The sequence below is a fragment of the Myxocyprinus asiaticus genome, chromosome 29 (genome assembly GCF_019703515.2).
Source record: "Myxocyprinus asiaticus isolate MX2 ecotype Aquarium Trade chromosome 29, UBuf_Myxa_2, whole genome shotgun sequence".
Classification (NCBI taxonomy): Eukaryota; Metazoa; Chordata; class Actinopteri; order Cypriniformes; family Catostomidae; genus Myxocyprinus; species Myxocyprinus asiaticus.
This window is the reverse complement of record NC_059372.1, coordinates 35,996,562-36,065,007: the sequence shown is the minus strand read 5'-3', so window position 1 is coordinate 36,065,007 and position 68,446 is coordinate 35,996,562. Positions and strand designations below refer to the sequence as shown.

At 39.3% G+C, this 68,446-nt stretch overlaps 2 pseudogenes; both read left to right on the top strand.

Annotated features, from left to right (window-relative positions):
• Window positions 1–3,658: 3,658 nt before the first annotated feature.
• Window positions 3,659–16,579, top strand: LOC127419649 (meiotic recombination protein SPO11-like; annotated as a pseudogene).
• Window positions 16,580–28,720: 12,141 nt separating this feature from the next.
• On the top strand, window positions 28,721–65,376 carry LOC127419967 (RNA-binding protein 38-like; annotated as a pseudogene).
• Window positions 65,377–68,446: the final 3,070 nt, after the last annotated feature.

Sequence of the window (68,446 nt, the reverse complement as noted above, 5' to 3'; positions counted from 1 at the left end):
GCAATAGCTCAGTGTGAGGAACAGACAAGTTATTATGCATTTCAGAGCTTTGGTGGAAGGGGTTATTATCAGTAATCAGTGTAATAGTGCACAAGTCGTATGTACTGCTTTTATGATATTTATATGATGCCTTTTTTTATATTTTGAAGCTTGACTGACCCAGTCCAAATTCACTTTCAGGCCACATCCACACTAATACATTTTTGTTTTTACAAAGGCATTCATTTTGCTACACTTACAGCTCTCATCTTCACTAGAACAGTGTTTCCCTCCACCGAAAAGCACTGAGCATTTTGAAAATGCTCTCCATAGAGCTCTTCAGCTGTGACATCAATTTGTAGGCGAACCTGGAAGGTTAATTTGGCATGGGTTTCCTTGGGAAATTCCTATGTGTTTTATTATGTTTTTTTATTTTTTTTATCTATGAGTAAAATAAAGTAAGGCACATATGCTCACATGCTTCTGGTAGATGTAGTTCTTATTTAGCAACATGTTAGCAACATAACATTTTTTTTTTAAAAATCACAGCAGCTTCAAAATTCTCATTTGTGGTATTACCATGTGTAATTTATGTTGTAGAACAAAATGTCCAAGTATCTTTAAGTAAAGTTTACCAAAGTCTCAGACCTAATTTTACCAATAAATCCAAAACTGCTATTATTTAAACCCAGAAAGAAAATCCAGAGGGTACCCGTGGCTCAAAAATGCTAACTCTCTTCCAGGTTTTTGGAGTAAACAACCCCACATACCGCATAATATGGAAAACAATGATGTTACGAAACTGATAACTGAGTTTCCAAATGAAAACAGATTAGTGTGGATGTGGCTTTAAAATATGGAAAAGAGTGCAAGATGTTTTTTAAAGAAATATATTTTGTATTCCACAGTAAAGAGAAAGTTGTAAGGATTTGGAACAAAATGAGGGTGAGTAAATGAGCCTCAAGGTCTAGCTGCCTTTATCTGGAGATAGTTTTGTAAAAGTGTGAGGTTTACTGGTGGGCAGATGTTTGAGGCCTTTGCCTGCTGCTGCCCCGTGGTGTTGTCAGGCATCCTGGAATTTTGGGGGCTATGGTGAGCTGTAGGGTTATCCGGGAACTGGAAAAATGTCTGAGGGGTCTTCAAGAGGAATGCAGCTGGAGGAGTAAGTTAAACTAGAGATTACATTTAATTTCTGTTCATTTGTTTCTGTCTTTGCGAATTACAGTTATAAGCAGGGCCGGAGTGGCAATCGGGAAGATCGGGAGAATTCCCGCTGGGCCGGTTAGGTCCGCATGTTGATTGACAAACTTTCATCATATGTCGCATAGCAATTGCCAACAGTCCGTAACATCCGGTATTTAAAGGATCATAATTGCGTTCCGTATATAGCAGACGCAGTCTGTATTTTATTATCTCACGTACACCCAATCAAATGAGAGAGTAGCCTGTGAGAGACGAAACTGATGTGGCCCTGCTTCACTTGACAGCGCGGGAAGGATCACGGACGATCCATCGAGAACAGATAGGCTACTAATAGCTGAATGGATGAACGTGCTTCATGTAGCCTACAAGATCATCACAAAGTTTAATACTGACTGCAGTCTCACAATCTCAATCAATTAATCTCTGAAATCCTCTTCCCTAGCAGTGCAGAATGATAATAGCAAAATTATTTTTTGGTCACAAAATAACAGAATACTTAAAGTAAATGAATACAGATGCAACAGCACGACACGGTATGAAAATAATGGGACTTTACAGCTCTCAAAAGATTAAACTCAACGAAACAAACTGCACAGAGTGCCTTCAATGTTGTATAATGCGATAAAACCCTCTTAAAGAGACAGTAACCATTTTGCCTTTGTCCTGAACATTTACATTCCAAGTAAAAGAAAAGTACAAATGTGTTATTTTTAGTCTTTTATTTCACTCTTATCATTGTAAAATGGCACGTTTTTGAATGGCATGTAAAAATTTAAAAACAATCACTCAACCTTAATTGTTTCACTGGATCTGTTGCTATTTTAATGATCTAAAATTCAAAGCACTGACCATTTAAAGTGTGAGCCTGTACATCTTGAAAGAGTTACAAACATTTACAGTTCTATAGTGTTATTATGTGCCTTGATAGTCTTTAAAATAAACTTAGTTTACCCAAAAATGAAATTTCTCTCATCATTCACTCACCCTCATACCATCCCAGATGTGTATGACTTTCTGTCTTCTGCTGAACACAAATTAAGCTTTTTAGAAGAATGTTTCAGTTCTGTTGGTCCTTTCAATGCAAGTGAATGGTGATCAGAATTCAGAAGGTACAAAAATCACATAAATGCAGCATAAAAGTAACCCATACAACTCCAGTGGTTTAATCTATGTCATCAGAAGTGATATGATAGGTGTGGGTGAGAAACAGATCAATATTTAAGCTTTTTTTTTTTTTACTATAAATTCTCCTCCCTGCCCAGTAGGGGGCGATATTCTTATGTAAATCACCAAAAACAGAAGAAGAACTCTAAAGAGAGAAGAGTGCTTATAAAAGTGGAGTTTTATAGTAAAAAATGACTTAATTATTGATCTGTTTCTCACCGCTTCTCATTTACTTGCATTGAATGGACCAACAGTTCTTCTAAACATCTTCATTCATGTTCTGCAAAATAAAGTCATACACATCTGGGATGGCATGAGGGTGAGGAAATGATCAAATATCCCTTTAACCTTCACTTATTTTTACAACACATACAATGATGTCTTATGACAAAGTGAAAATCTTAGTGAATTCCGTATGTGGTATAATGACATGGAGACCTTAAATAATTTTCAAGTAATTACGTATATTGCATATTTTTGCTGTGATCTTGTTTTATTGTTATCATCTTCACCTCCAACCCTCCTTTTGGGTGTGGGCTGACTTGGACATGACATCCCGGGCTGAATATGAATCCCAATCCGGCCCTGGTTATAAGAATATTATTTTCAATTATGTTTGTTTTTAAAATGTTTTAAATCTAATGCAATACCTTACAGTAGGCTTAGCCTACATTATTTAAACCCTGAATTTTTATATATTGCCATTCATGAAAATAGAATTAATATTAGCCTATTTAGTAATAATCAGCCTATTACAAATGTATTGACTAGCAAAGTTTATTTCTTCCAATTATGCTATAACATTCCTTTTTTATTTTAATTATTATACTTATTTAATTTTAGGCTATAATTTGTATATAATTATTTAAAAAAAATATTTCAAATTGATTGATTGATTGATTGATTGAAGCAAGTCAGAAGCGATCATAAGCTGGATGAATGAGAATGTTCACGCGCGTCAGATAAAAGCACGCACACAGCCGTTATTTTTCGTGTTCTCCTTGCAACAGCGGTGTGTTTACTTGTTATTTCAACAAACTAAATTTAAGAACCTCATTTACAAGCATATTAAATATTTTACATTCGATTACTGTGTCATTTAGCCTTTCATTTCCATAAAAAGGTGATTTCCTATCGATGACTGGACAGAATTAATCAATTCTGAGGCGAATCCGTTAATGCGCTGAACTGTTTTCCACTCTTAGCGACGATGACTAACAATGAATAAACAAAACAAACAAACAACTACAGCGAGCTCAGAAACATTTGTACAATTTTGACTAAGACTGACATAAGTTGGACATTTATTTAAATGGCTGAACAGTTCGCTGAGGTAGATAAGTTAAGAGAGATGCTGTGCACGAGTCTGGAAACTGCTGTCAAAACATCAGGAGCATGTCAGCAGGTGTCAACAGGAACAGAAATATCAAGTTTTGTGACTATTTTACATCTTTGTTCATCTGTTTAGAAGTTCTAATTGAATATCACTTCTCCCCCATGTACAGACAGGGTGTTTTGCGCATTGAGAGAATCATTCAGACTTTATTCAGTTGTGTGTCTAAAGATGAGGCACCTGTGCTGCATGTGATAAATAGATCCAGCTGGGCCAATGTCAGGTGGGTGTCTCATGTTTATTAATATAGTTCTATCTATCTATCTATCTATCTATCTATCTATCTATCTATCTATCTATCAATCTCTCTCTCTCTCTCTCTCTCTCTCTCTCTTATACACATAGACACACTTCAAATCCTGTTCTCTGAAAAGGTTTTTTATTTGCACACTGTGTAATGGCTCATGTGTAGAACAAAGAAAATTGTCTGCTTAGATCTACATCAAAACTCCCTTAGGCTTCAAGCACGTTTCAACGGGGCCCCTCTGTGAATTAACTCCAAGATGGCTTTCGGCTTATTGCTCTAATAAATATTTCCCTAGTGCAAGCAATATGACTGATATTGCCAATAGCAGATTTAATCATGAAAACCTAATTTAAAAGAATAATTTATTCCTGCACATAGAAATTGAAATAAACCCTCACTGTGGTTGCTTAGATTTCCCAGTGCAACATTTGGTTATAATCACCTTAAGATCAAAATGTTTTCCACAAAATATTTCAGCCCTACACCCAGACATAAAGTTACTCCTGAAGTCATCTTTATTATTGTACATATATTTCAGGGCATGTTGTGACTTAACACATATGAGCCCACACATTAAACATTGAGAGTCGAGGGAAAATAAGGAAATAATAGCAAAAACTGCTGATATTATTCTCAGATTTCACAAGCCTGTTGGTGTGGTACTGAAGCCAGATGCGTCTGTAATGGCTATCCAGTGTGACTGCCCTTCATCAGCCAGCAAGTTTGGTAAAAATCACACTGGATTACATGCTTATAGTACATCTGAACATTTTTACAGATCATACATTAGTAATTAAGTACATTCAGATATCACATCGACATCCGGATTTACAAATTATTTTATATATATGTTTACACAGTTCAGGTTATATTTAGTGGAGCTTGCTAAAGCAAGTAACACTATATCTATTGCTCATACTTAGGATTAAGGATTTTTGGAAAACATTTAACTGCAGTTTTTAAAGGTGCACTCAATAATTTTTGTCTTTGTGTCATCTTGGAGTTACACTGACACCTAGTGGCTTGGATGTAGCATCATTTAAAATCAATACTTTTTAGTTTCAGATATCATTGTAGAAATGTAGTATTCACAGTCAGCCATGATTACTTTAATCAATGAGTGAAAGTGTCCAGTAACAGGATGGTTACTGAGATTATGCAAGTAGTATTCGGCTGGTCATGTGATTCTAACATGGCAGCCCCTCCATGTAGAATAAAACAGCATTTATAAGGTTACTGATATGACTGGAGTGCTCATGATTCCCTGCATATATTGCAAAATTACAGTTCATGTCTTTAGGAGTTAAACTGTTTTAATTAGGAATAAATTACTGAGTGCACCTTTAAACTTTAAGTAATTCAGTTTACAATATTTGCCCTGAGGACAATAAAATGGGCAAAGAAATCCAACAGACTGGGCCAGTAAGCAACCACTTAAAACAACCTAGCAACCACATAGCAACGCCCTGGAAACCACCCACATCACCCTAGCATCGTGGCATGAATTTTGCACTGTTGGGGGGGATATAACCCAGATTAACTGAGGTAAAAATAAATTCATATTCATTAATGTAAATTAATGAGATTTGGGGAATGAAATTTGAAATGTAATAGTTGATGACACTATTGAACAACATTATAGAATATATATATGTATATGTAACAGAAATATTTCTCAATTTTATCTCTGTCTCGATTCTTGAGTGAGCTAATGTCCTGACTAATCAGAATGTGTGTTGGTTAGTCCCACCCACTCGTTGAGCTAACAGTGCAGACTGCAGAGGTCAGAGGAGAGAGTGAACAAGAGAAATGATAGCTGAATGCCAAACGTGCAGATGGAAAATAGTGAATATAACTTCGAGAATAGTCCTTAAAACTCTTCAAAACAGTTGAGAGAGAAGATCGTTCGGTAGGATAAACTATAACATTGTACTTATGACAGTCGATGGGTTTATCACATCTTTGTGTAACCGAATGGTGGATATTTGACCGTGGTTATTTCAGTTCATGTTACATGTTACATTCATTCATTTCATTACTGAGTTACACTGAAATAAGAGCATATAACATTTTTCTTTGTAAAAACAGAAGTTTATTTTGTTTTATTATATTTATATGTATATATGTACATTGTATTTTGAAGTTGATGCTATAAAAAAATCATTATTGTGAGCACAGTTGTTCACATGCAGCATGATTGAGTCACATGGATATCACTATGAGTTACACGTGCCTGAGAAGATTACATGTGCCTGAAAAGGAAAGATATAGTTAATAATAGAGTATTATTTGACATTGTAAAAAAATAAATAATTACTTTGTATGTGTTTTACTTACCGGAATGTGTTTTACTTTCCGGAAAGAAGAGGCTTCAACCACACAGTAAAGGGCAGCTTTTTATTTTTTTGTTTCTTTGCAAAAGTCAAAGGAATTCCATCACAAAGACTATGTTCCTCTCATATGGGACTAAATCTTGAATACAGAAATTGAACAGAGTGGGAAAGATCTGACATCAGTATTTGAACCCTTATGAAACTTAAAGTCTGCGTGTAATCAAAATTGACCCTATTTACTTTGTTAGCGCACATTACTAGTCATGTGGTGAACAGTTCATCTGTGCAAGTTAATCCACAGAAAAAAATAGTTCGTCTTTGTAATCGTCAATCAGAATCTGAAAATTAGCTTCGCCTCTGGAATGACATTTCTTCTCTGATTACGTAAGTTTGATGGCTTGGGCAGAACATCCTTTAACCACTCCCCTCCAACCACCAGTCTGCTTTGAGATTTGACAGCGAGTAAAAAAGACGCATAACAAACAGAGATGGCAAGGAGGTGCATTTTAGGTTGTGGCTCTCCCAAAACACTTTTCCCTATCCCCCAAATACCCTGGTTGCGGGCCGATGGCTTGATTTTTTGCATTTCGAAGAAGGAGGGATATCAGAGGGGTCGCAGTTGTGTTTGAAGCATTTCACCCACGAATGCTTCAAAAATTGGTCAGAACACGAAATGGGGTTTGTGAAAACCAGGTGACCGTTAGAACACTCAGCAGGTAATGGCTCAAACATATAATATGATCCTCTGTGTGCTCCTGCTCCTCGTTCTCCTCTGCCTGCTGCAAACAAACTTCTTCCCCATCAAAATGATTGCTGGTGGTGTGTCATGCGGCAAGTAGTCCTCCACAACTGATTGTAAACTTGCGTTCAGTAGTGATGGGTCGTTCATGAATGATTCGTTCATTTTGAAAGAATCTTTTATGTGACTCAGAAGAACGAGTAGTCTCAGAGAGTGATTCTTTCATTTTATGTTCGCTGCGCATTTGCATAGCGCCACCTCCATTTGTTTGTTACGTGAAAACCGCATAGGCGCTGTACAGGAAACGTCCTGGTTACTTTCGTATTTTGATTGGAAATACGTCACATGGTCTTGCCGAGCCATGTCGGAAGTATGTCATGTGGAGAAGTCCCATGGTAGGTCCTACCCAATGGGGGAGGAGTTTCTACAAACATGGTGACTGGGGCAGAGGAGCCTCTGCCCAAAGAAAATGCAGTTTACCAACAGGGAAATGATTTAGTGGAAGATATACATTGCATGGGGTCAGGGCTTAGTTAGCACATGTACTGAGCCGGCAGCAAGTTTCTCCACAAACTTGTCTGCCACAGGGCTCGGAGGAAGTCATCCAGGGAACACACTTTGTGAACACTACTGGGAGTCAACAGCGCACGTCTTCAGCTCAGGGGAGGTGAAAGGCTCTATGTGCAAGCGATACACCCGGCCAGCTGTCCTGGACTTACCTGTTCATACCTAGCAAGACATGGGACGAAACCGGCTCAACCCGGAGATTATAGAACCTCGCAAAGGTGTTGGGTGTTGCCCAGCCTGCTGCTCTGCAAATGTCTGTTAGAGAGGCACCACTGATCAAGGCCCAGGAGGCCGCCACACTCCTGGAAGAATGAGCTCGTAGCCCTGTAGGGGGTGGCATGTCCTGAGCGTGATATGCCATTGCTATGGCGTCAATGACCCAGTGGGCGATCCTCTGCTTGGAGACAGCGCTTCCTTTCCACTGTCCACCAAAGCAGAAAAAGAGCTGCTCAGAGACTCTAAAGCTCTGCGTGCGATCCAAATTGATGCGTAAAGGGCACATCGGACACAGCAATGTCAGGGCTGGGTCTGCCTCCTCCTGGGGCAGTGCATGGGAACCTTGGGCACTACCTTGGTCGGGGTCTCAGGATCACGTGAGAGTAGTCTGGACCGAACTCCAGGCATGTTTCGCTGACAGAGAATGCTTGCAGTCTCCTACCCTCTTGATGGAAGTGAGCGCAGTCAGGAGGGCAGTCTTCACAGAGAGTGCCTTAAGCTCAGCTGACTCCAGGGGCTCAAAGGGGGCTCCCCGTAGACCCTGAAGAACTACAGAGAGGTCCCATGAGGGAATGAGGCATGGTCTGGAGGGATTCAACCTCCTGGTGCCTCTCAGGAACCTGATGATCAGGTCATGCTTCCCTAAGGACTTACTGTCCACTGTGCCGTGGTGTGCCACAATAGCAGCTACATACACCTTCAAGGTGGAGGTGGACAGCTGCCCCTCCAACCTCTCCTGCAGGAAGGAAAGCACCGATCCGACTGTGCATCTCTGGGGGTCTTCGCATCGGGAAGAACCCCACTTAGCAAACAGACACCACTTCAAGGCATACAGGCGCCTCATAAAGGGAGCCCTAGCCTGAGTGATCATGTCTACCACTGCGGGTGGTAGGCCACATAAGTCTTCTGTGTCCCGTCCAGGGGCCAGACATGGAGAATCCAGAGGTCTGGTCGCAGGTGCCAGATGGTGCCCCATCCCTGAGAAAGAAGGTCCTTCCTCGGGAATTCTCCAGGGCGGCTCACTGGGGGAAACGCATTTTTGCGTAGTCCAGGGGGCCAGCTGTGTCTATACCAAGAGGTGCCTCAGTCAGGGCGTACCAGAGCGGGCAGTGGGAGGATTCTCGGTAAGAGAACAGGTATACCTGTGCCTGCCCAAATCAACTCCAAATCACTCTCCCCTGAGGGTAACCTGTCCTGACAGCGCATCTGCTGCAGTGTTGAGGTCGCCCGGGATGTGAGTGGCTCGCAGTGACTTGAGGTGCTGCTGACTCCAGAGGAGGAGACGGCGGGCGAGTTGTGATTTACAACAGGAGTGTAAACTGCCTTGATGGTTGATGTATGCCACCGTTGCCGTGTTGTCTGTCCGAACTAACACATGCTTGCCCTGGATCAATGGCCGAAACCTCCGCAGGGCGAGCAGAATTGCCAACAACTCGAGGCAGTTGATGTGCCAACATAGCCGTGGGCCCATCCAGGAGCCGGTGGCTGCGTACCTGTTGCATACAGCGCCCCAGCCCATTTTGGAGGTGTCTGTCATAACCACGACGCACCAGGAGACCTGCTCTAGGGGAACGCCTGCCCGTAGAAATGTGAGGTCGGTCCAAGGGCTGAAGAGGTGGCGACAGACCAGCGTGATGGCCATGCAATATGTCCCGCGGCGCCATGCCAATCTCGGGACTCGAGTCTGGAGCCAGTGCTGAAGCGGTCTCATATGCATCAACCCAAGCGGTGTGGCCACCGCTGAGGATGCCATATGTCCCAGGAGCCTCTGAAACAGTTTCAGTTGAACCGCTGTCTTCTGTCTGAACGCCTTCAAACAGGTCAGCACCGACTGTGCGCGCTCGTTCATGAGGCGCGCCGTCATCGAGACTGAGTCTAACTCCAAGCCGAGAAAAGAGATGCTCTGAACTGGGAGGAGCTTGTTCTTTTCCCAGTTGCCTTAGTCGGCTGAGGTGCAAAAGCACCAGGTCCCTGTGCACACACAACACATCCTGAGAGTGAGCTAGGATTAGCCAGTCGTCGAGATAGTTGAGGATGCGAATGCCCACTTCCCTTAATGGGGCAAGGGCTGCCTGTGCGACCTTCGTGAAGACTTGAGGGGACAAGGACAGGCCGAAAGGGAGGACCTTGTACTGATACGCCCGACCTTCGAATGCAAACCGCAGGAAGGGTCTACCACCATGAACCAATCTTGATGCCGGACGCTTGCTAGAATGCGTTTTTGCGTCAGCATCTTGAAAGGCAGTCTGTGTAAAGCCCGGTTCAGTACTCGCAGGTCCAAAATTGGCTGCAATCCACCACCTTTCTTTGGTACAATGAAGTAGGAGCTGTAAAACCCCTTCTTCACCTCGGCCGGAGGGACAGGCTCTATCGCACCCTTCCGTAGGAGGGTAGCGATTTCCGCGCGCAAGGTAGCGACGTTCTCACCCTTCACCGAGGTGAAGTGGACGGCGCTGAACCTGGGCGGACGCCTGGCGAACTGAATCGCGTAGCCAAGTCGGACGGTCCGGATCGGCCATCGCGACGGGTTGGAAAGCGCAAGCCACGCGTCCAAGCTCCGGGCGAGGGGGACAATCTCGTCGGACATACCGGCGGGTGGGGCCTCGTGGCGGGGTGGAGCCTGAAGTGCCACGTCATGCCGTGCTGAGTTCAGGGACATCGAAGCACTTACCTGGCTCCTTGTGACCACCCCCGGAACAGCCTGGGACGGGGGAGGAAGAGGTTTGTCCTCGTGACCCATGGAGACCGTCACATTGGGGGCGGATTTGTGCCACAGCTGGGCGCGCAGGGGCGGGGAGGCCACCGCAAAAGCGCCAAACCTTCCGAAATGGAATGGTGGACAGTAGTCCTGATGATGTGTGCGGCCGTGTGCGCCGGATATGTGACCCAGGGAACAAGGAAACCACTCTTTTGTTGAACTTTTGGATACCGCAGCCACTTGGGCATGCGGCGAAATTAAATGAAAAGGTAACAAAAGATTCTCCTCCCGGCCCTCCACCAGGGGATGAGTGGTCTGCTTACCAGCTCCAGAGCAGTGGGTTTCCTCGCCCCTGGGTCGCCCGTCTCAGGGGCGCTTCGAAGCCTTTCTCGGTTTCTTGGCAGCCGGCCGTGAGATGGGTGGCGTCTGCTTCCTGCGGTGGACTCCACGCCGGGGCCGGGCCATGGGGGCAGGCTGTGGCAGAGCCGGTGCAGTCACTGCAGGAGGACACCCTTGGTGACGAGCAGACGGTGTGCGGGATCTTGAGCCACGCCGAGGCAGGATGTGTTGGATAGCTTCCCTCTGCTGCTTCACCGCCGAGAACTGCTGGACAAAGTCCTTGTTGGTGTCGCCAAACAGGCCAACTTGGAAAAGCATGCCTTGTCGGCCTCTCTCATCTTGACCAGGTTGAGCCAAAGGTGGATTTCCTGGACCACCAAGGAGGACATCGCCCAACCGAGAGACCGCACCATGACCTTCGTCACCCGGAGGGTGAGGTCGGTCACCGAGCGCAGTTCCCGCATCAATCCCTGGAAGGAACTACCCTCGTGCAGTTCCTTTAGCACCCTGGCTTGGTGGACTTGCAGGAGAACCATGGCGTGCAGGGCGGAGGCGGCTTGTCCAGCGGAACAGTAGACCTTGGCCGTCAGGGACGACGTAAACCTACAGGCCCTGGACGGGAGTTTCGGGTGCCCACGCCTGGTGGCGGCGCTCTGCGGGCATAGGTGCCTTATCCACCAGGGGGATCACCGAATACCCCTTGGCCACCCCACCATTGAGGGTAGTGAGGGCGGGGGAGCTGAAAGATCGGGACCGGGCTGTAAAAGGTGCCTCCCACGACCTTGTCAGCTCTTCATGCACTTCCGGGAAGAAAGGAACTGGGGCGGGGCGTGGCTGTGAGCGGCACCGTGGGCCCAGGACCAATCATCGAGCCGCGAGGGTTCAGGGGAGAGTGGAGGGTTCCACTCTAGCCCGACGCTCGCGGCTGCCCGGGAAAGCATGTCCGTCTTCTCCATGTCAGCCTGTGACTGGGCGACCGTTCCCGAGGGGGAAAGCCCAGCTGAGGCTTCCGCGTCCGACTGGACGAGCCCGCTCTACGATGCTGCGCTCGAGAGCTCATCACCTTCGAGGGCTCCGAACAAGAGGTCGAACTCGCCCCGAGACGAGCCGGCGGACTCATTCGGAAGCCTGATCTGGGCAGACGAGCGTGCTGGGGAATGGGAGGTCCATGGGGGGTTACCCGGCGGAGGCGGTCCCATTGAGGTCCCAAATCGCCCCCAGTGCTAGCCGCGCTGGCCTCATTTTACTGATACTTCCCATCAGATCTGCCTCCATTTCTTTATGGAATGCCTACTTTTCTAGATCCAATCAATTCCCAGTGGATATTTTTTCTCATTCAATATTCCGTTTCACTCGGAAATACGTCACAATACTGAAGTCAGTCGCAACTTCCGTTACATGCAGACTTTAACTTCAATCCTTTTGATATTTGAATCTGATCCATTTTGAACTCATATTGAACCATTTGATACTGAACTCAAATCTTTTGATATTTATCTTGGAATTGATTCTGATTACCTATGTTATCTGAAACAGATTGATATTTTTGAATACTAAATTTGGTTTGGCTTAAGCTAAACAAAATATTATTGTGCATTGTTCTTATACTTTGAGGGTATATTTACAATAATATACATTGTCTGTCAATGTTGTTTGAGCTGTTGTTTTATTTTATTTTATTTCTGAGATACTATCTAAAAGAACAAGGCCTAAAAACAAAAAAGGAAAAGTTCAGTAATAGTTCTTTATACTTACCCTAATATCGTCTCCTGCCGTCTCTCAGTAATTGCCACCACTTCTCTTCCTGAATCTGGATTTCTTCTGATCTGATTTGTTTTCCGATCCAAAATTGAGAGTAACACAACCCGTTACATAAGTCAATACTGTTTAGCATAACCATTAGTATGACCACCGAGGCCTCTGTTCTTTCTTAGCTGTCCCATAGGATAACTGCAAGGGTATGGTGGTGGTGATTGCAGAATCAGTCTCTCTCTCTCTCTCTCTCTCTCTCTCTCTCTCTCTCTTTTCCCCCCAGGCATCAAAATTATGTGCATCTGCAAGTATGGCTCAGTGGTAAGTCTTGTTTCCTGCTATTTCTGTGCAATTTCCAGGGAGGCCTGTGCAAAGTCTTGCATTGTGGCGACATGTAATTATTTTTCTCTCTTTGTGGCAAGAAAAAAAGAGAGGAAGCATTCATTCATGAACTTAAAATTTACCCTGTGGAAAAAGTAAAGCGTTTCTACATGTGTGAGTGTCACATCTGCAGAGTATGTGGCTAAATTTTAACTCGCATAAATATACAGAATCCTGCAGGATCTTGATCAGTGTTTTTGTCTTAGTATCTTACTGCATTAGATATTAAGACTTGAATATATCTTAAATTATGTTTATTTTTCTAATGATTTATTCTTCTTTTAAGCAGAAATCTAACAAAATTCAATGAGGTTTATAATTAGGTTTTAAAAAAAATAAAGTGCCAATAATGTCAAAAAATAAATGTAAAAAAAATATTTATTATTTTACATAATTTTCCTTACTATTGATCTCTTTTTTAAGGATGTTGAGATATTTTTCCTCAAAAACAAGACAAATATATATATATATATATATATATATATATATATATATATATATATATATATATATATATATTTTTTTTTTTTTTTGGCAGTGTGACAGGTGTTTCTTTGCATCATAATAAGAACCATGCCTGATTTTTTTTCCCCAAAGCATTCAGCACATTAAAACATATATGTATATACAGTGGTAACTAGAGCTTTAAATATATATATATATATATATATATATATATATATTTATATATATACTTAAACCAGTCACACTTATTCGCTTAACCTTATTTGAAATTATCTAATACTAAATTGCTTTATTAAATCATGGAGGACTCATTTAATTTTATGTCATAAAAGTCATGTGTTTGACTGTAAAGCTTTATGAACTCTAACTGTCATTTGTCCTCAGTCAGTGGCCTTCGAGGCGCACAGTCTGACTGTCCCAGTGTGCTGTGGTTGGGCCTCCTGCCTTCAGACATCCAGAGGTTTGGGAAAGTCAACTCATTACTCTGCTCTGTGGTTTGTGATTGAGACTGGGCTTGCTTTGATTTCCGTTTTCTGTTTTTTTTTGTTTTGGTTTTTGTTGCTGTTTTTTATTTCCTTCCTCTTGAAAGCTATTTTAAAGTGGATTTGTTAACTGTCTTTGCTCTTTTTGGGAATATAGAGTAAACTACAGTAGAAAATAACATTTAATTGGAATTGTTTGCACCGTCTGTCACAGTCCTGTCACTCTGTCAGTCTGGGTTTTTGCCTGACAGGACCGTGGCATCATCGTCCCATGTCTGTCTAGTGTTTCATTGACTGTCTTTGTGTGAGCACGCAGTTTCGGTTGTATTCCCTGTGTGCGGTCTTTGGTCTGTCTTGTTTCATGTCAGGAGCATGGTGTCTGGATCCTGACTTCCTGTCTGGTTTGGTTTCGTCTGTGTCGGGAACCGGACACTCATTCTCAATATCTATCTGCTATTGATGTGGGTGCATCACGCTTATGTCATCTTGTCAGCGTTCACTCACATCAATAGTTTGTCTGTCTCTCGCGAACACGGGTGCGCCTCGTGTCACACTCACATTGCAGCCCGGGTCGCGAGCTGTCTTCATGTTGTGAGGTCTGAGGTTCGGTCACTTCGGTCTAAGATGTCAGGGGTGTGTGTGACCAAACTCTCGCACAGGTGTCCTGTCTTGTTTTTGTGGCCTGTTGCCTGTGTCGCGTGGCGTTTGCCTTGCGATGTACTGTATGCTCAGGTTTCGTTTAGTGTGAGAATGCGTGGCATCGCTTAGGTGTTGCTACACATTTTTTCTCGTCTTGTTTGTCGGTTGGCATGGGCGTATATTGCCTTATTGTCTTGCCGATGTACGCTCATGGCTTTCGGGTGTTTTGTTGTCTTGTGAGATGTGGCTTTGTTTTGTTTCTGTATCGCAGCATGTCTCTCTGTCTTACATCATACCCTGCCTCCTTGTTTGCCCATTATTAGTTTATTAGTCACACCTGCCTTGTCTTGTTAACCTGTTGATTTCTCTCCATAATTTAGTCTCCTTGCATCCTCCACACCATGGAGGCCATTCCCCTGCCACTGCCAGCATCCACAGAGTCCGTTTCTCTGCCACTGCCTGCGTTCATGGCCACGGATGCCGTTTCCCTGCCACTGCCAGCTTCCAAGGCCATGGAGGCTGATTCTCCGCCCACGCTGGCCACAGCAGCACTCCCAGCCACCCAGAAGAGGAGGAGAAGGGCTCCTGTTCCCCAGTCACTGCCAGTGCCCATGCCTACCACGGTCATCGAGCCAGCACCCATGCCTGTAACGGTCAAAGAGCCAGTTCATGAAGCCTCGTCTGTCTCAGAGCCAGCGCCTGAAGCCTCGTCCATCCCAGAGCCAGCGCCTGAAGCCTCGTCCATCCCAGAGCCAGCACCTGAAGCCTCGTCCATCCCAGAGCCAGAGCCAGCGCCTGAAGCCTCGTCCATCCCAGAGCCAGTGCCTGAAGCCTCGGCCGTCCCAGTGCCAGCATCCTCGGTCACGAAGGCTATTCCCACAGCAGTACTCCCAGCCACCCAGAAGAGGAGGAGGAGGAGGATAAGGGCTCCTGCTCCCCAGTTGCTGCCAGCGCTCCCGGACACGGAGGCCGTTCCCCAGTCGCTGCCAGCACTCCCAGCCACGGAAGATGCTCCCCAGTCGCTGCCAGTGCTCCCGGCCATGGAGGACGTTCCCCAGTCGCTGCCAGTGCTCCCGACCATGGAGGCTGTTCTCCCATCACTGCCAGTGCCCATGACCATGGAGGCTGTTTCCCCATCACTGCCTGTGCCCACGATCACGGAGGTCGTTCCCCTGTCACTGCCTGTGCTCACAGCCACTGAGACTGTTCCCCTGTCCCTGCCAGTGTTCAAGAACCAAGGAGGTAATTCGCCTGTCACTGCCAGTGCTCACAACCACGGAGGCCATTACCCAGTCTCTGCCAGTCCTCATGGCCACAGAGGTCGTTCCCCTGCTGCGGCCAGTGTCCACGGCCATGGAGGCTGTTCCCCTGCCGCTGCCAGCTTCCACAGCCACAGAGGCCATTTCCCTGCCGCTGCCACAGTGTTTATATATAGTTTGTGTTTGTGTCTGTCACAGGTACAGGGTGCCAGAGGAAACTCTTATTCCATTTTCTCAGACAGATGAGAGGAAGATCAACAACTTTAGGAACAGAACCTATATCACCTGCCAACCTGCTTGGGAGAGAGAGGTGTTTTTATTCAGATATTCTCAATTGGTGATTGGTGTGGTTCTTAGAACAAACACATGCTTGATGTTTTACAATATAACAAAGGCAATATGAAAAGAACAGAAGAGGTTCCCATATTCTCCGTGTGTACATCTTCCTGACACATACAGAATAAATGTGACAAGAAGTTTTCTGAAAGCGTAATAGATAGGTACATTGAAAGCGAAAGACAAATACAGTCAGAAAGTTGTTTAGTGTGCAGGTCCCAAAAATGTGGTCGATGTTGTCTATGAGCCTTTGTGCATGTTTGTGTACTATTTTAGATTGAAGCAATGCAGAGACTGAAGCGGAAAGCAGAGATACAGTCCTTGGCATCTTATTTCCTCACTAGAGTGTACTTGCCAAATAAACTGCATTATGGAGTCTGGAAATGACCATATGCTTCCATCTACTGGAATATAATCTGCACTGCATCTTAAGTGCAATAACTATTATTCATCAGTTTTGTTTTATTTTAATTTATTGAAAACCATGTGGATGTATCTAATGTTACAGTGTGTTCTTACTAAATATTGGCTCGGCTGTTATGTTTGAATATTGTCACTGTAGATAGTAAGTTATTATGAGTTTGAATCTCCTTTAAAGAATTTGATAGACTTTAAAAGAGTTTTCAAACTTTTTAATGCCAAGGACCTCCAAATATGATGATCCCCTTGAGAGGTGACCCCCTTCCTAAGATATAAAGGGTTAGCTATACACTCACTGAGCATCTTATTAGATACACCTGTACACCTACTTATTCATGCGATTATCTAATCAGACAATTGTGTGGCAGCAGTGCAATGCATAAAATCATGCTGATACGGGTCAGGCGCTTCAGTTAAAGGGATAGTTCACCCAAAAAATGAAAATTCTGTCATCATTTACTCATCCTCATGCCATCCCAGATGGGTATTTCTTTCTTCTGCTGAACATTGGCGTCGCCAGGTTGAATGTTTTGACTGTAGCCCCGAATGTAATTTTAAATGTAGGCTACGCAATAATATTGCTACATTTTGTTTGAAGTTCATGTGATGTGATTTTTGGAGCTACAAAGGTCTGGTCACCATTCACTTGCACTGAATGGACCTACAGAGCTGAAATATTCTTCTTAAAATCTTTGTTTGTGTTCTGCTAAAGAAATCAATTAAGCATCACATCCAAGATGTAAGTTAACTGATAAAATGTTTGAGTGGCACCTACAGTATGTCCATCTCTATGGTTTGTGGTGGGTAAATTAAACACCACAATTCCTATTCTGGTCCTTTGTTGTATGACATGTGACCCCCTCTGATAAGGCATTGTGGAGTGGTAGGTCTCTCTGCAATAAACATATATTTAGGCATAATTATTTATTCAATAATTATTTTCTGCAATCTTGATATCTGTAGTTATGTACCAGGTGTAGATGCTCTCAGTAGAGCTGTAGTACACGGTCCCTCATCACCTTCTTCTGACTCCAGGAAAGCACTCGCAGATGATGAATCATCTAGCACAAACACAAACCAAATATGAATGTTATTTTTCTTTCTAGAATATCAAGTTTATATTGTATGTAAACATTAACTAGCTAGCAAGGTAAGTTAACATTGACAACTCACCGACTGTAACTGCAACGGTGTCCTGAGTGGTCTCTCTACCAACAGCAGGACGATGTCCCAGCACACCATCCATGATCTCGAATCATGGAAAGTTCTTCCTTTGGGCACCGCTTTGTCCATTGTGCGTCTTGACGGATTTGTACTGTGTCCACAATTCTTTTAATTTTTCCCGAACCTGTACCATTGTGCGCTGGATACACAACTTGGCAAGTTCGGCAACAATATACTTAATCACATCTTCGTTTCTGCAGAAGCTGTCGATATGAATTTGCACATTTTCATAAGCCCAAATATTCAGAAGAGACCTGGTTTCGTCTACTGATCAGTACTGACAATTCTCCATTCTTCGTTGATCTGTTGAGGGAAGCTGGTTGCTACAAATGAAAAATTGGGAAATTAATAAGTATCTTGTTACTGACCCTCTGACCTGACTCAGCGAAACTCGGACTTTGAAATTGACCCTGCCTCAATCCCCACTTAGGATTTGCCATATTGCAAGTAGGTATAGCTGCAGGCCGGAGACCTCCAAATTGGGGCAGAATATCCAAAGAGCGCGGGGTAACTCCAAAAGGGGTTTGAGCCAACTCCAAAAGGGGCTGTCACTTCCACTCATTAAGGTTAGGGAAAGGGTTAATCTTTCACCCAAAATACTTCAAATGTTTCATTAACATGATTACCATTTTGCATTGTTTTGTGATGCTTTCACAAAAACAATCCACTAGCTCAACACTCCAAACTATAGTTGTTTCTTGACAGGAGACTGGGACAAACAGCAGAAGGTGAGATGTGAGAGGAGGAAAGCAAGATAAAAACCTGAATTGAATCTGCAGTGATGTGGAATCTATTGCGTCTGGTTTGTAGTTGTGAGACATCTTGCTGTGCAGATGTGGTGAGAACACACAAATGTTTGTTTTTCTATGGTGAAGAGTCTCCATAGACTTCTATTGCTTTTATATTGAGCTAATGGTATTTTCTATCCTCTACCTTTTTTTTTTTTTTTTTCTCATGTAGCCATTTTTCTCATGAGGACTGATGGTTGGTCTCTACAATAAAGGTGATTTCACGTTTTACTACAGTTGTTGTGACATTTAGTACCCACAATGTAGGCACACAAAAGTAATAATCATTTAGCAGTTCTCTTGAGTTGCATATAGTAATGTAGTATATTATATTACAATAGAATATAATAATATTTGCAGATTGCCTTAGTTATAATAATAATATTGTAATATTAACATAATACATTCTTGAAATATTTTGTTATGGGCAGATGTGGTATGATAGTGGTATGTACAGCTGACAAAAAGATATTTATGTACCAACTGGAAAACAAGCTGTCAGAGGTATCTTCTCTATACCAGGTACTGTATATGCTTCATTCACTGATGCCGTAGTACATGCCAGAAATATTGGCTTTAAAAATATCTTTATTTAATGGAAATAAACATATGGTATTGCATGTGCACATACATAATACATGTACTTGAGGTGTTTATACAATGACCAAATTGTTTGGCGCTTGCTTTAGCACCGCTGTGTGGCGATCTTTCAAGACAAGCAGGACAATCACACTGTATTTGGAAGCATTGAGGAACATGTTTCCATTCAACAAGTCAGTCATTTCATAGTCAGCTTGCTTGTTTTAAAGGAATAGTTCACCCAAAAATGTAAATTGTCATTATTTCCTCATCCTAATGTTGTTCCAAAAAAAAGTTTCATTGGAACACAAAACATCTTTAAGAAGTTATTTCCCATTCATAGTGCCCATTTCTTTCAAGCTCTAAAAAGGTCAAAAAATCACACCATAAAAGTATCATAAAACTAGTCTATAAAACGTGTGGCTATATTAAATCTTCCAAAGCCATATAATAGCTTTGTGTAAGGAACAGACCAAAATTTCAGTTCCCTTCCACTGAACCTCACATCTCTCCCACATTTGCATCCAGATTCATTGAAACTGGCTAAATTAAATTGTTTCTAAAGTTTGTTGTAAATGAACTTAATGCAGCATTTACTTCGGTAGAGAAGAAGATTATCAAGTTAAAATGTACTGTTTAATGACTTCAGAAGGCTTGGAATATACCATAGTGATATGGATTACTTTTATGGTGTATGGAAAAGCTGTATAAAGATTCTTTAAAAAATGTGACTTTTGTTTTCACAAATATATATATATATATATAATTAAATAAATACATTAAGAAATGACTCTAGCTGTAACATTTCTATCATAAAACAGTGGCAAAATATCAAAGCTGGAGTATTACTCTTTTCTAATAATGTGTAGTTTATTATGATTAAATAAGATATTTATAGTGACTTATTTATTTGGAATGCTCTACATAGACATTGAATCAAAATTGGACTAAAAAAATAATAATAATTAAAGGTGCTGTAAGCGATTTTGTAAATTTTTTTATGGAATGTTATGCTAACAATGTTCCTTCTCCCTGAAAGTTATCACTGAAATAAGTCTCCTGAGATATCTCACAATCAGAAACAGAATGAGCTTTATTGCCAAATATGCTTACACGTACAAGGAATTTGTCTTGGTGACAGGAGCTTCCAGTACACAACAATACAAAAACAGCAACAACACTTTTAAAAAATATTAAAATTGAATAAAAAATAGATAAATATTGAAAAGAAAAAAGTATATATAGAATACACAATAGACTATATATATATATATATATATATATATATATATATATATATATATATATATATATATATATATGTGTGTGTGTGTGTGTGTGTGTGTGTGTGTGTGTGTGTGTGTGTGTGTGTGTGTGTGTGTACACACACATACATACACATAAATATATACATATATATGCATATGCATACACAAATACACACACACACTATATATATATATATATATATATATATATATATATATATATATATATATATATATATATATATATACATACATATATATACATACATACATACATATACACATATATATACATATACATATATATGAATAAATATACATACATATACATACATACATACACACACACATACACATACGTAGTCTATCTCACCGGTCTCTGTGACAGCACTAGACTGTGTAAATAGCAAACTAAAATTCTTTCTTAAGCCAATGAAAAGACTTTGATGTGCTTTGGTTTCTGCCAGTCAATTATTTTGCACGTTCTCAGTGTGTAGTTGTTGAAGCGGTTCATTCAGGTTTAATGCCATATTCTGATTAATAACAGTCGTCAGTTGAGGGCGCTATTTTGCTACTTTTGTGTTTGACAACCCTGAGAAGACGAACCGCTGTTTGGATCTCAGCTGTATCTGTGGAGGGCGGGGTTTATGATAGGAGGGCGTCTAATTCAACAGCTCAGTCTCGTGAAAGTCTAATAAAAATGATGCTGCCTTCCTTTTGGAACAGCCTTCATGTCGGAAGCACACTTAAAATGCTGCATCTGTAGGTAGATCACTAGGTTTTGGAACAGAGCATATGTTTCAGAATCTTGTCTACTGTTTGGCGAATCTTATCTACTTAGTTTTACCATCTGATTTTATTGAACTTATACATTTGAATTAACTTGTACTCCTTGCAGTGTAACTTATACAAGTGTTCAAGAGTTCTGTAAAAAAAAAAAAAAAAACTGCTATTGTTTAATCCTGTAAATTACAGTCTTTTAATTAAGCCTTGACCTTGTATTTATTTTGATCAGGGCCAAATGTTTTTTGTTAATCCAAAACTGTGTTTTTATAACTTATATATAACTTTATAACTGTGCATTAATTTTAAATGTTTAATGTGTTCATTTTTCTTAAACGCGATAAACACATTTACCTAAATGTATTTTCAATTAAAGGAGTTACAACCCTATAACAAGGTATCAGGGGTACTTTAGAGTACAGACGTATAGTCATTAGATAAAGACATTTGTCTGCGGATCATAAATAAAGCTTGGAAGAAAAGGGTCTTCCCATCCCTTTCAGGCTTTCAGAGGTGTGAACAACTGCATCTTACAGTCTTTTGACTAGAGTATAGTATGGGTGGAGGTCACAATCACTGTTCTAACACAAAAGGCTCTATACTTATTAAAGTTGCGCCAATAATACTCAAAGTCATTCCTGAGTCTTGATAGTCTGACCTGAAAAGCCTTTCTTATCCTCATCAAACGGTATTTTGTTAGCAATCTTTGCCTAACTGTACTGTACTGAAATGTAACCTGCCAAAATATTTTACTTATCATCCTGTCTGTCTTCAAGAGATCTGAGGTCAAACAAATTAGATTGTAAGAGACAATTGCCAAGGCAAGAGAGAGGAGCTGAATGCAACACAATACTACGGAGCCTGTCTGTGCCTCTCTGTGACTTGCACCATTGTTGGCTTGGCATGTTGTACTGATAGATGTGTTGGATATTCTGGTTCTTGTTCACTGTGCATTAAGTTTCCCCTGATGTACAGAGAGCAAATTATGATAACATACTGAAAAAAATACGCAGTATTTGAAGATATAATTTAAGGCCTATTTTTAAAAACAAATATGTTTGTGAAGTGGTTTTCAAATGGTTTTGCAGATCTGACATTCGCCATCAAGTGGCAACCCAATCAACATATAGTGCCAAAATTGTTTATGGTACAAAAGTTAACAAAATGTCTTTAAAATCAAACATTGAAATGTATTCATATATCAATGAACTGCAACAATACACAAAATTGTTGAGGGTTTGGCTTCTAAATGTCTCTTTAATTTAAATGGTTTGCATGATCTCAGCAGACAATATGTAGACACAAAACCATGTTTATCCTCCTTGCAAGTGAACATGTATGTAATGTAGATATTTTCTTTTGCCTTGCATAGTTTTTATGGTTTTTGAATATGAGGGGATGTCACACAACCTTTCCATGTTGGCATTTGCCTCATAAGGATAACTTCTATCAAACATGACAAATGCATTTGAGGCAAAATACTGTGGTTTGATTTGAAGTACAACAACAACTATAGATATGGGAAGCATTTTATCCTCCCCTTTAAAAGTTAATAAGCCTATATATATTTTGCTATCCTAACTAGTTACAGTTTATTATTTGCATTTAGCATTGTTTATCCCTGCTTTTCACAATCCTATCAGTACGTAGTGATGGGAAGTCTGATTCTTTTCCACGAACTGGTTCTTTCGGACGGTTCATTTTAATGAACTGGTTAAAAAAAAACGATTCACCAGTTCATTTACGTCATCACGTTATAACATCACTATATATAATGCTAATACGCTGGCGTCGTAGAATACACGCACAAACACATTCAATAAAGCCATATGTAAGGGCATATTGCTGATTATACATTTTATTCAATTAAGTTTTAATAATAAGGGTGTTTATTGTCATCAGTGTTTCATTCAGTGATCTTACAATACATCCTACATTAAAGTTTTGCACCTATAGCACCCAATACTGACACTGATACACAAACGTGGATGTTCTACACGTTTAAAGCATAAAAAGTGATTAAACCAGTCTCAATCAACTCACCCTTTTTACAGAAACAATGATCCAGCTCATCACAACTTCAGATATAATCTGCATGCACAATACTCTATAGTAAAATTTGTTTACATCTCTCGACTGAAACGTTTCGCCCCCTCATTCAAGTCCTCACTGATCAGCAGTTCTCAGTATTATGTCCGAAAGAGGCGATTCTCATTTCAGTGTACTTGTGACTCGCAAACTGCTGTGATCAACTCAATGTACTGCTGATGCGAGAGCTGCTGTCCTCGGATCAGTGTACTATTGACTCGAGAACTGCTGTCCTCGGATCAGTGTACTATTGACTCGAGAACTGCTGTCCTCGGATCAGTGTACTGTTGACTCGAGAACTGCTGTCCTCAGATCAGTGTACTGTTGACTCGAGAACTGCTGTCCTCAGATCAGTGTACTGTTGACTCGAGAACTGCTGTCCTCTGATCAGTGTACTGTTGACTCGAGAACTGCTGTCCTCTGATCAGTGTACTGTTGACTCGAGAACTGCTGTCCTCAGATCAGTGTACTGTTGACTCGAGAACTGCTGTCCTCTGATCAGTGTACTGTTGACTCGAGAACTGCTGTCCTCGGATCAGTGTACTTTTGACTCGAGAACTGCTGTCCTCGGATCAGTGTACTGTTGACTCGAGAACTGCTGTCCTCAGATCAGTGTACTGTTGACTCGAGAACTGCTGTCCTCTGATCAGTGTACTGTTGACTCAAGAACTGCTGTCCTCAGATCAGTGTACTGTTGACTCGAGAACTGCTGTCCTCTGATCAGTGTACTGTTGACTCGAGAACTGCTGTCCTCTGATCAGTGTACTGTTGACTCGAGAACTGCTGTCCTCGGATCAGTGTACTTTTGACTCGAGAACTGCTGTCCTCGGATCAGTGTACTGTTGATTCGAGAACTGCTGTCCTCAGATCAGTGTACCGTTGACTCGAGAACTGCTGCGAACGACTCAATGTACTGTTGACTCAAGAGCTGTAGACTGGAACATCTTTATACGTTGATAAAATGGTAAAACAATCAAGTCATAAACATTTTTCCAGTGTTTTATTTGTTACACTCTCTGTTGTTCAGCAAAATACACCTGAAACATACATTTCGCCCCTTAACCACACACATGCTCAATGTCAGCAGCTCATCGGTTCTCAGTATGTCGGACACCTCTGAAAGAGTCGATTCTCAGTTCAGTGTACTGTTGACTCGAGAACTGCTGCGAGCGACTCGTTGTACTGTTGACTCAAGAGCTGTTGCGAGCCGAGCGTTCAGTCCAATTTGTGAACTAGTTGGAGCGGTTAATTGCAAAGAAGAGTTGGCAAAAGCAGATATCACCAATTCTAGGATCATATTACTCCCAGTTATCGGCTCATCCGAGAGGCAGGTTAAGATATGAGTAACTTGTGGATCAGTGTTGACTCGAGACGCGAACTGTTTCAATCGATTCAGTCCTTCAACTCGTTCACTAAAAAAAAGAACCGGTTCAAAAGAACAATTAGTTCACGAACTGGACATCGCTACAGTACAGACCTGCAACTTTTTTGGGGTCTTGACCCACTAATTGAAAACCACTGTGTTAGAGTGTACAGTTCAGTACATTGTAAAGCATTAAAAAGTCTCCAATTTATCAAAATAATTTATTTATACTTATAGACAGTAAAAGTAATCATGTTACTGATTTAAAAAGACAAACTATACACACAAAAAAACTCGTCTTCTTCTGGTCTTCCTGAAACTATCTTTATTTAATTTTTTTCTGTCATCATTTCTATTTCCCTATAGATTTGCTGGCTGCAGGCGTGAGAAATAGTTCCCTCACGACCCTTCAGGCCAGGACTGTAGTTCCTGTGACATGAGTGTCAAGGGTGTTAATGTTCCCACATAAGGCTACACTGTAAATTTAAATGACAGTGCATGAGTGAGCGACAGATCTGTGTTGCATTCTTTGAAGCTGACTCCTTGATCAAGCATATAAAATTGTCACCTGGAATAAGGAACAAAACATGCCCTGGGGCAAAAAGTTAATTTCCTTCTCTTACAAAAATAAAATAAATTACTTACATAGGATCATTGTGGCTAAAAGTTGAATCTTTTTAATTATTGTAAACTATATGTATATTTGAAAATATATTGCTGTAAGTATGCAATGTTGTCCTACTTTTCAAAATCTAATTACAGATTGCCTGTGATGAATGTCCCTTGTTTTGCCTTTCAACTTCTCATGTCTGTTGCAGGTTACATACATCACCAGGTCAACTCCTGTTCCAACATGTTGGCTCTTGCCAGTGGCAGATCAATTCCTGCGACCACTTGTGGTAGGAAGGGCTGCAGCCACTGGCAGGTCATCTGTGGCCATTGGTAAGTCACCACCTGTGAATCCCCACTACAGGACGGCTGTCCCCTGCTGTCTACTGCCACTGACGGGCTGCAACCAACCAAGGGAAAGACTGTGAATTTGGAAAAGTCTGCTACAGTAAGTTGTTTTGAGATTAGTGACAGACTAATATATCAGCTAGGCTGATTAATTGGCCAATATTTGGTAATTTGCCAGCATTGTAGCTAATATGTGTGTAGTAATGTTCACATTAACACGTTATTTAGTATTACCATATAGCCTACGTAAGAATTAATGGTTATTTGTTTTAATCGTGTACTATAATGTGCTTTTCTGTGTATAGTTAAATTGTTTTCCTACAATGATTTGATATCATGAGAAAAAGGCACCACAGACAGCAGTAAAGGCAAAAAAAAAAAGAAAAGAAAAGAGCATCAAAAATTAGCACGGGTGCAATAACATACAGTATTTTCACAAAGTTTAACTGCATAAGTTACATTTAAATGCATATATAGGTATTTACATTTAGCAGGGAAATAAAATTACACCGCAAAGTATGGTTACTCCAGGGATGCTTGCGCATCAGACGCTGGAAATGTCCAGACCTTTACTGAAATGGAAAATATGATTGGTTAGCAAAAATCCAGTCACATCTGAAATGAACGTTCTGATTGGTGGATCGGCTTAGTCTGACTGTCTGACTTGCCCATGCCATCAGTTGTGCTCCCGCAGCTCCGTGTGCATTTAGAGAGAATCTCTGTACACTTTTTAATATATATAAACATAATTCACTCAGCAGTGCTCTGGCATTGCGTTAGTAGATTGAAAACGTTCCGGGTAAAAAGACTACTTGTTGTACTGGCGGCCATACATGTCATCACTTATTTTAGGTGGGCATACGCAAAATCCTAAGAAAGATAGGTGGGCATACAGCGTATACTGGTTTAAAGGCAGAAATGTGAAATTTAATAATGATTTTATAAAAACACTTCTATTAAGGAATAGTTCACCCAAAAAGAAAATTCTCTCATCATTTACTCACCTTCATGCCATTACAGATGTGTATGACTTTCTTTCTTCTGCAAAACAAAACATTTTTTAGAAGAATATTTCAGCTCTGTAGGTCCATACAATGCAAGTGGATGGTGATCAGCACTTAAAAGCTTCGAAAACCACAGACAATCTTAATAAAAGTAATCCATACGACTCCAGTGGTTAAATGAATGTCTTCTAAAACTAAACAATCGCTTTGGGTGAGAAACAGTTCAATATTTAAGTCCTTTTCACTATAATTGTTTACTTCCGGTCACTCTCTGATGCGTGTCCACAAGGGGACTCAGTTCACGCTGCATCTCGTGTGACGTAAGCACTTTGGAGTCTTAAATATTGATTTGTTTCTTACCGCAAGCGATCCTTTCACTTTAGAAGACATTATTTAAACCCTGGAGTCATATGGATTACTTTTACTATGATTGTCTGTGCTTTTTAGGAGATTTAAAGGTCTGGTCACCATTCACTTGCATTGTATGGACCTACACAGCTGAAATATTCTTCTAAAAATCTTCGCTTTTATTCTGCTAAAGAAAGAAAGTCATACACATCTGTGGTGGCATGAGGGTGATTAAATGAGAGAATTTTCATTTTCGGGTGAACTATCCCTTTAACTTTCTGTTAAAACTTTTGTATTATTTGAGCTGTAAAGTTGTTTAAGTAGTGTAGTGTTTACAGTTGTTTTAGTGTTTATGGCGTTACGTCATCATGACAATGAAGTTGTAAAATTGGATATAATTTTACACAGAAAAGGTTAGTAAGTGATTTTAGCACATAAAAATCGTATTAACATGCATATTGTTTATGTCTTGTGGCTATACTTTTAAAACAGTGAGCATTTTCAGGTTTACGGATTGGTTCCATTCACTTTCATTGTAAGAGCCTCACTGTAACCTCGTTTTTTGCTAAAATACAATTTAAGAATAATTTATTTTTTCATGGTAATCAATATTATGCCACAAATACTGTCGATTGAGCTAAACTTTTATTGAACCCGGAATATTCCTTAAATACAATTTTAACAAGGTCAGTGTCACAAATGTTCTTATGATCGTTATGAAACCTGTCAAGAAAAGGTTCTGGTCCTATTTTACTCCAAAATCAAAAGAAACAAATAAGAAATTATATTTTGCAGATAGGAATAAAGTCTTTCTTTAGGGCCATTAAGATTTTTTACATGGTGACATTATTTTCATTAAAGTTAAAGTTTACCCCCTTAATTCTCATTACCGCAATACAAAAAAGTTGTCATTACCACAACGTGAAAAAAAAGCTGTATTATTTAAATAGAAAAGTATTTATATAACATATTAGTACTCCCTAATTGGTACTTCCTTTCATTTTCGCTTATTTTAATATATATATATATATATATGTAATTGTACATCAGCATCTTTTTTACAATAAAAAAAGACTGTTACATTATGGGAATCAACATTGACAGCAATAAGAATAGTAAAGGTAAAACATCTGGACATGTTGCTGATTGCAGTTTGCAGGTAAAATGAGCTTAATTATTCTAAAGATAAAGTCTCAATGCAAAAAAAAATATTATGGTCTTTAATGTCAATTTTCTTATTGAAAAAATATGTCATAATTTTTAGAAGAGAATCTCTCACTGTGTCATACCCTGCTCCCTGCTAGACATTGTTATTGGTCATTTGTAAACTCATTTCAGTTGATCACTATTTTAGAGAACCTATAAAGGTGGGAAAGAAAACACTGAGTTACAGTGCCCAATATATTGGTACCTCTATGAATCAAAGGTCAAATCTCTATGTAAAGGTATAAAGAATTACTAATGCACAAGGTTGTAGGTTAAAAATGCAACTTTGACTGCATTAAAACCAAGGTAATACACTTGATAGGCAATTCATATTAAGTTTACAGAAGTGTACAGAACATGATAAGCAGTCTATCTTCAAAACTACACTGAAGAGTCAAAGCCATAATTTCTTTAGATGTACAGAACAAAGGCAGGTGTGCTATATGAAGGCAGAGGAAGGGTCGATGATCGTCAGTCCTCATAAATAGGAGGGGTGTATCTAAAGACAAGACGCCTGTGCTCAGCAGCGCATTGGATGTCGAGGCAGGAAGGTGAGCGCTCATTCAGCCGCTATACTTGAGAGATCGACAGTCACCTGCTGTCATGGAGTTGTAGTGGAGTAGTTTGCCACATGACGGAGTGGAAAGGGAGCCACAGTTGTTTTTCCAAGCCAAAGGAATATCTACATCGCTGCCTTGGCAAACAGTTTTAGAGCGTACTTCGCTATTGATATTTATTTATATGTATTTATTACCCGCGTGTTTCGTTTCTAGATTGCACTGAATTGTACGACCCCAATGCTTTTACATCAGTTCGTGAATGGGACGTTGGAAACAATGTATCCCAGTATTCAGAAAGACACGACTTTCACGAAGATCTTTGTCGGTGGTTTGCCGTATCACACCACGGACGCGTCGCTGCGAAAATACTTCGAGACTTTCGGCGACATCGATGAAGCCGTGGTGATAACGGACCGACAAACGGGGAAATCCAGAGGATATGGCTTTGTAAGTACAAAATCTCCTCTCGTCCATCACTAAATAACCCCACGGGCTTTTATCCTTAACATAACACCAGTAGCTAGTTTTATGTGTATATATATATATATATATATATATATATATATATATATATATATATATATATATATACACACACACACACACACACTATATGTATATATGTATATGTTTTACTTTACAAACTCGCAAAATTGTCCAAATTGTTACTCATAATTGGCCGTTTAGTTTCTCATTTAATCGTACAAAAACGTCAGAAACGCAGCTTTACGTTATTGCGGACGTCGATGTGAATTTTGTTCGCGCGCGTGCGGACTCCAGGTGACAATGCCAGCGTCGCGTGCCGTTGGCGCATGTCTTTTGTTACAGTTCTGAGGAACAAAAGCCAGCAGAGATCTACAAAAGAAAAACTCCAGCAACACAATGAACTGCATGTTTTTAATGATCTCCAAATTGCCTTTAAGCATATCCTAGTCAATAATGATGATCACTGGCTGTAGGCTTATTATGATCCTTTTTAAGAGGCCTACATGTTTTTCACCTAGTCCGATTTAGTGCTGAATGATCTTAAATGTAATCCTGAGATATTGCAAGATTTCAGAGGCACAGTATGTTCTCACATATTTGCTCCACAAGTGTGTGTGTGTGTGTGGCACCATAAGTAGATTTTTTCTAAACAAGCATGTCATCAATTATCTCCTTAGCCTTTTGGGTGAATTTTGAAAGCATGGTCTCAGATTTCTGTGTAGTGGCCCCTTTTAAATACTTTTGCTAAGCTTTGTAAGAAACAAATGGTCCAAGGGTTTATCTGCTGTGATGTACAGCAAGGCCAACTGAATATGAAGGGGCCTAGAAAAACAGCCCTAATGAGTTCATCTGATCGCCTTTATAATATCAAGCGAGCATTTTATTTTGCCCTCACCATACTTTTTCTAGGTATGCTGCTGTTTATACCGGCATGACAAAAAAAAAGTTCTGTGGTGTTACCCTGGTACATTAATAATATCACAGTAGTTTAATATATTCCATGGTAATGAATGATTACTGTATTCATGTACTATGGTATTTATACAATACTTAAAGGTAAATCAAAGAATATCATAGTGCTTGTCAAAAAACAGGGTATTGCCATAGTCAGGTTTGGGAGGGTTACTTCTGAAATGTATTCCACTACAGATTACAGAATACATGCTGTAAAATGTAACTTGTAACGTATTCTGTTAGATTACTCAAGGTCAGTAACATATTCTAAATACTTTGGATTACTTCTTCAGCACTGGTAGATTTTTTCACTTGTTTTGACTATAAAAACTCTGCCAGTACAGTAAGACAAAATACAAATCAAAGGTCTTACTAGAAAAAAAAAAGAAATTATGATCCAACGTGAATTTTCTTGATAAAAAAATATGATCGTACCTGGTAACGTGCATGTAAAATGGCTAGAAATAGCATTTTAGCTTAGCATAAAGCTGACAATTTACACAAGGTTTATTTCTATTTCTTCTGCTCCAAACTTACTTCAAACTTACTTCTCTGTCTGCTCGTATGAATGTAACACATCATAAGAAAGTGTTTCACCGCTGTTCAAATGCACTTTGGATCATATCATTTATATGTATAAATGTTTTCCATCTGAAAGGACTAAATATTAAATGAAACAAATGACAATAAAATGCAAATTAATCTCTTCAGTAATCAAAATAATTTTTGAATGTAACTGTATTTTAATTACCAATGATTTAAATTGTAACTGTAGTGGAATACAGTTACTTATATTTTGTATTTTAAATACGTAATCCAGTTACATGTATTCCGTTACATATAAATGATATGATCCAAAGTGCATTTGAACAGCGGTGAAACACTTTTTTATGATGTGTTACATTCATACGAGCAGACAGAGAATTAAATTTGAAGTTTGGAGCAGAAGAAATAGAAATAAACCTTGTGTAAATTGTCAGCTTTACGCTAAGCTAAAATGCTATTTCTAGCAATTTTACATGCACGTTACCAGGCACGATCATATTGTTTTATCAAGAAAATTCACGTTAGATCATAATTGTTTCTAGTAAGACCTTACACAGGTAATCAATATAATGCCACAGATGCTGTGGACTGAGATTAACCTGTATTGAACTCGGAATGTTCCTTTAAAAATGTATTACTATATGTTGAAATTAACATTAACCAAGATTACTAAATGCTGTAAAGTATTGCTCATTGTCAGTTCATGTTAACTAATGTTGTTTACTAAAATTACCTTAATGATCCTAAAATATTCTTAATTTTCTATAAACAAAATATAATTTCTTCTTTTGATTTTAGGGTGAAATATGACATATACACCCATCAAGATCTCTTTTTCTCTTTCTTTGTAAGTGCCTGTGTGTTATTAGTATGGAACGATATTGCGGTTTGCCTTCAAAACCAGTTGGTGAGCACAGATAAGACCACACAGTTTCACTTCATGTGTTTTTTTTTTTTTCGTGTGTCATCTGCCAAGGTGTAAACATGAAGACAAGATAAACAAGAGGGCATGAGTAAGGGGCATACATTCAAAGAAACAGTATGAGAGGGCAACATATTTTGGTGTCTTTGCCATGAATGATAGTCTTTAATATACTGGCTGATACACTCCCTATGTGGGAGACCTCTTAATCTCTGTATTCAGGAATAAGAAAAGAAAGGGGGGGGGGGTTGCCAGTGGAGTTCCCAGAAGATTACAACACAATGCTAATATTTTCCCAACACACTCACTTCTGCTTGTCACCTCACTTACTGGCCTGGTGACTACTGAGATAATAACAAGGTTGTAGCTGTGTATGTGTGTGTGTGCACTATTTTTTGCTCATGTTCTGTCTGAGACACTCGCCACACAAGGGCACTACAGAAAGAAAACATACACTCTGGTGTTTACCTGAGAGAAACCAGATCCCATTCTCTTCCTAACCGCTCTGCTGCTGCTCTGGCTGTATTTCTAGTTCCACAAGCCCTAGGGAACACAGCTGCCACTGGGTCTCCACAGGGTGGGGCGTGTTTGTGTCTGTGTGTTTGTGTGTGTGTATGTGTGTTCAGCTATGGCCAGGCGGCAACGAGCAGCTCGCTTGAAGAGTATTTGTCACGGAGTCCCAAGCTTTGAAAACAAGTCAGCAGTTCAGTCTGATGAACCATTTCACTAAAATACCCAAAACCCTTTGTACTGTCATATGATTAATGACATAAACAATTTTACAACCAAACTTGTTATGGATTGATGCCATGCTTGTATTTGTAGCATGCATCTAGCAATAGCTTAAATACGTTTAAGTTCAACCTATTATTTGGGCTAAATGGCATGAATTTATCGGTTGATTAGATCAAATTTATAGACCTTATTCACAGCAGCGCCATCTTTGATTTTTGACGGGAATGACAACAAGGCTGTGCGGGACAGACATACAGTCACTTCAGTGGTTTGTACTGCAGTTTAAGTGTTTTTGGATCGTTCCGTGGACAAAACATTGAAAAAATATATTTTCAGAACACTCAGTAGACAAAAAACTTCAGACAACATGAGTTGTGGTAAATCAGATGTGATTTAGGAGCTTTTTATAGCTTTATACTGTTCGTGCCATTGAAGAGATAGTAGGTCTATCCATCACAGCCCCATTAAAAATCATAGATGGTGCTAGCATGAATAATGTCCATGTATTGTACTCAATAATGGTGCATCATGTCAGAGTTTGTTATTACATATAGTATTATGAAATCATTAAGTGGTTATTCTTGCTTCTCACAGCTGAAGGAGTCTTATGGAGAACATAAGTTGTTATCCATGCTCTTAACTGGGCTGAATTTATATAAGTGGGTTTATAAACTTCAGAAAAAAAGTGATTTCTCTACTTTTGCCAGTTGGCAAAAAGACATGTCTAATTTTTTAACCAAAGATAAAAATTCTGTTATTATTTTCTCACCCTCATGTTGTGGTTACACAGGATGCGTTCTTCACAGCTGGACAAAATGCAACAGGGCTGCGTTCTACTTCACTTTTAACGTACATTCGCTAACTTCCCTTAGCACTTCCCCTCGGGAGAATCCCCTCCGCCATTTTGGAAGTCTGTTCCTCTTTGTTAAGTGAGACAAAACCTCAACCCCTCGATTTTTGACCAAGGGCGTGAGCACTACTCAGATGTATGCTTCAGGCAGCTCCATATCCCCCAATGCAAATCGATTGTGACATCACAGCAGATCGAGCTTCATCAACCCCCACCCCACACAACTTTAGTGAATGATATAATGGAAAGATGTTTACAGCTGTAAGTGAAGTTAGGCCAATTAAGCAGTTTAGAAGAGTTTACCGCATGATACTTGTAGCTACCTTAAACTGAAACAGTCATAGCCTATGTGTTCATTGCAATGTTACCATTTCCATTAGTTTAAAAGTTGATTAATCCTTTCTAACAATTAATCTAATAAAAAGTTAATTTATAAAAAAACATGACAAGATTTAACTATTCATAACCCTTGGAAATTACAACAAAATTTTACCTGAATCTGTGATTTCATCAATCTCTGAAGCCTTCTCAGGTGCAAATAATCGGCAAATAATTCCACAAAATGACATCAGCCTTATTGCACGAGCATCAACGAGCACCAAGTGATCAAGAGCTTAGGTAGTTCCTTTTCAATTCATTGTACGGTTTCCATTAGTAGTGGGCTATCGCGCAGCGTAAGCAGTGGCGTACATCCTAGTCCATGAGACAAAAGGAAGTTAGCGTGAAGTTAGTGAAGTTATTTTTAACTTGACACAGCATCAAAAAATGCGGCATTTATGACTCTAAAAACCAGTGTGTCGCTCCAAAAGCATTCGCCTGACACATATGTACATTTACTGACAATATAATTAAAAGTAGTGCAGACAGAGCATAAGAACACGTCCATAGATAACAAGACAGACTGACAAACTCAATTGTTGTCGACTGTAGGTTTATGTAGGTTTATTTTCAATGATATGGGAATAAAACAAACAATCTATTGAATTCTAAAGCCACTTTTTGTATTGTCTAATCAATGCTTTACTCGTCTGCCACAATAGTATACTGTAAATATCATAATTATTATTAATGTACTGTATGTACTAAAATATATATATATACACACACACACACACACACACACACAGAGTTGGGGAGTAACAAAATATATTTTGTATTTTAAATACGTAATCCCGTTACACGTAAGTAACTGTATTCCACTACAGTTACAATTTAAATCATTGGTAATTAAAATAGTTACATTCAAAAAGTATTTTGATTACTGAAGAGATTACTTTGCATTTTATTGTCATTTGTTTCATTTAATATTTAGTCCTTTAGATGGAAAACATTTATACATATAAATGATGTGATCCAAAGTGCATTTGAACAGCGGTGAAATACTTTCTTATGATGTGTTACATTCATACGAGCAGACAGAGAAGTAAGTTTGAAGTAAGTTTGGAGTAGAAGAAATAGAAATAAACCTTGTGTAAATTGTCAGCTTTACACCAAGTTAAAATGCTATTTCTAGCCATTTTACATGCACAAATTACCAGGCACGATCAAATTTTTTTATCAAGAAAATTCACGTTGGATCATAATTTCTTTTTTTCTAGTAAGACCTTTGATATTAGGGCAAAAATCATATTCTTGATAATAATTTTTGTATTGTTTTCCTGTAAAAAAAAATATCAAAAAATCCTTAAAACAAGATCAATTTGATTAATCTTGTTTTAGAAACAACACTGCATAAGATATTTAGGTTTTTCAGAGAATGTATTTTTAACATGTGTATTTTGTCTTACTGTACTGACAGAGTTTTTATAGTCAAAACAAGTGAAAAAATCTACCAGTGCTGAAGAAGTAATCCAAAGTATTTAGAATATGTTACTGACCTTGAGTAATCTAACGGAATACGTTACAAATTACATTTTACAGCATGTATTCTGTAATCTGTAGTGGAATACATTTCAAAAGTAATCCTCCCAAACCTGTATGTATGTATGTATATATATATATATATATATATATATGTATAATTATTATGTTTTATTTATATTGAATTTTTTATTTGGGGCCTTCTTTAACAAATATTGATACATGCGTTTAATTGTGATTAATTTTATTAATCGGCATATCATGTAATTAATTAGATGAAATAATATGATCAATTGACATCCCTAGTTTTTGCAAATGTAGTAACCACTATTTTTTAAATCTGAACGGAATGCGGGCTTGATACAAGTGTAGACGAAAAAAGATTTCATAACTGCAAATGGGGTTGGAACGACTTGAGAGTGAGTAAATAATGACATGAATGACTTTGTACGTGTGTGTGAACTATGCTTTACGTTTTAATTTTATTTCTATTTTGTTAGAATCTGTTAAATGTCTCCTTTTTTTTTTCTCCAATTTTACCTTAATTCATAGTCTTGTGTTTGTATTTTCTTTGTCTCTTTTCTCCTCAGGTTACTATGATAGATAAAAGTGCAGCTGAGAGAGCTTGTAAAGATCCAAACCCTATTATTGATGGACGCAAAGCTAATGTCAACCTTGCGTATCTTGGGGCGAAACCACGTAGCCCACTGACAGGTAAACACATTTTCAAAAGTAGGTTCAAACTTCATTTAGAGCCTGTAATTACCAATTATTCCATCACTTTTAAAGTTGAAGTGTGTAATTTCTGTGCTATTCCATCACAAAACAGAATTGCAAAATGAAAAAAAAAAAAAACTGTTTTGAAACACTCACCCCATCTTCCATTGGTCGACAAATAATGTTACTACAATGGGGCTGGTCAGAATCTCAAACAAACAAAACAATGTAAACACTAGTCATGTTTTCATCCAAGTTACAAAGTTAATATATGCGCAAAATTGGAGTATCGCAAAAACAATTTGTGAATAAAGCAGAGTTTCCATCCCATGTGTTTAATAGAAAAGAATCATCACTTCTGGGTAAACTGATGCAAAATAGAAATGAAAATGGAAGTTTGAAGCCACATTCATTAAATGTAATGAATTACTTGGGGTTTAGAGCATGCAGAAAAAATGCTCTATTGAACTTTATTTTGCTAGCTCTCAGCCCTACATAGCAACATTGGCTCAACCAATAGCATGAGTTGAGGGCTGGACTATCTATTTGTCCAACCAATGGAAGTGAGTTGGAGTGTTCAGAAAACCTGTTTGAAAACTGAAGTATATTGTGCAGTTAATTACATGATGCTAGTGATGTACAAATTACACATTTCAGCTGTAAGCATTGAATACTAAGTAGATTGCCTTTTGTTTGAAGTTGTTTGAAAGTTCCTCTGCCCATATATGGTAGTGCATTGTGTTGCAATTGTTGCAGCTTTGCTGACAGTTTAGCAGTGGATGATTCGTGTTTGCATAAAGACCGATGTCTGGCCTCATCACACACATAATAATCTTTTGTACTCCCCACAAGTACAGTATAAAACACATATGCACAAAACACTCTCACAGTCATAAATTCACACAACTCTGGCTAATGCACACACAAACTCACACTTATTTTAACGGGTCGTTTGACAAGTTAAACCTGTCAAGAAATTAGCACCATCCTACATTTGCATCTATGCATGTGTGCAAACGCCTGTGCAGAAAGTGATATCTGTTCACTCAGCATGTCTTTGTGTGCGTTCAACCTCATCTTTGCATTTTTGTGTGTGTTCTATGACTAATATGTCAGAAAAGAGGAAGGGTATTGTACAGAGAGCATAAATCACCTACACCTGTTCTAACACACCATATTCACACAGGAACACAGGATATTTTGGCCTCTGCTCTTGTTCCCGTCCAAACATGTCTGAAACTGTAGTCCTGTGTCAGTCTGTCTCTCTCTCTCCTCTGCAGTTGTGGGCATCATTGCGTGACTCACGCCTCAGTTCAACAGCTTTCTCAGCCCACGCGTGACTATAATGTGTGGATAATATGTTACTCTTTGAATGGAAACAATATTGTTCTGTTAGGACTACTTGAAAGCTTCATACGAAATCACAGAATGAACGGTTGTGATGTCATTTAGAACAAAATCTGGCCAAAAAGAATGTTATGGTGGTTCGTAACAGCTCGTCTGGGCAAACTTTTAGGAAAACTTCTAACCGGCTGCTTAACACCTTCTTACTGCCATTGGTTCATGCATCAGTAGGTGTGACCTGAAGCTCCATCTTCTATGTTTACATTGTTCAGTCAGTCAAGATCAGTAAACATGCAGAGTTAATAGCAAACTGGTGCAAATTTACCTAGATCTGTACGATCGCTCGTGTTGAGACAATTTCCAAAACCATGTCATGCAATTTTTTTTTTTAATTAGTCTACAGAAGGAATCAAATCTATTCTAATACTCTTAAGTGCACATTCACTCTGTTGTTTGATATGCTGCTTCACTTGCCTTCTACAGCGAAAGCCATTCACTCATCTTCCCAAAGTAAGATATGCCTCTCTTGTCGTCATTCTTTTGTCTTTATGCTGCCCATTAGCACTCTTTTTATACACCAGTCTTTGCAGTAGGATCAGTGTCATCATATATTACAATAACAGAGTGTAATCAGCGCATATTATGGCCGCATATACCGTGTTATCACATTAGCGTCATTAATTCAAAATGTAAACAAGATTACAAGAGTACAAATTATGCATTTTCTACTGCATGTATGTTACTTTAGATCATCATCGAGAGGTTAAAAAGCATCTGTTACTGATCTAGTGTGAATTCTACTCATAGAATGAGGCATAACGTCACTGATAAAAAAAAAATCATTTAAAACTGAGCGTCCTCATATTTAAATGTATTTCTAAATGCCTCCCACAGCGATGTGGCGGGTGTCTGAATGTTTGCAAACAATATACCGTTGCTCGGCTGTTTTGAACTTCTTTTTACCCCTGAACGAAGATGTACTTCTTCAGAAGTAAATCGGGGCCTACCTGACTTACAGTCCTTATTCGCAGTAGCGCCATATTTGATTTTTCATGTGAATCAAAATGAGAATGTGAAGGATAGACTTACAGTCATTCACTTTAAGATAAATAATTAGTCTTTTGTAGTGAATTAATTTTGAGGAACTTATCCAGCACTATTTATTGTAGAGGGGAAGTTTAAGGGTATGTTCACACTTGGCAGGTTTGGTTAGATTAAAACGAACTCTGGTGCGATTTGCTCTGCTGGTGCAGTTCATTTGAACAAGTGTGAACGCTGCCACCCGAACCTTGGTGCGCACCAAACAAGCAGACCGAGACCGCCTGAATAGTGGGTCTCGGTCCGCTTCCAAACGAACTTTGGTGTGGTTCGACTGATATATGAATGCAGCATGGACCAAAGACGTCTAAACGGACCAATAACAGGAAGTAATTTGCCTTTAATACTGACCTCAAGCATACCTGGTTCTTCTCATCATAGGAGCTTTGTTGCCTATTACAGTTCGATACAGGCGTCGGAACTGCCGTCTCCTTGCAGGATATCTTTGTTTGTGTGTGCAACGGAGGAATTCCTGGCGCTGTTTTGACTCCTTTATAATTTTTTTTTGCTTTTGTTTGTTCTCAGCTGGTAAAAATGGCACCATATATACATAAATCCAATGAGCGCATTTAGCCCAGCAGCCAGCATTGTTTTGGATGTTCAGCAAGTTCCGTCGCAAAATATACGTCATAAAAGCTGTCTAATCAGATTGTGACCTTATCCTTATGCCTTTTGTTTTATATCTTTAGGTTCTGTGTTAAAAATGCCAGTGTGAATGCTAAGCGAACCAGGACTAAATGTATAATTTTCTTTTTTGGTCTGGACCAAGAGAACCAAGAGAACCAAACTACAAGTGTGAACACACCCTAAGAAAATATAGGTAGGATACAAGCCCAAAATAGAGAAATTCTGGCAACTGTAACCTTTCAGCACACTTGAAAATTAGAATAAAGAAAATTAAGAGACAAGAACTTTTTTAAAACTGTTATCAATCCAATTTTTTATTTATTTTTTATTCTTTGAAATTATCCTAGGCAAAGGCGCGGGAAGGTGGGTGCTGAGGGTTTCCAAGAATGGAAAACAGTATCAACGATATCTCATATATTTCATTGTATTTATGCAGTATATATAATGCAATTTCCGCTTTCAGTATATGATTTATGTTAATAAAAATGGCGTCCTGTTTCGGAGAGATTTGTCATGCTTGTGGGCAGGGCTCTGCCGAACTGAAGAGAGCCCTTTTGATAGATACTAGTGAAGTTTTTATTCTCCCTTTTTTCCCTTTTATTTGCTCAAAAGTAAAAAAAAAAAAAAAAAAGTGATCGTTAACAATAAAACAGTCATTTGACAGTAAATTACGATTAAATTGTGTTTTTGTATCATTACTGTTGTTTAATAATAAATATTGTAGTGTAATATTACAGTTTATGAATAAAAACAAATGAATCAATCCTCTAGAAGAATATTGTGCTTTACTCATGTGTAAGCTCATCCTTTGAAATTATAATAATTTACAAAACAAAACAGTACAGGTTAGAGCTTTTGTGTTCACGTGATTCGTCGCCCTGCGGAAGGCGCTAAAACCTCAACTGAGCGAAAACGTAATCTTCTGGTGTTTGTTTGTGTTTACATTTATTAGCAACACCCCTGAGCGCAAGGCCACATTTGGGGTCTTTAAGTAAGGGTAGGACATTTCTTAATAGCTTAATATTTTAGCATATGAGTTCATTTTAATAGCTGTTTTGTCTGAACAATTATATTGTGTTTTATAGTTATTTCTCATTCACACTGACACAACAACAGTTTTGAACGTGCTAGAATGTAACTAATGCATTGGCTGGCTTACTGAATGACTTAATTGCTTGTGAAAACGTTCTATTGCAGGGTATTCAGCCTTACAGACTCCATATGGTTAGGATTACGGTGGGGGCGGGGTAAGGGCATCTGCTGTCTCTCAGGAACAAACTGAGGCACCTTTGTACAATGGCCGTACAGTGATAGGGAGGCACGTGGTTCTCTGATGCTCTCGTTGCCCGAGCATGATGTGTAAATCATACGTCAAAATTGCAGCACCTCTTGCCAATTTTTTTTCCCCATGCGTTTGATCCTAGGGCACAGAAATGTTACCCTAATTAAAGAATCACCCATATGTAAGGGAGAACAGAGCTTACTTTCTTTTTTGAAAGAAATAGTCAAAGGCAAGGATTTAGAATGACATACTGTAAGTTAAATTATGTTCAATGGAAGTGGGGTAAAGTATGTGTTTATGTAAATGCTGCTGTGATGTGGGCGTGTGTGTGCGTGAATGTGGAACGGGCATCCATGCAAGAGATGTTTCTCATCAGTGTCCGGGCAGATACACTGATACGCTAGAGAACAGACAGGCTGGAGTTTTTCACTTGGCTGCGTAAAAGCACAGAGACAGGGAAAGAGGATAAGAGGAAAAACTAGAGAATGCATAATGGATGAATAGAGAGAATGAGTGCCAATTAAAGGCTAAAGGAATGAGTGTTTGTGAAAGGCACAGAATTATAAATGCATGTACAATAAATGTCAAATATGGGGCAAGTAGAAGATTGGAAAATAAATGACACAGTTAAAAGGACAGATATCCTGAAGTGATGGTGAAATAATGATTCATTCACATGTAGCAGTTTCTGTTTCATTCAGTCTGTTAAAGTAATGTTTCGCGTACATTGGGTTTTTAGTGACCCAGAACCTCATTCCTCCCCCTTTACCTCATCCATTTTTTGGAGTGAGTCCCCACCTCTTAAGTGTTCCTCAACTTTTCTCTTATGAAGAGTGTAACAAAAAAAATAATCTAATTGTTTAAAGGTGCACACAGTAACTTTTGTCTTTGTGTCATCTTGGACTTACACTGACTCCTAGTGGCTTGGATGCAGTATCATTTAAAATTAAGTGTGCTGTATATTTGTAGTAAATTGCTGGTGAAATTACTATCAGTATTATACTGTAAATTTAACAGGAAATTTTATTACAGTGCAGAACAGTTGATATATTTGTGATATCTATCCCTTTTATTTTATTTTCTTTCATTTTTTTTGTCACAGGATACTCTACTGGAATACAGCAGGTTCACCCAGCTCTGATCCAGAGGCAGTATGGGTAAGCATCTCATTTCATTCTGCTAATGTCAGGGGTTGAGGGGGGGTTGTGTATAAATAACATGAAATCCTACGGTGACCCCACAGAAATAGCTCTGCCAAATTGCCATTTCATTTAGCAGAAAAAACTAATTTATGCTTGGCAATCTTTCTTCCTCTGGTGTCCTCTGCTCTTCTCTCATACAGCGCCTCTCTGCTCGTTTTAACTCATGACTTTCAGATTTGAGGACACAAGCAGTCAGTATTGGAGATTAACTCACTTAAAGTAGTGGCGCTACTAATACAGTGACGCTACTTTACATTTTAGTAGTGCAACAGTAGTTTGGCTGTGTGGGGTGACCAAGTACTAATCAGCTTGCACTGAGCCAGCTGAGAGCATAATCAAATGCACTCTCCAAAATAGTCCTCTCTCTCATACAGTGCATCCGGAAAGTATTCACAGCGCTTCACTTTTTCCACATTTTGTTATGTTACAGCCTTATTCCAAAACAATACCCCATAATGACAACGTGAAAAGTTTGTTTGAAATCTTTGCAAATTTATTAAAAATAAAAAACGAAAAAATCACATGTACATAAGTATTCACAGCCTTTGCCAAAATTGAGCTCAGGTGCATCCTGTTTCCACTGATCATCCTTGAGATGTTTCTACAACTTGATTGGAGTCCACCTGTGGTAAATTCAGTTGTTTGGACATGATTTGGAAAAGCACACACCTGTCCATATAAGGTCCCACAGTTAACAGTGCATGTCAGAGCACAAACCAAGCCATGAAGTCCAAGGAATTGTCTGTAGACCTCCGAGACAGGATTGTATCGAGGCACAGATCTGGGGAAGGGTACAGAAAAATGTCTGCAGCATTGCAGGTCCCACTGAGCACAGTGGCCTCCATCATCCATAAATGGAAGAAGTTTGGAACCACCAGGACTCTTACTAGAGCTGGCCGCCCGGCCAAACTGAGCGATCGGGGGAGAAGGGCCTTAGTCAGGGAGGTGACCAAGAACCCGATGGTCACTCTGACAGAGCTCCAGCGTTTCTCTGTGGAGAGAGGAGAACCTTCCAGAAGAACAACCATCTCTGCAGCGCTCCACCAATCAGGCCTCTATGGTAGAGTGGCCAGATGGAAGCCACTCCTCAGTAAAAGGCACATGACAGCCCACATGGTGTTTGCCAAAAGGCACCTGAAGGACTCTCAGACCATGAGAATCAAAGATTGAACTCTTTGGCCTGAATGGCAAGCATCATGGCTGGAGGAAACCAGGCACCGCTCATCACCTGGCCAATACCATCCCTACAGTGAAGCATGGTGGTGGCAGCATCATGCTGTGGGGATGTTTTTCAGCGGCAGGAATTGGGAGACTAGTCAGGATCGAGGGAAAGATGAATGCAGCAATGTACAGAGACATCTTTGATGAAAACCTGCTCCAGAGTGCTCTGGACCTCAGACTGGGGCGAAGGTTCATCTTCCAACAGGACAACGACCCTAAGCACACAGCCAAGATAACAAAGGAGTGGCTCCGGGAGAACTCTGTGAATGTCCTTGAGTGGCCCAGCCAGAGCCCAGACTTGAACCCGATTGAACATCTCTGGAGAGATCTGAAAATGGCTGTGCACTGATGCTCCCCATCCAACCTGATGGAGCTTGAGAGGTCCTGCAAAGAAGAATGGGAGAAACTGCCCAGAAATAGGTGTGCCAAGCTTGTAGCATCATACTCAAAGACTTGGGGCTGTAATTGGTGCCACAGGTGCTTCAATAAAGTATTGAGCAAAGGCTGTGATTCATTCTAGTGAATCAGTTCATCCAAACAGTTCTTTCTCTCATATGTAGTGATGGAAAATCTGATTCATTCTAATAAATCAGTTCATTCAAATTGCACTTTCTCTCAAATGTAGTGTTTTATAGTCTGATTCATTCCTAAGAATCAGTTCATTCTAAACAGTCCATTATCTCTATTCTGAACATTGAACAACACTGATTCATTGAGTTCATTCAGCCAAGGATTTATCAGACTGCACTTTGTGATGGGGCCCACATTTCCCTCATTATTTTTTGGAGCCCAATCATTTTGAATATTACATCTTGTAATATAAATCTGAATAATGCTGATATAATTGTAATAATAATAAAATGTTTATAATAAATATTTATAATAAAAAAAAATATTACTACGTTAAGAAATTACAGAAATATTACAGTTGTATTATAATAACTGTATTAATATTATTATTGTACAAGTAATATTTCTATAATAATTTCTTAACTTGTACATGGCATTGCTGTGGGATCTGGTTTAACCCTCTTAGCTTTATTTTGGCAGAAAACTGCAGGAACTTTGTGTGAAGTCGCATTAACAATAGTCTTAAGGTCCCGATATATTTCCTACTAAATCAAAGAACGAATGGGTATGACATCATTTAGAACAAAATCTGGACAAAAAGAAGGTATATTTGCATTCGTTTCGGTGGTTTGTAACAGCTTGCTTGGGTGAACTTTTAGGAATAATTCTTACCAGCTGCTTAACACCTTTTTACTGCCATTGGTTCATGCTGTTGGTAGGTGTGACCTGAAGCTCCACCTACCTTGAGGGTGACGGCTTATTCTGTTTATGTTGTTCAGTCAGTCAAAATCAGTCAATATGAACACACTGGTGTGCAGAGTTATTAGCGAGCATGTGCAAATGTACCTACATCTGTACGATCGTTCGCTTAGAGTTAGGGTTAGGTTTTTAAAGAACCTACATTTTTAAAGACCATGTCACGCGTTGGTTTTTTTTTTTTTTCTACAAAAGGAATTAAATCTATGCAAATATGCAGATACTCTCAAGCATCTTTGCAGTAGTATCAGTATCATCATAAATTACAATAACAGTGTAATTGGCATATTATGGCCATGTATAGCGTGTAAGTGCATTAGCGTCATGAATTCACAATGTAAACAAGACAAATTAAACATTTACTACTGCATATATATTACTTTAAATCATCATCGAGTGGTTAAAACAGTTTCTTTTAGTGATCTCATGTGAATTCTACTCATAGAATGAGGCGTTATGTCATTGATAACACATTTTAATGTCACATTAGTTACGTTTTTACTGAGCCTCCTCATATTTAAATGTACATCTAAACGCCTCCCACAGCGGTGTGGCATGTGTCTGAATGTTTGGAAACAGTATACTGTTGCTTGGCTGTTTAGAATTTCTTTTTACTCCTAAACGAAGAAGAACCTCTCCAGAAGTATATCGGGGCATTTAGAATGAGCGCCTCATTCCATATATGGTGAAATGCTCTCATCTTCTCTCCACAAAACCTGGTGTCATAGGGATGTTTTTAGATTTGTATAGTAACTTGTAGTGGGCAATTAAACTGAATTTGGATTGCTGTATATATAACACGCTCAACGCACCATACCAAACCGAATCGAATGCAACACATCTTTTATTCTGTGCACTAGAATTTGTGGAGCAAACACGGAACCACCTCAAGTGTGCTCAGAACATAGCGTGCAGACTGATTAAATCACAGCCCTTTGTGGTTTAATATTCGAATAAGGTCATATCTTTGTTTCAGTTTTATTTTGATGGATCGTTCGGCTCTACACGTTGCAATATAATGGTGTGTTGTTTTTGAGTTATTTCACGGCACACGCTCTTTATCTCATCACATTCAATTCAGCCTTCATGCTCACAAATTGGGTACCATTCTTTTGCTGTGGAGCTGGAGATTTAGCAGCGGAACACTGCTGCTGAAAGCGGTGCAGGAAACACTGGTTTACAGTTCTGGCTTTACCCGCTGTGGTTTATTTTAATCTCTGCCTCCTTCCCAAATTCCCTTTCATTGTCACTGTATCGCTGTTTCTCTCTTTTTTTACTCTCTTCCTCTTTCTGTACTTCCCGCTTGGTTTCTCTCTGTCTATGCATTTCTTTTTCTATTAATTTCTCTGCTCTCTCTCTCTCAGTCTCTCTTCCCGATCCTGTTAGACCTGTTTGTCTGTCAGTTAGGTCACCACCTGCCTTTTATTTGTGAATTGCAAATTTTACCAGCCAAATTTGTGAATTGCCCTTCTTGTCCATATCTGTGGTAGCTTCTATATAAACTCACTGTGTCTATGTATGAATGTGATGTTTGAACAGGTGTCTTTGTACCCATTGTGGGTCTAATTTGCTTTGTTGGCTAATAGTGCTACTGATTAACCCTAATTGTCAACTTCCTCTATGAGCTGACCAAGGCTAGTGTTAGGGTTAGGGTTACTACCAATAGTTTTTTCAAAGTGTTAGAGCTGAATATTACAGGACTAATGTAAAAGCCACGGGTAAACATGTTGACAAGAAAACAAACAAGTTCTGATACAATATGTTACCTAAAAAGGTCTATTTATTCATTGGTTTACAGTTAGCATAAGGCCTGATGCTAATGCTGCTCTGTTTACATCTAGTATTAACAATACAACAAAATAGTGTATATTTAAAGCTACACTGTGTAACTTTTTTTTTTGCTTTTTTGTTTTTTTTTTTGTTAAACAACAACAAAATGTTATTAATGAGAGAGTGCAACAAATCCAGTAATAATTTATATTTCAGAGCTGTTGGGACGGATTTCGTGGGAAATTGCATACATACGTCATTCGCCCATGCATGTCACCTCATGTCCATACAAAGAGAAAGTAAGATCCGGCTACTGTAGTGCGTGTATGGTGTGGAAGTAGCATGAAGCTGAAAGTTTGTTGTCACAACAAACGAGAAAAATTGACCATGGATCATTCAAAACGGCAAACCTCCGGGGAATCACCGGTTGTAAAAACAAAGAAACCCCGAACAGAGCAGAGTCTACAAGCAAAAAGGGAAAGCGACAGAGTCCGTAATAAAACCCGAATCAACATCGGCTTGGATTTTCAGAGGTGGCAACAACTCCGAGATCTGAAAGGATTTAAAAGCAACCCAGAGATGGCTTTTGTCTTACTCAACAGTTAAGATATTTTATTGATATGGTTTATTTGTTTTTGTGTAATCACACACACATACACACGTCTGTGTGTGTGTGTGTGTAGTGAAATACAATAATTATACTGTAATCGGTGCAGAATTTTTCACATGCTAGCACACGTGTATTTTTCTTTATAACAGCAATAATTTATATAAATAAATCCTTTAGTCCTAGGCTTGCCAAGGACATGTGAGTCTTGAAATGATGTTGACCACTGGTTGGTAACAATGACAATCTATAAATTAGTTACTACTGTGGTCTATTTGGCCAGAATATCCTGCAGTTATAAAAACTTTACAACGTTTGACCTTATCAGACTAGCAATCATTGTGTCTAATGTTAACAAACGTTGCCTAACTTTTGTAACGTCATTAATTTCAAAACATCAATGTTTCCAATAAGTCAAAACAACAGCATAAGATATGGCACTTACCTGCTCAGATGACATGATTTCCGATATCCGTCTTTTCCTTTCTGTCATTATTTATTTGTCCATTTGCTCTGATAAGATGTGTACATATGGATACAGGACCAATGCCTCGAACCACATTTATCCACGCAGAGGAGTAGAGCCGAAGCACGACTTGCATCATTACCATAACAATGTTCTTCTGCAAGACACATGCAGTTTTATTTTTTAACTGCTAGAGGGCCAAGAGTTACATAGTGTAGCTTTAAAATCACGTTTCAAAGTACACTGTGTTAAAAGCATGCAGCATACAATTTGTTATATTATATTTCGATATTTCATCAAAGGATGGCCCCAAATGTATCCACAGATGTCTGGGCTAAGCCCCGAATATCCACTGACCCTAGAACTGCCCCTGCCTGTGACCACTTGTAAAAGGATATATTACAATTGAACTAACATTGAAGTAACTAAAGATTTTGTCAGTTCTATTGATCTTTAGGCCACTAACTTGTATGTGAGACTTGTCACTCTTAACAAAAACATCCAATGTCAGTTTTGTTTTAAATCAGATTTATGTTGCGTTATCACTGGTCAGTTGGCTCAGTTGGTCAGTTATGTCCTTGTTGAGAGGAAACAGGTTATAGTTTGGTAGCCCATTCGAGGCCACTGCTGCCATGCTGGGTTGCCACTCCTGCTGTCTGTTTGCTGGCATTAGATTTTATTTTTTTCGTCTGGAGAGTAGGGTGTTGGGGGTTTCCTGAGGTAGGAAGCGTTAAACCAAGCGCACACTATACGACTTGCAGTCGCTGCCCTTCGACTCATAGTCTTGTTTTCCGTGTGCACGACTGATTGTAGACTGGGTGTGTCAACAACATGAACACTCATCCCCGACTGAGGCCCTGTGTACACCGGGTATTAAGATGCGTTTTGTGTGATCCGATCACAAGTGTACAAGCGAGACAAATCACTGTTAAGCCTGGCGGTCCCTTTTTTCCCCTTGTGTTCAGATTTTGAGGGGAGAGTCTCTGATTTCATGAGGAAATACATCAATCAATACATCTGTGTTTTACTGAATGATAATAAAAGTAAAAAAAGAAAAAGAAAAAACGGTGTACAGTTTATCCTAATTATACGCAAACATCACGTTAAGAGCAGAATTCTGAGTTATTTTAGTGCAGTACCTGTGACTGAGATTCTAGTGTGCATGCTTCAGATATCTATGTTGATATCAGACACACTGGTACAATTTCTGTTCTTGTGCATAGACATGCATTGGCTTTTAAAATTGTACGGTTTGTACGGTTATTTCCCTTTAAATCCACATGTAACCGGCTAAGTTTAAACTCTTGTTTTATAAGCCACCACTCTGCTGCTGTGGCACAACGAGCCCAATGTTTGAAATGGACAAATCTCAAAACAGTTTGGACCCCGTTACAGCTGTCTTTAGCATCGTCCCGTTTCAAACGGATCGGCCAAAACATATCCTAAAATTACGATAACGAAATTCATTCACAAACTCGCACACAGTTTATTCGTGATAACGTCAACAAGTATGAAATAACAGCTCGCGGCCGTTTTTGCACTTATTTGCAAAGGAAACATATAAGAAAAACTGCTGAAAATAAGTAAAGCGTGTAGGGAGATGTTGGTGATTTGTTTTTATTTAATTTTGTAATTTTTGTCTCCTGCTTCCCAATGCCTTGCTCTCCTCTTGCACTCTCCCTATATTTAATTAGCTTTGGCTCATTGTCGGCCTCTCGCTTGTCGGGACAGTACACACACCTGAAGACAAGACCTTTAGATATACAGTTGGTTTGAAATCTGTCAATACATCAAAGGAGACGAGCTTGAGTCATGTAGTGTGCAATATTCTTTAGCAGGGTGCTAGAGGTGGGGATTAGGGAGGTGGAGGGTGCCGCTATCAGACCCCCTGTTTGGGGGTTGGGTGTGAGCTAGCAGACAGCATTATAGGAGGTCCTCCAAACTTATTAAAAAGCTAGACTCTGCTGAATTAGCACAATGAGGATCAAACTACTTGAGCATCTGAGATTAACATACACAAACCCACACCCTTGTCACACTTAGATTGTCAGCTCGTCACTTCCTCCTCTCTCTTCGTTTCTTACTTGCCCACACCCCATGAGCCCCAAAAGTGGCCAGTTATGAAGTGTAGTGACTAGTAACAGACATAAATATATTTGCTTTATGTAGTATGTATTGTTTGTTATGTGTTATGCTTTGGCAATATCTACTAAGGTATGCCATCCCAATAAAGCAATCTGAATTTAATTGAATACAGTATATCAACCAGGGGTGCGTTTCCCAAAAGTATCGTTAGCCAACTATGGTCGCAAGTTCCATCGTTACCAGCATAGTTCAACAATTTTGTGTTTCCCGAAACCGTAGTTCCAACAAACATTCACAAACAGCATCGCAAAGTTGTGTGGTTGGAACAACAGCTCTCCACCTGTGGTTTGAAGCATAGTTCCTTTTCAGTTTGCTGTGTGGACATCATTTGACTTCACTCAGGCTTCTATATCTTTCATTCCTTATACATCTTTCATTCTATCAAGACTTTGACCACGTTTACATGCACTTAAGAAAACTACTTATTCCGGGGTTTTGAGGCAAGCTGCGTTCTGAAACGTTACGTAAACGTGAATGCAGTCGTTGTGACATAGTTACTACAGTTTCAGGAAACAGTCGTGACTAGCTAGTTAATTTCTCCAACAATTCATCATACTATGGTGGTTAACCTTTTCATGAGTAGGGTCTAAATTCCTATGCAGTGCCCGTTGGAGTGAGTTATTTTTGCACGTAACACTGCACAGCCAGTAGAGGAGGCAGAGTGTAGAGGAGTATTTTTTTATTATTTTATTTTCCTTTTGTGAGTTCTTGTCATAACAAAATACTATATATAATATAGTAAACTTGAACAAATGGGTTATGTCTGGTGTACTGTTTTTGTTTTATTTCATTTTTATAGCTGTAAAAAACAAATGAACAAATAATATCAGCAGTCCGGTTTGCCTATGCACTGTTTGACATCTCAGACTGTGTGTGTGTGTGTGTGTGTGTGTGTGTGTGTGTGTGTGTGTGTGTGTGTGTGTGTGTGTGTGCGTGACAAGCACTAATGTAAACAGACTTGGCTGAGTGCATCGGATAATTGCGCTCAATCAGCATCTGTGAGTATACGAGTTTTAAACTGTAATTGTGGTGCTTTTGTGACAGTTTGGCTGTTTGTTACATAAACATATTATGTGCCTGAAAAGACTGTTTTGAGTTGCTGTTTGTGTGAATGAACCACATCTGCACCTAAGCAGACGTGGCTGCATGCATGGGAAGACTGCGTTTAGATATGATGGCTGTGCATATACAAGCTGTGAACTGTTATCGTGGTACTTTGGTGACAATTTGGCTGTTTGTTACATAAAATAAACATATTATGTGCTTGAAAAGACTCTTCGAGTAGCTGTTTGTTTAACGAATGGCAACCACTGATAATATAAACAAATGGCATCACGCAACGGAGGAAGATCGCGTTTGATGTATTGACTGTGCATATAAGACCTGTAAACTTTTTATCATGGTACTTTGGTGACGAGCTGGATGTATGTATATAAAATATACTTATTCTGTGGTTTAAAAGACTGTGTATGAGTAACTGTTTGAGCGAATATAAACTACAGACACTTGACTAGCGCAGCCTGTGTCGGCGCAAAAGCGAATTTGAATCTGACAGCTTGTAACGTAACTGGCTGTGGCAGATGGCTGCATATGTGTGATGCTACTCTGCGGGGCCCAGTTATTAAAGTATGAAAGGGTTTAGTGAGTTGCATAGTTGTACTGGAAATGCAACCCAGGTCAAATAATAATGGGCCGATATTTGGCCATTTTGAGATTATCTGCTTCATCGGATAACTTTGCCTGCTTGATCATAGACATAAAGAGCGGCAGAATGGCAGTTAGCATGAAACGGGTGTTTGCTGCAGCGGACAGAATGATTTTTCTGATTAGTCAGTTCCGATGGTGCTTACCTGTGACATCTTCGTCAGAAAGAGCACATTATATTATCTTATTTGATTATATTATTCACTATTTGCTTAATCAAACTTTATTAGTGCAAGTGGTTGTCATCCAGATCAGTGCAGAAGCAAAAGTGAATGAGTGTGTGTTCACATGATATTACCTTACTCAAGGACCGAATGGACCAATCACATTCGTTTGTGATTACAGAATAAGGCTTTTTTTTTTTTTTTTATCTTTTCCTAAAGATTGCAGGTGTGGATGTCCATGTGTATCTCAGTTACCAATCCTTGGATTCAATATATTTAAACAAACATATTTTTTGGGTACAGATGTCCCCAGTAAGACAAAAAATTAAATGTGGCCTAATAGAGGATTCGTTTTTGAAGCTGATTAACACCCCCTAGAGGAAGACACTGTTGTTTCTCATAGGTCACAGTTATTAGTCCACTGTATTTGCCACCCAACATGCTTGGCCAAATAACCACAATGGTAGTTCCTACTGCCATAAATCTACTGACAGCCTTCTTTTTCAAAACAATTTCTGAATTTTCCTTTTTATTTAAAAAAAAAAAAAAAAAAATAATCATTCCCACAATTTTCTAATTGTCTCATATGCTATCATTAATTTTTATACTATAATATATACAGTATATACTGTGTATACACATTCACAGTATGTACGATTATTCTCATAATTTTTTCATACTTGTTAATGGTTTTAGTTCCTTTCCACCCACATTCACAAACTTGTCTCACTCAAAAAACACTGACTCTCAAACTGCATGAAATCTGCAATAATAAAACCGCTTTCCCCACACTTTATGAAAATAATCTTACATGTGTACAGATGTTTTCACCACTGGCCTGCAGTCCTCTGCTGGTGTTCACAGTTCTTTGAATGATGGTGTTTCTCTCATGCGTGATATTTCACTTGAGCTTCGATGATAATTAAATTTCACCATACAAAGACTTTTGTCCATACAACATCCTGTACGGGTTTGATTTATAAATAAATTGTGTGTAAACAATATCTTTCTCCATTTACAGAGAAGCATATGCTCCGCTATTGGGATTTCAAGGACTAGCCACACTGCTCTCTAGATATTGACAACGGTCATTTGAAAAGCCCTATCATTCGAGCACTAGTAGTGTCGTTACATCTATATTTTAGTGAAGATTCAGCGTGTGATTTCAGAGAATGTTCATTTTTGTACATTGCCAAAGACTCAATGCTGGTTATCCATCAGTGACTGAGTGATTCTGCTGTATGTTTCTGTATTTGCTGGGTAAGAAATGACCTTTAAAAACCCCTCTGTCTTTCTCTTCCTGTCTCTGCCCCCCAACAGCTGGGGCTGCTAAAAGTGATATTCTCCTCTGGGTATGGAGGCACGAGCCAAGATTATTTGTCCTCTCTATGTCGTCATAATTTGCTCTCTGTTCCTTGTCTCTCCTTTTCATTTCTTTTCTCTCTTTCCCTTTGTAAGTCTTTCTGTTCTTTGTCATTCTCAAGCACAGACACTTTTGAAAATGTTTTTCGGATCTCCGAAACAAAAGAACCACCCAAATCAACAACAGATAAATACTCCAACATACTTTTTAACTCATACTGGATGTAATTAAGCATTATCATTAATGCTTATTATTATGCTAATTAAAGCCACTTATAAATAGTTATGGACCAATATATTGATTATATTTGTTTTTAAATATGTTTTAGTGAATTGAGTAATTTTTGCACTTAAGTGTTCATTTAATTCAGCAATTTTGTGTCATTACATTTTGTTTTATGAATTTGCTATCATTAATTTTGTGTGTGTGTGTGTGTGTGTGTGTGAACTGTGTTATGGCATTATTTGAACATGCTCTGTGGCATTATTTCATACAGAGAATACAGAGAAATTATAATGATGGTCTGGAGACCCGATGAACAAATATAGCCGTTGTAAACCAGTACAAAATAAACTGAAAGATTTTACGTATTCTAAAACACAATCACATATAAAACATTTAAGATGTGCAAGAAACTTCAGAAGTGTTTGTTAAATGAATAAATGTATATATTTCACTCAGAGGGGCATCTTAGCTCTTGTTGCCAAAAGGGCAGTTGCTTGGGCCACTGTAACCACCACCCTGTTTCACATCCTTGACTCACCCTCATGTCGTTCCAAACTCGTGTGACCTTTCTTTCCTCTGTGAACACAAGATGAGGAATTCTGAATAATGTTGACACTGCTCTTTTTTCCATAAAATAGCCACTTTTCCACTATCGGGCCAGTGAGAGCCAGGGCTATCAACTGGCCAGCCGAGGCCAATAGCCTCAGACCTCGAGCCGCAAGACCAAAATCAATCTGCATTCTCACAATCAGGCCACTAACTCTACAGCATTGCCCAAAAACTTGCCCTTAATATGTCGCTGCAGTGCCAACGTCACACACCCATTTCACAAGAAAGAGGGAAGCAAGCTGAGGGATCATGTAGTTATCTAGAATATCGAGTTTATAATGAATGTAAACAGCAAGACAAGTTAGCATTGACAGCTCACCGATTGTAACTGCCATGGTGTCCCGAGTGGTCTCTCCACTAACAGTGGGACAATGTCCCAGCACACAATCTATGAAAGTTCACCAAACCATGGAAAGTAATTTCTTTGGGTATCACTTTGTCCATTGGGCATTTTAACAGATTTGTTTTTTTATGATTTTTTTCCCCCTGAACCTGTACTGTTGTGCGCTGTATACACAATCTGGGAAGTTCTGCGAAATTCCGCCTTTGACATTGAACTTGTCTCAATCCCTGGCTGGCCTTGTTTGGCCCAAGGGTAATGGCGGGCCAAAGACCATTGGCGACCGAGAAAGCCCAGAGGAGGCATGATGAATCCCCAGAAGTGACAGTGGGAAAGCAATTGGCCCTGGCACACACTAGCACGCCCTCATTTGGCTCGATAGTGGAAACGCGGCTAATGAGATTGAATGGGGACTAAGGCTGTCAGTCCTTAACATTCTGCCTAACATCACCCTAAGTGTTGGGTTAGATGGGTTTAGAACAACTTGAGGGTGAGTAAAATGATGACAGAATTTTCATTTTTGGCTTAACTACCACTTTAACACTCAAATAACCCTGATAGTTGCACACACAAAGTCATGCACCATAATTCAGCTAATTTACTGCAATCGGTTTGCCCTACATTGTCAGTCCTCGCACCCTTGTCAACTTTGGTCTTCTTTATTTTGCCCCATCTCTCTTTCTCTCTCCCTTCCTCCTTGTCTCTCTCAATCCCTCTATTTCCCTGTCTGCATTAGGGTTTGCTAGGATGAATAGGGTCAGTAAGGACGACCGACTCAGTTGATTTGCCTACTCCACAAAGCCACTGTCAGTACCCATAAATCATCCTTCAGCCCAGAACGGCAACAAGGGAAAGGCAGTGGAATGACACTGCATCTGTGCGTGTGTGTCTACAATAGTGTATGAAAGAAAGTGTATGCTTGTGCGGATGTGATGGGTTTGAGTATTTTCCAGGCTTTTTGTTGAAGATATTTTGAGCTTGGTGCCGGTGGTCCCTCTGGGTGCCTCTGTTTTCGGGGGGCATAAAGAAAAACAGTAGTTCATGGCTTTGGTTTAAGCATAGCCTGAGGTCATGTCTCTATGTTTGTGGGTAGCAGCCTCATGTCTCTCTCTGCAGTAGTTGTTTTCTGTGATGTTTGGCCATGATATCATTAGGCAGAGACTCATAACAGAAATTAATGGGGTGAGTGAGCAGGTCAGTTTGCAGAAAGCAGTATCTGTACTTAGAATCCATCATGTTTTTTTATCTCTTTTACTTGTTGTAGAAGAGTTATATACATTAGACTTAGTGGTGTTTGCATGACTCTATAGCTATTGCTCATACTTAAGATTAGGGATTTGAACAAACCCCTAACCTTTAGTTCAACTTTGGCATGTATCTGCCACACTGTTTGTGCTACAGACATCAGTGATACCTCAAATTGTGAGGGGGGTTTAGTAGAGGTGTTTAGTAGAGGCTATTACTTTTCTAAGCTATTGGCCTTCAATTGATTGGACTTGATTAAATGGGGTAAAAATCCCAAACCCACTTTATATTAGGTGTCTTTAACTACTATGTACTTAAGCGTTTGATTCAGTGTACTTATTATGTACATACTTGCTGTTGCATTGTACTTACATTTAAAGGAAATGCATTTAATTACATCTGTAGTTACATTGGCTATGTTTACCTGTACTAGTTTTCGTCAATCCGAGAATTCAATCCGATTGCAGATTCCAAATGTACTGTTTATATGTCCCCTAAACTTATGTGCTTTACATGTATTCCGAACAAATCTTCTGCGCAGTTGTTGTGTCCTGAAGAAGCGGAGAAAGCTGAGACAGTGAGAATGGTACCAAAGTCCGTAATCGATATTTTTGCTTTGTTACTCACTCTACACTGCAAACGAAGAATTAGAAGCAGCATTTATCAAATTAGCTAGCTTAATTTGAGTGATAAGCAAGAAAAATAATGGTCAATGGTCAATTAAATTGTTTAAATTAAAACAAAGGAGGAGCAAACCATACAGATTATTGATTGGTCCTTGGCAACTTTGTTTGCACATGTGCAGCTCATTCACGTCTGTGTCAGCTGCCGTGCGGTGAACTGAATGTGCTGCTGCTCTGTCTGCCTCTCACTGAACAGAGTAGATGCAGATAGAGGTGTGCCTGCGGCAGGAAAGCAAGACCTCACGCTCGCACGGCAGTACTGGCGACTCTTCTACGGAAAGTAGCTAAGATTTGTCCAAAACGTTGCTAGATTTGTCGCTAGGTGCTTTTTAGAAAAAAAGTCGCTAAAGGGGTCTGAAAAGTCACTAGATCTAGCGACAAAGTTGCTAAGTTGGCAACACTGGTGAGTCAAGTCACGTACACGCAATGGAACACAGAACACCGTAACCGCATCTGCTGCTTAAAGTCCCTATTAAGAATGACACAACGTTTTTCTTTGCTTTGTGTGATGTCATGAAAGAACGTAATGTGCACTGTAGAAAATTCAGTGCGAGCCCGCATACCCTTAATGATGCGTGTTGTTATTGCTTTGTATAAATTATGTTCCCGCGACAAGTGTCATACAGCTGTGCTCAAAAGTTTGCATACCCTTGGAGAATTGGTAATATATGTACCATTTTTAAAGAAAACATGAGTGAGCAGGCAAAACACATTTCTTTTATTTCTTATGGGATTCATATTCAGCTGTAGGTTATAACATAATGGCACAATCATAAAACAAAACATGGCAACAAAGAAAAAAATGAAATGACCCGTTCAAAGTCTGCATACCCTTAGTTCTTAATACTGTGTATTGCCCCCTTTAGCATCAATGACAGGGTGCAGTCTTTTGTAATAGTTGTCTATGAGGCCCCAAATTCTTGCAGGTGGTATAGCTGCCCATTCGTCTTGGCAAATTGCCTCCAGGTCATGCAAAGTCTTTGTTTGTCTTGCATGAACCGCACATTTGAGATCTCCCCAGAGTGGCTCGATAATATTAAGGTCAGAAGACTGTGATGGCCACTCTAGAACCTTCACCTTTTTCTGCTGTAACCACTGGAGGGTCAGCTTGGCCTTGTGCTTAGGGTCATTGTCATGCTGGAAAGTCCAAGAAGGTCCCATCCGCAGCTTTCGTGCAGAAGAATGCAAATTGTCTGCCAGTATTTTCTGCTAACATGCTGCATTCATCTTGCCATCAATTTTCACAAGATTCCCCATGCCTTTAGAGCTCACACACCCCCAAAACATAAGTGAGCCAACCCCATGCTTCACAGTGGGGATGGTATTCTTTTCACTATAGGCCTTGTTGACCCCTCTCCAAACATAGCGCTTATGGTTGTGACCATAAAGCTCTATTTTGGTCTCGTCACTCCAAATTACAGTGTGCCAGAAGCTGTGAGACGTGTCAAGGTGTTGTCGGGTATATTGTAACCGGGTTTTTTTTTTGTGGCATTGGCGCAGTAAAGGCTTCTTTCTGGCAACTCGACCATGCAGCTAATTTTTGTTCAAGTATCGTCGTATTGTGCTCCTTGAAACAACCACACCGTCTTTTTCCAGAGCAGCCTATATTTCTCCTGAGGTTACCTGTGGGTTTTTCTTTGTATCCCGAACAATTCTTCTGGCAGTTGTGGCTGAAATCTTTCTTGGTCTACCTGACCATGGCTTGGTATCAAGAGATCCCCGAATTTTCCACTTCTTAATAAGTGATTGAACAGTATTGACTGGCATTTTCAAGGCTTTGGATATCTTTTTATATCCTTTTCCATCTTTATAAAGTTCCATTGCCTTGTTACGCAGGTCTTTTGACAGTTCTTTTCTGCTCCCCATGGCTCAGTATCTAGCCTTTTACAATAAGGTTCCATTTGTTAACATTAGTTAATAACATTAGTTAACATGAACTAACAATGCGCGATACTTTTACAGCTTTTATTAATCTTAGTTAATGTTAATTTCAACATATACTAATACATTTCTCAAATCAAAAGTTGTGTTTGTTAACGTTAGTAAATGCATGCTTTTGGAGTGTCTCGTTTGCGTCATGTCATAAACATACTGTTTTTAGGTCGCTGTGTCAAGTTAAACAGTTTGAAGCTTAGAAAAACACATCTTGAGTTCAAGCTGTGTTTGAATGCAAGAATGTGGTCTCATCTTGTTTTGTCTGCTATCAGCGAGTGTGGTTTTTTTCTCTGTATAACCGCGTTGCCCAAACAGATGAAGTTTCGCTTACTGCCCCCTGGAGAAAACAGGTGGTACTTCAAGCTTGAATTGCTCAGATGTAAGGAATATTTCTTATCACATGATTACTTGCGTTATTTATTTATTTTTTTTTACGCGTTATTTTTTTATATAATTAATCGCACTGATTTAACACGTTAAATCGTCAGCCCTATTTAAAACTATAAAATGTCTGTCAAAATACCATCAAAAAAACGAATCCCTTTATTGTCACTCAACCATATACACAAGTGCAACAGTGGGTGAAAGTCTTGGGTGCAGTTCCAAGTAACATAGCAGTCATGACATTGATGAGATATACCAATCTACAATAAACATCAGATATACACAGCACAATTTACATATCTAATATACACATAATTACACACAACACAATATACAAATAATAATATACAGTGAACAGTATACAATACACACAATATAGAACACACATACACAATAAAAATAGAATAGTGTATATATATACAATATAAATAGTATATATAAAATATACAGTAGGTTGTATTGTGCTGTATTGACATTCAGGCTGTTGGTTGATAATCAGTTGCCAGTGTGTTGTTAAGAGAGAATATAATTTATGACAGTCCATTGTAAGATTAATAAAGTGCAGTGCTGATGTATTTTGAGCGTGAGAGATCAAGAGTTCAAAAGTCTGATTGCTTGGGATGAAGCTGTCATGGAGTCGGCTGGTGCGGGTCCTGATGCTGTAATACTTGGCTTGGATGGCTGGAGTCTCCTCCAAGCTTTTTTCACACACCGCCTGGTATATATGTCCTGGAGGGAGGGAAGCTCACCTCCGATGATGTGTCTGGCAGTTCGCACCACCCTTTGCAGGGCTTTGCAGTTGAGGGCAGTGCTGTTGCCGTACCAGGCGGAGATGCAGCCAGTCAGGATGCTCTCTACAGTGCTGGTGTAGAACCGTGTGAGGATGTGGTGGTTCATTCCAAACATCCTCAGCCGTCTCAGGAAGAAGAGGCGCTGGTGAGCCTTCTTCACAATGGCCTCAGTGATGTGGACACCGAGGAACTTGAAGCTGCTGACTCTCTCCACCAGTGCTCCATTGATGGTGATGGGGCTGTGTTCTCTGTCTTTTCTGCTGAAGTCCACCACAAGCTCCAGGAGAAAAGACAGAGAACACAGACCCATCACAATCAATGGAGCACCGGTGGAGATGGTTACTGTCACTACTGTAAAGTCGTGATAAATGTAAGTAAGGGTGGTGATAAAAGACTTTTATTTTGGCGCATGCAGAGTGTTGCCTTTTTTCCTCGTCAATGCCAAGTAGAATGTCGGGGTTGTCCAGCTGTTTGAGAGGTTTGACCTTCTCGGTAGTGCTTTAAACTAGAAATTTTCAAATTCAAATGCATCTTAAGTTTAGAAGTCTGCGCCATGATATCAAGGTAAGCCTTATGATCATCAAGGTAAGCCACTGCACTATCAAATGATCAGCTCTGCACTATCCCATCTCTGGAGCGCTGAAAGTGAGGGAAGCCCAGTTGAAGTGTGCGCTTCAGAATTACACTACAATAGAGCAAACACATCACTTCCACAAGCTTCTGTGATGTCTCTCGCCACCAGAGGTGGGTTAGAGTAGCCAAAAACTGTACTCAAGTAAAAGTACAATTACTTCAAAAAAAATATTACTCAAGTAGAAGTAAAAGTACTAACATAAATAATTACTTGAGTAAGAAAGTATCCAATTAAAAGAGTACTAAAGTAGTGAGTAACTTGTTACTTTCACAAATGACATAATAGACATTAACTCTCCTATATTCCACTACATAATACACATTTAACATGTATTACAGAATTATTATTATTTTTTTTTGTATTTTTTTTTGGGGGGGATTTTTCCCCTTTTTCTCCCAATTTGGAATGCCCAATTCCCAATGCACATAGTGATTTGCTTCAGTCCGGGTGGCGGAGGACGAATCCCAGTTGCCTCCGCGTCTGAGACAGTCAACCCGCGCATCTTATCACATGGCTTGTTGAGTAGAGACATAGCGCGTGTGGAGGCTTCACGCCATGCACCGTGGCAACCACGCTCAGTTCACCATGCGCCCCACCGAGAACAAACCACATTATAGCGACCACGAGGAGGTTACCCCATGTGACTCAACCGGGCCAATTTGGTTGCTTAGGAGACCTGGCTGGAGTCACTCAGCACGCCCTGGGATTCAAACTAGCGAACTCCAGGGGTGGTAGCCAGCGTATTTTTACCACTGAGCTACCCAGGCCCCCTTTACAGAATTATTATTATAAATTCTGTCATCATTCACCATCATGTTGTTCCAAACCTGTATGACTTTCTTTCTTCCATGCAACACGAATATTAGATATTAGACAGAATGTTTGCCTGAGTCACTATTTACTTTCAGTGAATTTTTTTTTTCCATAATTTGAAAGTGAATGGTGATTGAGACTGTCAGTCCCTAACATTCTTTCTAACATATTTTGTGTTCCACATAATACACAGCGTCACACTGGTTTGGAACAACATGAGGGTAGGGAAATGATGACATAATATTAAATTATAGCTGAGCTATAACTTTAAAGGTATAGTTCACCCAAAAATGAAAATTCTCTCATCATTTACTCACCCGCAAGCCATCCCAATTTCTTCTGCAGAACACAAATTAAGATTTTTAGACGAATATTTTAGCTCTGTAGGCCAAAATTTTGATGCTCCAAAAAGCACATAAAGGCAGCATAAAAGTAATCCATAAGACTCCAGTAGTTAAATACATATCTTCTGAAGTGATATGATAGGTTTGGGTGAGAATATTTTTTTTTGCTAGACAGCAGGGGTGATATGCAGAGAAGAATGTGAATCACCAAAAACACGAGAAGAAGAATGTGAAGGTGATCTGTTTCTCTATTTCTCATCCACACCTATCACATCGCTTCTAAAGATATTGATTTAACCACTGGAGTTTTATGGATTACTTTTATGCTGACTTATGTGATTTTGTTTAGCTTTAAAATGTTGCCACCCATTCACTTGCATTGTATGGACCTACAGAGCTGAGAAATTCTTCTAAAAGTATTAATTTGAGTTCAGCAGATGAAAGAAAGTCACACACATCTGGGGTGGCATGAGGTTGAGTAATTAATGAGAATTTACATTTTTGGGTGAACTATCCCTTTAAGGGCTCTTGTCAGATCTGGATGAATTTGTCAATAAGAGAGGTTTGGAAACATTTCTGGTAATTATTACAGTGAAAATGTGAAAATGTCCCACAAGGACATTATATATAATGCTGAAATATAAACCAAAGCTTCTTTCACTATTTCATAGCTTTTGAAGTACTGCGTGGATTCTTATTTCAGTGTAGTTACGGTTTTCAGTGTCGAAAGAATTTAGATCATTAGTTCTGTATAGCAGTACCTCCGCTCTCTAAATGCAGAGTAGGCAGCCTGTGTAGGGCACCAACCCCAGTCGTGGAACACTCGCTGTGTCTGAAACTGCCCCATATCCACTATATAGTGCACTATTTTGAGTGTCCGCCATTTTGTAGGATTGTCTGAATATTGAATGAGCCACTCGTTCCTTACTTTTGTTCACTCATTATTACACATAATGCATTTGATGTACACTCGACGACGGTTAATTGTCCACAATCCACCACGGGGAAGACTTACGAGCTGGGAGTTTACTGCTTCCTTCACTCCTGCAATGTTTTCTTTCATGCTGAATGTATTAAATTACTTTTTGACAAATCATTACTTGATTAAAATAACATAACATATAGAGAGGCAAAACATACAGATACATTTTAAAATCTACTCTTTATTTGATCAAATGTGCTTACTCTTTATATTAACACAGTATATATTAAAAATGACAAACAGAATGAAGATTTATTGTATTAATATATTATTAAATAAGAATAACAAGTAAGGCCAAGTATTTTAAAAGTTCATATGTGATATTGTTTCTGTGACAGCCCCAGAGATCCGACGCTTTGTGTGTACGTCAGCTCCAATTCACTCACTCACTTCGTTCACTCACTGCCATTCACTATATAGGAAACAGTGAACGATTTCAGACACAGCCACTCTCTTCACCATACGATCGCCTCGCGCCCACACATCTCTCACGCGTGCACCCCGCGCACCTCTCTGTGTACGCGCAGAAATGCTGTCTGTTCACGCTCCAGTTGTCAATCACACGAACAGCAGAGCCAAGGCATTTATTTACACTTAACTTGGATGTTTACATGGATTTATTGTTAATCCGCCTGAAGTAGCTGCGATTAGTTTCCAGTACCCCTGCGAGGGTGCGGGGTATATGCGTAAATACAGCTGTAAATACAGACATGCGGAATGCGGGACAAAGCGCATTGATATATTGCTGCACTGATTTAAAAATTTACACTTAAAAACTGATGTCATAAGAGCCCATATTTACAGAATCACTCTGAAAATTACCATCACATTTACACAGAAAAGCCAGTGTTAAGATCAGAGCCAAAACTTACTTCAGCGTGCTGCCTTAAATTGGAGCTGTGATTTTAATCTTGAAATATCCACTTGTCTTGGTGTTAAATGAAGGCATTGCATGACGAAACTATTCTTTTTTTCACTGTGGGGAGCGAAGAAAGTGTTTCACTTTGAAGAGCTTGATGCTGCAGCACTAATGACTTGAGTGACAGTCTGCGACAACAGAGCGCACCTCTGTGTGAACTTCCGCTCTTGTAAAAGTCCCATTCAATAATCTCTCAATAAATTACACTTTAATTAAAATTAAACCCAGTAATGTTACGACAGGAACGCCGCCCATTGTAAAGAAGTAAAAGTAAAACAATTTCATTAGAAATAGAGTGAGAGTAAGAAGTACCCATTTTTAAACCTACTCAATGTAATTTTTTCCCCAAAAAGTTACTCAAGTAAATGTAACGGAGTAAATGTAGTGCGTTACTACCCACCTCTGCTCCCCACACGTGAAAACCAGGCTTCAACTGCACTGCGAATTATTGTTTTAGTTCAGTCGAACTAAAACAATAATTCGTCGTGTAAATGCTTTAGTCCGACTGAAAACGCATACGATTTTTGCATAGTCGGACAAACAGACCTAGATAATGCGATTGTAGCTCAATTTCGTCCGGCATGTATTACACATTAATCAGACCATAACTGGCCTCGGTGCTGTGCGCATGCTAAGTATGATGAATGGTCTCCCTTCTTTACTTTAAATGCCCTTGATAATGTGTTAATCAATTACTCTGACTGCAAAAAAAATTCAGTTTAGACAATTACTTATTTTTCACTCTAAATACACAAAAAAATATTTAGGTAGGTTTTGGAACTGACACAAGGCGAACCACTTCTGCTAATCGGCCAATCTGGCACAGTTGTCAGCCGATGCCTGGCCAGTATATCAGTCTATGACTAGTATAAACCATATATTTTATAGTTAATTCTCTCTCTCTCTTTCCCTCTCTTTCCAGGCTCGGCCAGCAGTATGTTTACCCTCAGGCCTTCCTTCAACCTGGTCTGGTTCTCCCGGCTCAGGTCACCTCTACCGCCACGACCCCGTACCTTGACTTCAGCACTGCCTACACCCAGTATGCCTCCTCGGCCTTCGAGCAGTACCCCTATGCCGCCTCACCAGGCTTCCTGAGCTACGTGTACCCTCCAGGCACCCCTGGCCCTTCCTCCACCAACTCTACCCCAGTTCCCACCCCCCTCTCGGTCGGAGGTGCCCCCTCCGCAGCCTTCATCCAGCTCCCTCCACATCAGCATCACACCGACCGCCTGTAAAACAGCAGCTGACTGAGTATGCTGAAATTGCACTAGAACATCATCTTGGGACAGGAAATTGTGAGATCATCAGCTTGTGACCAGTGGGCTACAGCGAATACACTGGGGTCTCATACAAAGGGCTTCAAGTTTTTCTTCTATTCGTGATTTCTCAGTTTAAAGACTTTTACTCTGACAGGTTACTGTTGCTATTATTAAAATTTTTATTATTGTTGTTATTGGTAGAAGATTGTTTAATAACCAATATTAGATGAGTAAATGGTGGATTGCAAGGATTGTAATGCAGATGGATCAAGAGAATGATAAAAACAGTAGGTCATTCAAAAAGTACATCAGTGAAGTGAGATCAACTGCATCATACAGAGGCCCCAAACAGTTTTTAAAGGAATAGTTGACCCAAAAATGAAAGTTCTCTTATAATTTACTCACCCTCATGTCATCCCAGGTGTGTATGACTTTCTTTCTTCTGCTGAACACAAAGATTCTTAGAAAACATATCTCAGCTCTGTAGGTCCATACAATGCAAGTGAATGGTGACCAGAACTTTGAAGGTCCAAAAAGCACATAAAGGCAGCATAAAAGTAATCCATATGACTCCAGTAGTTAAATCTATATTTTCAGAAGCTATATGATAGGTATGGATGAGAAACAGATCAATATTTAAGTCCTTTAATGTGCTTTTTGGAGCTTCAAAGCTCTTGTCACCATTTACTTGTATTGTATGGACCTACAGAGCTGAAATATTCTTCTAAAAATCTTTGTGTTCAGCAGAAGAAATACATTCATATACATCTGGGATGAACTAACCCTTAAATCTTAAATCTTAAGCGGAATTTAAAAATGTATGAATTTTATTGTATTATTTAACAAAATATCAAACCAAGTAATGTTTATTTTAATGAAAGATAGCACAAGCACACTTTTCAAGCAAAACATTTCACAAATGAAAAACACTCTGTTTGTCAAATGTTAGTGGAACATCCATAGTTAACCTGTAGTTACACTGTTTGGACACACGTGAAATGACTTCATAGATCCTCTAAAAATCACCTTGACACCAGGTGAATAAAATTCATTAAAATGAATAAACTCATAAAAATGGCTAAGAAAAGTGAAGTTAGTTCTGAGAATAAAATTCATGCATTTTAAGTGTGGCTCAAGTGTCCAAATACTTTGTGGGGACACTGTATTTTAGAATGACAGATTGATTTTCTCTCTGTGTGCTGAATGATGTTATTCCACAAACAAACTCTGAAATGTGTTTGAGCAACACAGCAAAATCATGAAACAGAAACCTCTGCAGAAATATGTTAAGCACAAAGCCTTAGAGACTATTTCCTACTCCTTTCCTTTAGATAGCTGTCATTATGAAACAAATGTGCTTCCCTCCAGTCGCCCAAAATCATGTGAATATTTTGTAACCTGATATTTTTCCAAGCATAGATAACTTTTCTAGAAATGTAGCATTGCAAACGGATTTGTAATTCTGCTTATCTCTGTCTGCTGCCTCAATTTCCATAGTTGCTTTGATTCCTTGCAATCTTAAGTAACTAGTTCCACATAGATTGTAATGTTAGTCCAGCATTAAGTCATTGATTTAAGAGGCACTGTAGCACCCTTGTGATTATAAATATGAGGAAATGGACATTAAAACATTGAGTATTAATAATTTTCTAATTCAGTCTCTGTGATGCTTTTTAGATCATGTTTAGGTCAATATTTCATCTGTTAAAATGACAAAAGAAAGAGTATTGTGTAGTTTAAGTGACAAATGTAAGTGTAAACTCTGTAGGTGGTTGCTTTGGTATTTCTCTACAAATGACACTACAGGACAAAATGCCAGAAGGAACATACAGGAAGAAGACAAAAGCATCAGTCTTGATTGAGTGTACGTTTGGACAGCACACGAGGACATATTGCTAGCACAATCTGTTTGTTTTCACAAGAACAGTGTTGTATTTATTTGCCCTGAGACAATTTCAATAACTCAAAATATGAAACCACTTTAAAATAAAAGCAATAAGACCAGAACATGCAAAACAATTAATAAAGTAATTTGCAAAATTAAGCTTCATTGATGTGGTTCTTTTGATGGCGAAATATGTGTACATCTGGGTCAGAAATTAGGGGAGACTCAATCTCGGGGTCGCAGGTAAGAACTACTGAGCTTAAGGGTACATTTACAGGGGCCTGGGTAGCTCAGTGGTAAAAGACGCTGGCTACCACCCCTGGAGTTCGCTAGTTTGAATCCCAGGGTGTGCTGAGTGACTCCAGCCAGGTCTCCTAAGCAACCAAATTGGCCCGGTTGCTAGAGAGGGTTGAGTCACATGGGGTAACCTCCTCGTGGTCGCTATAATGTGGTTTGTTGTCGGTGGGGCGCGTGGTGATTTGAGCACGGATGCTGCGGTGGATGGCGCGAAGCCTCCATACGCGCTATGTCTCCGTGGCAACGCGCTCAACAACCACGTGATAAGATGCACAGGTTGATGGTCTCAGACGCAGAGGCAACTGGGATTCATCCTCCGCCACCCGGATTGAGGCAAATCGCTACGCGACTACAAGGACTTAAAAGCGCACTGGGAATTAGGCATTCCAAATTGGGTGAAAAAAAATAAATAATAATAATAAAAAAAGGGTACATTTACACGACAACGATGTACAAAAAACGGAATTTTTTTTCTTTTGCATTTTTGAAAAGTTTCACGTACAGACGACAATGTTGTCAAAACGATCCCCGTTCACATGGATCCACGAAAACGACTAAAAATGCTTTATTATGCATGCCAGGCCAGTAGCTGGCGATGTCACTTTGTAAAGAAACACTACACGCCTGTGCACATAAGCATTCTTCCACAGAGCGGTGAATACAAACAATGAAGATGGCGATCGTTGGTCTTAGTATTGATGCAGTAAATCTACAGTTTGCTGGAGAAGTGTCAATAAACTCAAAATCCTGAGCAACACAAACACAGTCCTGTAGTCCGCCATTGTAGTTTTGAATGTCTCGCACATTGATTTGAAGTACTCGCACGCATGCCTATAGACTGAACACGTAATACGCGTGCGCATGACGTCATCGTTTTCACAAATTCGCATTTTTGTATGTTTACACGGAGATGACAACGGCATCATTTTCAAAAACTTGCACTTTGAAACCCATTTTCAAAAGTTTGCGTTTTCAGGCCCCAAAACGCTGTTGTCGTGTAAACAAATAGCCAAAATTCAAAAGGTTTTAGTTTTTAGTCAAAAACGTTGTCGTGTAAACGGCCCCTAAATGACTAAGTTGTAAAAAAAGTTTTCATAGATCATAGAGTTTTTTTTTGTTGTTGTTGTTCCACATCTCTGCTGTTTCTCCATTTTTAATGTTAAAATGGCTTGCCATACCTCTTCTCGTTTGAACTTGTCCGTTGAGGTTTTTTCTTCCTTTAAACTTGTTTTGTGTCTGCAGACAAATTCATTGAGAAACAGCACTTAAGATATAATAACCAAAGGCAGTTTAACAACCATTTATGAGTGATTGCAACAGTTCATGAACGTGTACACAAACCTATGCAAATTCAGGGAATGGCGAGCATTACAAAGAGCATGCAGGGCTTTATAGATTTTTGTGCGTAGGCAAACTATCAGTATGGAAAATATGGGAAGTTTTATGCATGAGGCTTCAGGCCTCAATCCAAATGAGCACCTGTGGAACGACTTTACAAACAGTCCCCGTCCAAACAGATGAAAGTTACATGCATTGTTTATTGTGAGATGCTGCCATTATATTGTCCACCACCTGCAAGTTGGAAAAAACGGTATAAGCAGATTTTGAACACACAATCTTGACCTTGACTGTTTTTAGGGAAAAGCAATATATACCAACTGGGGTGTCATGCATCTTTTTGACAAGGAAAAAAAAAGTCATTATTCAACTATTTTACTCAACTAAATTGTTAAAATGCATAATTTTAATATTGAAATCGATTTATTCCTTTGATTTAACCTTGACATATATATATATATATATATATATATATATATATATATCAAATGTATTTTATGCATTTTTAAAAAATCTAATTACAGCTGGGACAAGCTTACTTTATGATTATTATTACCTTTATTATTATTATTATTGCTTTAATAAATATATTACCAAATGTTTCCTATCATCATCATGTACATGCTAAACTCATATCTATATATGTTACAATTGTTTAATAAATGTGTTGTTCTTAAGGGGGCATAGTTCCCATCTCCCCTACATTTTTTCAGTGTCTATAATTAGATTTTGTGTTTTGTTTTTTGTCTAATTCTTCTGTGGATGTAGCAACACAGGAACATATCGCCCTCTTCTGTTTGCTTGTGCAATACAACATGGGTGATCTTTTTCATTGCACATAACATATTGTACATATACAAAAACAGTGAGTGAGCTCTGCAACAAAGAAAAACTGGAAAATGGGGGAAAGGCCACAGTATTAGAAAAAAATATAGATGTATCATTTATAATATATTAAAAATAATAAATTAAATTAGATAATTAAATAAAATATAAATAACATTAATGTTCAATCTGAAAGAAAAACAAGGTCACAATATCATAGAAATGTGTTATTCTTACCATTATTTTTGGTCATTCTGCAAAATATGTGCCTTTAGAATATTTTTAAAGATTTTAAATATTTTATCAGACAAAGAATGCATTTAAATGTTAATACATTGCACTGTGTTATCTCAAGCTGAATTTAACATTTTTAATTTATGTTGGGATATAGCTATGCCTTTAAAAAAAAAGTAACATTGTTGACAGCTTTATGGTTCATTTAGCCATGGCCACTAGATTTATGCTCAAGGCCAGACACTACAAGGTGCTTATTAGAAAGAGAATTTAATGCTGATATTTCTTCAAATACATCCTAAGAGGATATTGATATTATTATACCAGAGTTTTATTTATTTATTTACATTATGTAGCCTACGTTATTTTAATAAGAGGGAGTTATGATGGTAACAGGTTCGACACATAACTTGGGGACACAACTTTTAAGTCTTAAAATATATATTATGTCCAATAAAACATAATTTTTTTTTACGCATTATATATACACAAACACACACACATACAGTGCTGGGTAGTAACGGATCACATGTAA